The following is a 71,809-nucleotide window of genomic DNA, read 5'->3' on the forward strand; positions in this document are numbered from 1 at the left end:
CTACATGGAGATTCCATTCCTACTGCTGCTTGGGTGTCGGCTCCTCAGTGGTTGCCATGGCCATGTGGCCTTCTTTTGTCCTTAAGTTGGGTTCATCCTAACGTTCAGTGAGCTCAGCGATGAAGTCGGCTACCGCTTGGCCTTTCATAGTGGTTCGTGGATTGTATTCGATGTCGAACTCGCTGACTCAATGGCCCACTTGCTGAGGCGACCGGAGTGCTCGGGGTTCTGCATAACTTGCCTCAGCGGTTGATTTGTCAAGACATGAATTGTATGGGCTTGGACGTATTGGCGGAGACGTCTAGCGGCGACGATGAGTGCAAGAGCAAGTTGCTCCAGGGGGTGTATCTTGTCTCAGCGCCATTCATGCCTCTGCCAGCGTAGAACACTGGGAGCTCATCCTGTCCCTCTCTTCGTACGATGGTGAAGTTTACCATCGATGGGGATACCGCTAGATATATGTAGAGTATCTCACCTTGTATGGGAATGGAGAGAAGTGGGATTACCTCTAAATATTCCTTCAAACTCTGGAACGCCACCTCACAGGGGGTGGATAAGGTAGCCGGAGGGGAAGAAAATGTACCCTCCGGAGGAGTTTCTAATGTTGACAAGTCTCACACAAGCCAAGCTTTGGTTTCTCCCACTCTTATTCAAGACAAGACTACAAATCCTTCTATTGTGCAACCGATGGTTTCTAGTGATGTCGTAGATCCTAAGAATGGGAATTCCATAGCTCTTGATAATTTGGGCGAGGCTATGATGGCTAGGGATCCCAATGAAGCCATGAGTAACCCTAGGGATCCATCAAGTGATCAAGCATCTACTCAAGCTCAAAAGCTAAGAAAGGGTCCAATTTGTGTGCCTCCTCTAGATATGACGGATTATGAGATTCCATTGCCGTATCCTCAAGTGAAGTGGAAGCAGGAGTTAAAGAAGAAGCAAGAAGCACAAGTGAAAGAGTTCATTGAGTTGTTCAAGAAAGTCAACATCAATATCCCTTTGTTGGAAGCCATAAAGCAAGGCTAAATTTCTAAAGGATGTGTGCACAAACAAAAGAGCATTTAAGGAGCATGGGCAAGTTTGTCTAAGTGAGAGTGTATCGGCTATTCTTGAAGGAAAATTGCCTCCTAAACTTAAAGATCTCGGTAGTTTCACCGTGCCATGCACTATTGGGTCAAGATTATTTGACAAGGCGATGTTGGACTTAGGAGCAAGTTTTAATTTGATGCCATATGATATTTATCGAACACTTGGTCTTGATGATCTTAAGCCTTTAAAAATTTCATTGAAAATGGCGGATAGAAGTGTTGTCTACCCAAGAGGGATGCTAGAAGATGTGCTTGTGAAGATTGCTTCTCTCTATGTGCCGGCGGATTTTGTTGTTCTTGACATGGCTAAGAGTATTGATGTTGAGGAGGATGAATCTCCTATATTGCTTGGTAGAGCGTTCATGGCCACCGCCGATACCAACATTAGTGTAAAGAAGGGAATCTTGACGATGACCGTTTTTGATACTACTATTGGCTTCCGAATTTTTGATGGCATGAGAAGTCCTCTTCACTTAGGTGAGTGTTTTCGGGTAGATGCGGTTGATTCCATGGTAGAGAAGACTTTCATTGAAACAAGTGCCAAGGATTCTTTAGTAGCTTCTATTATGCATCATGGAAAAGAGTTCAATGACAAAAGTATTGAAGAAGATGATTCCACTATTGAAGTTGCTATGCCCACCTCGTCCTCACACACTTCTATTAGCATGCTTGATCTTCAACCGAAGTTGTTGCCCTCTATTATTTCTCCTCCTACACTTGAGCTAAAGCCTCTCCCATCTACTCTCAAGTATGCATTTTTGGGACCTAATGACACATTGCCGGTGGTTATCTCTTCCAAGCTTTGTTACGTTGATGAAGACAAGTTATTGAAAGTGTTGAAAGAGCACAAAGGAGCTTTGGGGTGGACTATAGGGGGCACAAAGGGAATATGTGCTAGCTAGTGTATGCATCACATCTACATGGAGGAAGGTAGCAAGCCCTCTAGAGATGCTCAAAGAAGACTTAACCCTCCTATGATGGAAGTGGTCAAGAATGAGGTGACAAAGCTTTTAGATGCCGGTGTGATTTATCCAATTTCGGATTCAAAATGGGTTTCTCCTGTACAAGTCTTTCCTAAGAAAGGTGGAATGACGGTGGTGAAGAATGACAAAGGAGAAGATATTCCTCAAAGGGTGCAAAATGGTTGGAGGGTATGCATAGATTATCGGAAGTTGAATAGTGCTACTAGAAAGGACCATTTCTCTCTACCTTTCAGTTCCACTATAGCCATCAAATTGTGATTGCTCCTTTTGGTACCTTTGCTTATAGGCGTATGCCCTTTGGCTCATGTAATACTCCGGCAACCTTCCAAAGATGTATGATGGCTCTATTTCATGATATGACCGAAAAATTCATGGAAATCTTTATGGATGATTTTTCGGTTCATGGTAACACTTTCGATGATTTCCTACACCATTTGAGCCTAGTCTTGAAGCGTTGTGAAGAAAGCAATTTGGTCTTGAATTGGGAGAAATGTCATTTCATGGTGGAAGAGGGCATTGTCTTAGGTCATGTGGTTTCTAAGAGGAGAATTGAGGTAGACAAAGCAAAGATTGAAGTCATTGAAAAGCTACCTCCACCGGTGAACATCAAAGGTATAAGAAGTTTTTGGGACATGCCAGCTTTTATCGAAGATTTATTCCAAATTTTTCCAAGATATCCAAGCCTCTATGTGATTTGTTAGCAAAAGATGCTCCTTGGGACTTCAACGAAGCTTGCCTCATTGCTTTCAATGAAATCAAAAGACTCTTGACTTGTGCTCCTATTATGTGTGCTCCCGATTGGTCACTCCTATTTGAGTTGATGTGTGATGCTTCTGATTTTGCCTTGGGGGGGGGGTGTTGGGACAAAAGCATGGGAGATTGATGCATGCTATCTATTATGCAAGTAGAACCTTGAATGAAGCTCAAGTGAATTACACAACAACAGAGAAAGAACTCTTGGCTATCATATTTGCATTAGAAAAGTTTCGGAGTTATCTCTTGGGTTCTAAAGTGATTGTGCACACGGACCACTTGGCATTGAAGTATCTCTTAGCCAAGAAAGACTCCAAGCCAAGACTTATTAGATGGGTTTTGCTTCTACAAGAGTTTGACATAGAGATTCATGACAAAGCCGGCAAGGAAAATGTGGTAGCGGACCATTTGTCAAGACTTATTGATGGAGGAGATGATTGTACTATTCCTATTGTTGAGTCATTTCCGAATGAGCAACTCTTTACCGTTACATCAAAAGAGCTTCCATGGTTTGTTCACATTGTCAATTATTGGGCAAGTGGTGGTACATTTATTCCGGAGGATAGGGACTATCAAACCAAGAGTAGATTTAGAAGAGATGCATGTCGGTATGTATGGGATGACCCTATTCTATGGAAAGTTGGTCAAGATGAAGTTTTGGGAAGATGTGTGCCACAATGGGAAGTTTCTAATATTCTTGAGCATTGTCATTCCCACACTTGTGGTGGACATTTTGGTAGAAAGAAGACAACTTTCAAGATCCTACAAGCCGGCTTCTTTTGGCCCACATTATTCAAAGATTCTCAAGATTATGCCAAGAAGTGTGACCGATGTCAAAGATTGGGGAGAATCACCTTTAGAGACCAAATGCCTTTGACTAACATCATTGAGGTGGAAATCTTTGACACATGGGGAATAGACTTTATGGGGCCATTTCCTAATTCAAATGGGTTTGAGTACATTCTTGTTGAGGTGGATTACATGTCAAAATGGGTAGAAGCGCAAGCAACTCGGACCAATGATGCTAAGGTAGTTCTCAAATTCCTCCAGGAGCACATTTTTACTAGATTTGGCATACCCAAGTTCATCATAAGTGATGGTGGTTCCCATTTTATCAACCGAGCATTTGCTTCACTTTTGAAGAAATATGGGGTTAAACACAAGGTCTCCACTCCCTACCACCCGCAAACAAGCGGGCAAGTTGAGATTTCCAATAGGGAAGTGAAGGGAATTCTAGAGAAGACGGTGAATAGCTTAAGGAAGGATTGGAGTACCAAACTTCATAATGCTTTGTGGGCATACCGTACCGCATATAAGACCCCTTTGGGCACGACTCCATTCCGACTTGTTTATGGCCAGGCTTGCCACTTACCCGTAGAGCTTCAGCACAAGGCATTTTGGGCAATAAAGCAATTAAATTTTGATATAGACAAAGCGGGTGAGAAGCGAAAATTTGATCTCAATGAGTTGGAGGAAATATGAAGGGAGGCTTATGATAGTACGAAATTGTTTAAGGAGAAGACAAAGGTAACACATGATAAAAGACTTGTTGAGAAGATCTTTGAGCCTCATCAAAAGGTGCTCCTATACAATTCTAAGCTTCATCTTTTTCCTGGAAAATTAAGATCTCATTGGAGTGGACCGTATGAAGTTGTTGACGTATTCCCACATGGAGCCATTGAAGTCAAGAATTTGAGGAATGGGGAAACATTCAAGGTCAATGGGCATCGCCTAAAACCTTACTTGGACCATACTTTTGAGGCGTGCAAAGGGGTACAATTCCTTGATGACACCACCTTGAAGTGACAAGCAATGTGAGATAGACCAGCTTTGAGGTCTCTAAAAAGAAGCGCTAGTGGGGAGGCAACCCCACCAACTTTTGAGAGTTTGATTATCCTTTTTATAGAAGTAGAAGTTGAATAAGGCCTTTTGAGCCATGCTTTTGGAGGTTGGGAGGGTATGGAGATGGAGTTTGTTTTTGGGAGGAGCTTGCTACTCCTGTTGTGGAGAATTGGAAGCTCCAACGACCACATTCACTTGAAAATGGAGACTTGAACCATTTAAGCACCATAGAGCCTAACTTGGAGCATACACAAAGGAAGTCAAGGCTTATGCCTTGAGGTTGGTGTCTATTGGTCTTCTCCGAAGGTCGTGAGCTATGGGATGTCTACAAAGGGGGTTTTCGCATTTCTTCTCCGCATTTTAGATTTTTTTTCATTTTCATAGTTATCTTTTGTGCCTACGCCCGGACTTCACTCTCATGCCTAAATCCGACATGGATTTGGCTTTCGAGCTCACTTTACAACATTGAGGACAATGTTGATTTTAAGTGTGGGGGTGAGGGCTCGGGCGCCTATGAGAAAAAAAAAATTAGTTTAGCTTTATGTAATTATATTTTAGTGGTTAATGCATTTTTCCTACCCCAATGACGAGAGATGGACTTAACTTGTTATGATTGTAGATAGATTGAGCATGATCGAGGACTTTGAATTTGTTTTGTGATTAAGTGTATATGTGATCGATGCTTGATTATATGCGTGCACATAGCCTATGGTTAGGTTGGTTCATCATAATTAGAGAAGCATGTAGATGATTTGATTGACTTGCATGCCCTTTTATGTGAGACTTTGTGCCTATATCTATAGTGTATGCATCGTTCATTCACTTATTCTTTCATGTGTGTACAATTTCATGACATTGCGTATCTAGAACTTGCTTGAGACCTCTTGAGGCTACTTTTTGCTTGTGATAGGATAGAAGGGATTGAGGCAATTAGGTTAATACCACCATGGCCAAAGAAGCATGTGCCCAAAGATATTTACCACTAGATTGCCACTTTGAGCCTATTTATATTTTTAGCCTTTTTGTTCATTTGCACCACAAATTCCTACCTAGCCTAAACACTTTTATCCTACCCTTCCATGGTAGTTGGTGAAGCGATTCGAGATAATGACTTAATGTTTGAGTGCTTCAAAAGAAAAAAAAAAAGTCAAAAGTGTGAGGTTACAAAAGAATATGTGTGTGTGTGTTTTTTTTTTCAAAAAAAAAAAAGAAACAAGAAGAAGAAGAAGAAGAAAGTTTGTAAAAATAAAAAGAAAGTTCAAGAAAAAAAAAGTAGAAGGAAAAAAAGGGGATTGTGTGAAAAAAAAAAAAAATTACATATAGTATAGTGTAGTGTGGGTTGTACATTGGGTTTAGAGTAAGTGAGTTAGCATTTGAAAACAAAAGTCATATATCTCTACAAGAGAGAGTTGCTTCACCGATTTCCTTAGACTTTGTATTTCCTTACCCTTCATTTCTATTAGCCACTTGCTCTTAGCCCCATTACAACCAAATAAAAGACCTCTTGATCTTGAATGTTGTGAGCTACCCGGTGGAGATGAGATCGAAGAGCAAGCATATGGTGGCGCATGTTGTGAAATTACTTTTGAGTGAAACATATGTAGCCCCTAAATACTTGAGCGGTAATATTTAGTGAACCTATGTGAGTTTAGTGGGTTATGTCGGGTCCTCTATGTGCCTATTTAATTATGGTGGATTGATTTGACACATGGTCAACACATGCATATACTTGAGCATTTCTTACATGTGCATCTTAATTGCCTTACAAATTTATAATTTCTATGTCATGCTTTGTCGACTTTATGGTCATGTACATAATTAGTTCTCCGAGGGTTATGGTTGGAAAGGCTAATACTACATTATCTATATGTTTATGAGTTAGTAGATTTTTTGGATTATGTTTCATTTAGTTTGCTTGAGGACAAGCAAAGTTCAAGTGTGGGGGTGTGATTACACGCATTTCTATGCACGTAATTACACTCTAAACACTAAAAATAAACTAATCCTTGAGCCAGTTATAATGTAATTAATCCAATTTTATTTATTTTATAGGTAATAAGCGGAGTTGTGGAAATCGTGATAAAATGTGGCGAAATTGGAGCAAATTGGATATTTCCGACAAAAGACAAAATAGTGAGTGCGGGTCAACCGTGGTCAATGCCATCAAGGGAGCGGAATCCATGTGCATCCGACTCCAATAGAATATGCGGAAGTGCACGGATAAGAGAAATGAATTTAAAAGAAAAAAAGATAGAAGAAAGAGGAAAGAAAGAATTAAAAAGAAAAGGGAAAAAAAAAAGTGTATGTCAGTATTGAATTAACATGTGCAGCAGTGCAGCACGTCCTCTTCTTCATTTTTTTATTTTTTATTATTTTATTTTATTTTTTTTCTTTTCCTTTCTTTTCCTTTTCTTCCTCTCTCTCTCTTGCTGCTCCGTGACCCTAATCTTTTCTCTCTTTGAAGACCACACACCCACATATAATTCCAGGGGGTTCCTCTCTCAAGGATATACAGCCGACCTCCACTTTTAATGAGGAGCCGACCCCTATTCTTCTACAAGTCCTCCAGCGCCGTACCACAGATTTCTTCCTACTCTCTAACACCGACCCACCCAATTACTCACTCTCCTCCCATCTATTCATTATCATCACTCACCCAAACTTCATCAATTTTTCAAGATCTTAGATTTTTAGGTATAAGAGAGAGAGTATAATTCCAAGCTAGTCATGATCACTCTCTAGTGTAGTTGTGATTAGTGTTGGTCTCTTCCTCTTTTCTTAACTGTCTTCTTGCTTAAATCTCTTATAATTGATGAATTTCTTTGTGGGTATGTATATGGATTGTGAGTAGTTTCTTATTTGGGTCTAGGGCTTGATGCCCTAGCAATTTTTACCATGTAATGACATTAATTTTTAGTGCTTAATGAAAGTGTGTTGTGGTTTTTGTTCATGACTTTGCGTAATTTTCGATGGGAATTTGTTATAGAAAGTAGCTAATTTTATGACTAGTTCTTGTCCTCATCATGAAATTCATTTAATTAGTGGCTTAATTTTATGAACGAGCATGTTGTCATGAGCAAATTGTTAGTCTCTAAAAATTGACGTAATGCCATTTCATGCATGTTAAGAGCCCTAGTCCGGTCTTAATGTGTGTGTGATGAGAATGTGAATGCCCTACCCCGGATTTACATTATTTTTATACTATGAGAATGTGAATGCCTTAGTCCGGATTTGCATTATCACTCTAAGGCCCTAGTCCGGCTTAGAGTTAGGGATTGCGCCATTGCCCTTTTGCTGTGTGCCAAAATTGTGTTGTTACGGTAAATGATTGCTAGAGTGGATGCTTTAGTACCCAAATTTTGTCCATTGTTTTCCAAACCTTTAAATTTCTAGCACTTTACTTTTTTGCAAATTTTAATTTCCTAGTTTTTAATTTCCAAAACCAAAAATTAATTCCCTCAAATATTTGCTCACATTTTTCATTGTAAGTACCATAAGGCCTTGAGTCTACCAATTTATTTTGGTGAGTTCTTGGCTACTTTTTGGCTTTGGGAGACCTAAGCCGTGCATGTGTGAGACTTGGCATCTCACTTAGCCATTTTACAATTTTTCTTTTAGTTTAGCAAGTGACTTTTGTGACCCATAAACCATCGGATTTGAGTTTGCTCAAGATCCCCGAGGTACGATATTTCCGGGTTTAAATATTTCTCAGTTCTTTGATGACAGTGTCCTTGTTGCGCTTAAGTTGCATTTTAGGCATCAAATCACCAGCTCATACATAACAGCGAGGTCTTGTCCTGATGGGTGGCGACTACTGCCCGGATGAGCCTCCGCTATAGCTTCAGTTTGTGGGATCTGGGGGTTGTCCTAGGGCTCCATGCTGGGATTGATCAGAGTGTGGAATAGTGCGCGGTTAACGTTAGCAGCTGGGTTAGCGTTAGTCGCGGGGTTGGTGGGTTGGGGGTTGACAGACTAGTCCACTTGCTCTTCGGTGATTCCCCTACTACCGTTAGTCATGGTGATTGTTTATGGTGGGATGACCTTTTGCTCAAGGATTCCCACAGACGGCGCCAATGTTAACGTCTAAGATTCAGTTGTAGCCAAACCTTGAGCAATGCGGATTCGACAGGCGAACCGCTACTTGTGATTTTCTTGTTGCCTCCGCTTCTGTCAAATAAAATACAAAGGGCGTCAGAGGGAGACCGCGGTTGGCGGTCTTCTCTTCTCTGATGCCTAAGTCAGTCAATGTATTTGTGTTGATAGAATAACGTTAGATAAGTAGTAAATGTGTAATTAATGAGGAGAGAGGAATGAACCTTTTATAGGTGGGGAAGAGACTGATCTCTTCCTTGTTTACGATGTGGGACTGATATGCTTCTGTCCCCAAGTTCTGATACTTCAGCGAGGTGATCTTGGCACGGCACAAGGCGGTGCGTCAGCGGTGATCTCGGGATGAGCCGGAGCTCAGGTGATAGCCTGTTTGGTTGTGTTTCCGTAGGTCACACCCTCGATAGTTGCTGGTGTCGCTGGCGGTAGTATGAACGTGGCTCGCTAATTATGCTTAGGCAAATGCTCATGTAACACAAGCGCACATATCATTGTCAAGATAGGGAAGTATTAAGCTCAAAATTATCGTACCATGGGGATTAGTGGCTAACCCACAATCCTTGGATAATCAGAAATAAAGACAGTTAGCAAACAAAAGAAAAATAAAATAAATAAAAATGCTACTCTAAGACACCAAGCCTTAACAATGCTCGGCTTTTGTTTGCACCGAAGCCTAATCAACACTAAGACCTAGTGATGACTATTTACAATGAGATAGAAATTGTCACCGAAAATAGTAATTTGAATTTCTAATAACTAAAGTGCAAGAATTTAAATAGAAACTTTAATTAACAACTAAATTAAATAAAGGAAAGAAAACTATAAAAAAAAAAGAATATAAATTTGGGATTGGTAGCTAGGGATGAATCATAACCTAATTCAATGCTCTAGATGCTAATTTAATTGATATGCAATTTACTAAAGATGGTAAAAGCCGTACCTAAGGCTTTTCAAGGCTCAAGGGTTAAAATTCCCTTTCATGGTATTCCTACTCCGGTTCAAGGGCCGTAGGAACTCACTTGACGTGAATTAAAGCCAATTCGATGGTTACTAATTCACATAGAGAGGTCTAGAGTTCGAGGAATTAGGCAACCAAGCTCACCATAATTGCGGTCAAGCTAATCATGTAGTGAACCATGCTTGTACTTCCCACGAATATTAAATCAGGGTTCTTGCCCTAAAATCTAAAGATGTCATCCCCTAAATTTTAATCTAGACTTATCAAAACACATACCCAAGCGTTGACAATTCCTAATCATGCATTCTAATCAATTATCACAAAACACAAGCATCCAATAATTAACAAATTCAATATATAAATTAAATTAAGCATCCATTACATCAAATTTGGGTTAGGCCACACAACCCTAACCCCGAACAAAGAAATTTACTCACAACCCATAATCATAGACATCAAAATTATAAAATTCGAAGATAAAAGAGTCTAGAAGTGTAGGAGAAAACAAAGATAGTCATAATTAGCTAGGAAGCTAGTATGACTACCCTTGAATTACAACTCTCACAATTACCCAAATCTTGAATCTAATAGAAGTTGAAGCCCATAATAAATCCTTGAAGTCTTGGGTGAGTTATCCCTCAAATCTCTAAAAAAAACTAAGCAAAATAAGAAAATTGAAAGGGAAGGAGGGAGAGAGCAGCAGCCCTCCCCACTATTTGCGGCCACTCACTACAACAATATCCAGCATTAGTGACCAATGCAGTAGTCACAAAAACTAGCAATTTTGGTCACTAATTGTGTTTAGTGACCGAAAAAAGGTGGTCACTGGGTGGTCACTATAGGTCCGTCACTAATTCTATATAGTGACCACTTACAATAATTGGTCACTAAAATCAAAACTTTTAGTAACCACTAAAATCTGGACACTAATAGTAATAGAATTAGTGACCACGGTATTGATCACTGAAAGGGTAAAATGTGGTCACTAAAGGCATTATTTGGTCACTAAACCTCATTCACATACATATATTAGTGACCATGTCAACAGGCCACTAAAACATTGGTCATAAAAAAAAATATAAATCTACAAATAAAAGCCTTTCTAGGCCTTTTAATATTGGTATTCTGGACAATTGAACATATGTAAATTGTAATGAATACTCATAAAAATTGTGAAATACAAAAAAATAGATTCTAGAATAATAAAAGAACCCATCTGTGCAAAACTCTTAACTATTTAAGCAATGCAAACAAATATATAACTATGATAGATACTCATTGGAACTCTTGTGAAGAAGGCAAAGTCTAGAGGCATTGCTGATAAGTAACCAATAGGACACCAGACTTTTTCCCTGCCCATGATTCTCAATATTCTTTATCTTCTTGCATGCAGTCATGCAGTATACTTCTGGCTTTAATTATGTCTAGTTCTGGGCAATTGATATTCCTCTGCTGTTGTATTGAGCACAAAGCTGGGAAGTGCTAGAGATATGTCCCTGAGAAAAGTGCATCCAATTCATGAATGTTAATTCTAAACAAAAACAACTGCTAAAGATGAAAAGAGGCCTATAATTCAAAAATTAAGACCACATACCCTGTCAAAAAAGAGGCTATTCTTACTGCTATTTTGAAATGCAGCTTGAGTCTTTCCTCTTTCAAAGCAGATGATGTTGTTGCTATTTTTGCCACCTTTTCCAAATCCACTCCAAGAACTACAAAAGAAATAAGCAGAAATACAATGATATATTATACAAACCCAATTCTAAACTTACAAGTATATTGATTTCTTAGTTGTTTGGCTCCTCTAATACTATAATTTCATCATATGTTAAATTCAACAATTTCACCAAATGAACCCCAGTTTGAATAAACAATTAAAACAAGATTTGAGACACCCAAAAATCAGGGATAATGGAATCTAGAACCCTGATCCAGATCACCGATAATCCCAAACTCGAAAAAGGTACATTGTTATTGACAGAAATCCACAAAAATAATTGAGAATGATACTTGCAAAAGGAACTAAAAATGGACAGTACCAATTATTGAATTACATGCCAAAAAGGGGTCTAACTTCCCACTACATGTATGTGTGTACTCGCCTTCCACCTGTGCCTGCGTACATATAGGTCATGCATCTTAGTTGCAAGGATGAAAAATTTTCAAATCTGTTGTTTGACTAGTGAATATGCAACACACAAACCCAAACTCATAACCAGCAACAAACTGAATCATCCACTTATAATAACATAACCACAAAATGCATGATTATTATGATGAAATACCAAAACAAGGAATAAATTAAGGATAAAGAGCTTACAGTGAAATTAGAAAAATGTGGAGAAGAGGCAAAAGATAAAGAGCTTGGCCCTTTTGGCCAAGAAACTTAAACTGAGGAACGTAAGGATATCTGAGAAGACAAAGAGGTTCACCTTTTGTCCAGATCCAGCTTAATCTCATCAACTTGGTCATGAATCCCGGCAGTGAAGGATGCTTCGTTCTCAAGAATGCCAATAATTTTGCCAACCAACAAATTTGTTGCAGCTGGGTCCATATATGCCTTCTAATCCATCAAATCTTTTGAATTATTGATTTGTACGCACACTGTCTAACTTCAGATTACATCCCATTTAATTCGTGATGAATATTGAAAGCTCCAGGAAGTATGAAAATAATCGTAATGCCCTCTGCAAGGCAACTCTAATCTAACAATCAAAAACATTAGAATATTGGAAACGAAGACCAAGCTACTATTTCTTGCTACCTAATCAAATGGACTGCTACATTTTGAAATTAAAAAATTTTCGAAAATGAAATAAACTAATCTCAATAACCATAAGGAATCGTGTTAGAGTCGTCGAATTTGTTGGTCATTTCTCACCATGTCTTTGCACTCTTGGTCAAATTCTCAGTCTCACCTGCCACCAGTTCTTTAGAGATTCAAATTTAAGACCAAATCTCCTCTTAACTTAAGACTAAACAAATGGGTCGCTGAATGTTTCCTCTAATCCCTCCAAATAGTACTGTCTGTAACATTTTCATGCTCAACAAGCAAATGCATATACGAAATTTGTAGACAAGAGTGAAACAAAAAAGTTCAAAGCAGTATACATGAATGAAAAGTTGAGCCTTATTTCCATGACTCACTCCCTTCTCACCTTCAATCATATACATTGATCCCGCTGTTGCCAAGGCTGAACTCATCTCCCCACCATGTACTACTCTTCTTGATTCGCTCTGCAACCCTCCACTAAACACAGTAAGTCCAAATTGACCACCTTTAAATTAAAAACACCAACTAGCGAAGGGGAAAACATAGCTAAACCAAACACAGATACATAAGTAATTCCACTGTGAATTCAATTATAACAAATTGTATCAATCATCAGACCAAACCCCTAAAGAAAAATTAAATCATATTATGTTTTCAACATCATATTGTACTTGTCATATGTACACCTTGATAGAGTATCTTTAACAAAAATACTTGTACTTGGAAATCACAGCATCAAGAACTTTCTTCAAGCTGCGGCTTCCTATTATCTGTGAGGGAACTGACAAAAAACTAGTTTAGAAGATGCATGCGTCTCAATTCATTCACATCACTGACCATGAACTTTTTCTCAACCCAAAATTTAAATCCCCAATTCAAAATCTGCAAACTCAATTAAAATAATATCTAAAATTTTTTAAAGTACCAAAGCTCTCAAATTTGGTTGGTTTCCATATTAGTTTCTCTAGAAGATTTCCATGCCCGTTCAAACCACTTTGCAATTAGAACCAAAAATAAAGCAAAACGCACAATGCAGACATCAATCAAACAAACTTAGTCACAAATCGAAAAAGAATAACCCTAGAAAACACATGAAAATGAACAAGAACAACATTATTACAGACCTGATAAGCCATTCTGTCAAGATTTCTGGCCCCCTAGAAGGGTTTCACGTCGGATCCCTTACCAGCATTAAACCTTGACGCAATCAGAGACCTGATTGGATTGCAGAACACAAATCAAAATATGAATAGTGACAGATATAATCAATGTAGGCGGTAAGGCGGGTTGGTTTCAAAATTAAAAATCAAATTCTTTTATGAGCACGGCATTCAAAAATGAAGTCTTACATAATTTATACCCAAACTGACAGATATAATCCCGATTCAGTGGCCACTACAACAATGCAGTGGCCACTAATACTTGATCTATATTTGCAAATACTGAGGATACAACATTAAATGATGACATGGATAGATGCGTCACTACTACACAAAAGGCTTCACACGACGGTTTAAAACTGTCGTCTCACGTTTTGCATTTCCGTGGTCTATCCAGGCGTCGTCTGATGAAATGCTGTCAGATGACGGTTTTCAACCGTCGTATACCGATCATTGAGTCGACGGTTTGCAGCTGACTCCGTCGTCTGATGGACCGGCAGATCTGCCGACATGCTGCCGACAAGCTGTCGACAGAAGTATGCCGTGGTGTGACTTCTACTCATACCACGGTTTTTAGGATTCCAGCGTGGTGTGACTTCTACTCATACCACAATTTGTAGGATTCTAGCGTGGTGTGACTTCTACTCATACCACGGTTTTTAGGATTCAAGCCTTGTCTCTTTGTTGTTCAGAAGTCAGTTTTTATTTTTAAAACGTTGTGTAAATTGTATACACACGACAGTTCTTCCAGCATAAAATGTGGTGTGATGACTTAAAAATTCAGTACGCTCGCTTTCACACGACAGATATAACTCTAACCGTTGTATTGTGACATTTGAGACGATGGTTTTGCTTACTTGTTGTCTGTGTGTGTATCCAACAATGATATCAGTATGAACCGTCGTGTGAATTGTAGAAATTTTGTTTGATTCCACCCTATAATCCTCATCATACGACATATATTTTTCTATATATTGTTGTTGTAATGGCAAGATTTAGATTCTGGAATGAAAAATGACCAAAAGAACAGAAAATTAATCATAATAGATAGTTGTTATAATCCCATAACAATCTAAATGGGTCTGATAATGCTAATTGTATCTACAAAATAGGAGAACAGAAAAAAAATCCAAGTCAAGTTCTAATTCACTGATCTCCTGCTCTTCTTAGCTTTTGTCTTCAAAATTAGGCTTCACTTCATAACATTGGCACTCTCCATGGCCTAAAGAACAGTAATGGGGCTTCCTCATTGAAAGAGTTCTAGGATGTTGCAATGCTCCAAATACAGGAAGTTGTTGTGCTAATTATGCAGCAGCCAAATACTCTCATTTGGTGCTCCAAGTACTTACATTTACGGCAGCTACAACATTCTTAGAATCCACCGCTGCGTCACTGCTGCTAACCAGACAAGAAAATAAGCTTAGCAGCTATCCAAAGAATAAAGTTTTAGTCTGTATATATGCACGTCTTGTATACAATTAAAAAAACTATTAGCTTTACCAACATTTTTCAGTGCATCAATGACTTACAGAAGCAACCAAGAAGCAGAACTTAAATGTCTCCCCTCCTTCACAATAACCTATCATGCACACAAAGCACAACTAAAATTGATATATTTAAGCCAAATACACCAATTCTTGGCAACAGTAGGATCTGATATATACCACAACAAATCCTTTCGGTCCAAACGCAAGCTTATACACAGAGCCATGCTGTAAAGTCCAACCGAAGGTTACAGAGAAAGTTAAATAACAAACCTCAGTACCACAGTTGCAAGAATGTATTCTTATAACCAAAGGACAAGAAAAATAAGGAAAAAGAGTAACTTTCATAACCATGATTAACTCATGTAAATAAAGAAAGGTCTAATATTCTATTGTACAAATGCAAAGGCGTATGATGGCATATGAGGATGCATATATATACCCTAAACTCTTTCAGGAAACTTTGTTAGACGCTATATTTAGTGGCACCCATGGAGCACATGAAAATACACTTGGTCGCGTAAGCTGATTATTATTGAAAAAAGTAAAGTGGAACTAGTGAGAATGGAATCCTCGTATCTTGTAGACCAACAATACATAGACCAAAAGCAGAGCAATAGATAACACCCAGACCAATGCCAATACTGAAAAAGAAAAAGCAAGCTAGTAAAGAATCATTTTCATCAATCGCCCTTATTTCACTTGTCTATGACAAAAGACTTAATTACAGTACGTAGACGTAGAAGTCTGAATCTAACATGCAAATGTTGGACCAAAGAAAAAAAGGGTTGCAGAGGAAAAGAGTGTTCTGCAATGACAAAGCCACCTAAGTTAGAAACTATTGAATCTACGGATATTATGGGGGATATGAAAGTTCAATGCAGAACTACTGCACCAACCATGACAGGGCTCAATAAAAATAACAAAATGACAAAACTTTTCAAATTATCATTTGTGAAAGTAACTGCAACAAAGAAGAAAGAACAATTAAATGAGTATAATCAGGATGCATTCATAGTTTGAAATAGACTAGCAACCAACATATCATTCTTGAACATCAGTTATAAGCTAATAGAATTCCAATGCTTTAGCATCATCTTTGAAAAGAAAAAGGAAAAAAAGTTGAGTTACAAAGAAAAGCCAGTACCTTCCTTATAATTCCATGCGTGTCATAAGCAAGACGTGCATCTACCTCAGTGGACACTCAGCCAGTAACTAGTTTTGCCAAATCAGTACCAACATTGACTAAAGCCTACACAACCGGAACATAATACTGAACCATATGATCTAGCTAACAAGGAATTCACATTACGAATGATTATGATACAAGACAACCAACCTTGTTACAGAAACATGACAATCTCAATTCGGAATTCTCATGCTTGTTACACTCCGAATCTGCCAGCGCCATATCCACAGCATTCTACACCAAAGAAAAGACCACCAATGACTACGTATTAGAAAGCAAACACAGTTTTTGTAATCTAAAATTCATTTTCCGAAGAGAAATGCTTACTCTAAATATGGTATCAGGGAGACTGCATATACCCAAGAGTAGGGCGGAGCTCACAGTAGCAGCAGTTGGAGGAAACCTGGTTATAAATAATCAGTAAACTAGAAAATTCAGATACATAGAGAAGCGATTTCATTACTCCCCTGGTTCATACTAAAATCTTAGAAACAAAAAAAGAACAAAAACAATTAAATAACTTATCCGAAAACAGATAAATAGAAGATCAAGTCACTCTTATCAACTAACTAGCTAAAACATTATGATCATATCAACAGAAAAATCAGATGCAAAACAAAATCATAAAAATTTCAAATTCTACTTCTTTGTGAGTAACAAAAGAGAGGAAAACTATACTCAATGCCAATCAATAAACCCCCTCGCTACTGAAAATCCAAATTGCAATCTCAAGATTTAAAACTTCAGTCAACGTGAAAACTGCATTGCAGAAAGGAAATTAAAATTTACAGGTATAAACCTTTTGCACAACAGGAATGATTCGAACACACCCAAAATGAATTGCAAGTTCTCTAACATCCAGTTTGTTCCTGCACCACCACAACACAATCCAATCCACTCCAATAATCAGTATCCACTATATTTAGAAATGACATCAAAATTGAAACAAACAATAAAAAAAATCAAAAACCCACTTTAGACCAAGGCTGTTCTGCAAGGAATTGAAGGATCTGGTATAAGCCTTCTTCAACATCCCACTCAAAAACCCACTTGAGAAAAGCCTCTACCTTTCTTTTCGTTTTTCAGCTTTGCCCTCAAAAATTGTTCCTTTAAGACACAAAGCAAGACAAAACATACAAACGATCAGTTATTGGGATCAAAACTCGAGATCATATCAATGCAAACTAATCAATCAGTGTCGTAATACATACATGGAAATGTCTGAGCAACTCCCTCTCCTTTTCAACATGACTAGCTTGCTCTTCCTCCTCCAGGTCGCTATAGAGACATTAAGAACAACACAAGTGAGTCATGTTCAAATTAACCAGAAAAGAAAAGGATAATCAATAATAAAGTACATTGGTTTGAACAAAAAGTGAGGAGTTTATACGGTTTAACTTCAGCCTTTGGGTGAGCTTTTGGTATGAACCTCCTCTGAGTCAAAACAAAGCAAATCAGTAATATTGTATAAACTACAGGTTCACATTTAACAAAGGGCAGTGCACCATGCCTTTCTGGGAGCAGGAGCACCAGATTGTGGTCGTTGGCTCATTAGAGATTAAGATACAATCTACCAATCAACCGAAATCCAAAACACAAGCACAAACGCCCTAAACCAAGCACATAACCAAGGACTTTACATGAACAAAACTTGCTTACCACAGCTGAAATCCCAGATAAAATACGGCTGATGACCACTATCTTCACCACCATAATTGATATCTGCAGAGCATTGGGTACAACAGTCTGTCATTTTCACAAAAACAATAAAAAACCACATAACAAATAACACACCCAGCCATTCGAAAATTGAAAGACTCAACTCACATAATTAAGAACAGCATACATAGTATGCACAACATCCGAGGCCTTAGCAGTGATCCTATAAGCAACATCCTCAGTCTGTTTCGCCTTGGTGCCTTTAAATAACACCAAGTCCCTCTCTAGAACCTTCTCCCAGACATGAACCCGAACCCGAACCTAAAACGCAGCGTTCAATGCAGCCTCCCATAGTCACGCCTGCTGCGAATAGATGGTGGACGAGCCTCGCCAGGACCAAAACCCCAAAGCCAAGCCCTCATTTCGCAATCGCGGAACATGGTACAGCCAAAACCACTATTGATCTCTTAATTGAAGTAGTAGCAACTTAGTTACCTTCTTGGCCCAAATTTTGACATTTTTGCCTTCAATCTCAAATCCACAGCTCCAATGTACGTTCGAATCTAATACTGAGACCACAAAATTCAAATCCCAGTTACCCATAGCTGAATTTAGAATCAAAATCCTAAAGCCTGTCGAAAATCGACGCAAATCCCTAACCCTAATTAATCCGACTCCGATTTCGAACCCTGGCAATTCGAGGTCTTCTTTCTCTGATTCAACTCCACCTGAAAGCAATAACCACCATCGGTGAAAGATCTGAAGAACCCTAGAGGCTACCCATTAGGTTTTCTTCCCCTTCACTACTTTCTGGATCGAGTAACCAGATCGCTAGAGGCAGAGATGGTTTTTGTCGAGGTTTGTCAAAGAGAGAGACAGCTTTGGTTGGGGTTTGTCGAAGAAGGGTTTGTCGAGGAGAGAGAGAGGTCAGGGTTTGTGAAGAAGAGAGAGTGTCGGGGTCTGTCGAAGAAAGGGCAAGGCGTTTGTGAGGGTCTCTCAGTGTCAAGGGTAGTTGTGGAGTGAATGCCGCTTTCTTCCAGGGCTTTGTTTTTTTCTTTTTCTTTTTTTCTTAAGTATACTTTGGTTTAAATAGGCTCATTTGGCATGGACACATGTATAAGCAATTAGTCGATGCATATGTACAAGCCATCAGATAATGGTTTTACATATAAGTGTCGTCTGAATGCCACTTCAAAATTTTCAATTTTGCCTCCTCACGCAGCCTGGTGAGAGGGAAATAGATTTGGGGGAGAGAATGGAGGGAAATGTTGGAGGGAATGCCGGTGAACATCTTTTGATTTACAAATCTATAGATTCACACCACAGTTTTAAAGTAACTGTCATATAAACACTACATGCTGAGGAAATTTAAGTGGTGCCAATTGGTGCGAAACTTGCCGCCTCTCTAACAATTTAACCTCACACCACGCTTCCATTTATAAACGTCTTCTGAAGCAATACATAATTTTAGTATGAAAAACACTCGTTGGTTGAATTCATATTAGAAGACGGAAATTTTACAACCGTCATCTCAATAATGAGAAATGATTCACACCACGGAAAACAGTGTAGTGTCGTATGAGAGGTGTCGTCTGATTCATTTTTTGTAGTAGTGCGTATACTTTATAGACCACTCTTGCAACGAAAAAAAAAAAAAAAGGGACCTGCTTTAATGTAAAATTTGCACCTTTTGTCTATCCACGAATGCAAGGCAATTCTCAGAGAACTTGTACTGCTCTGTTCTCTCCCTTCAGCCATGTTCTGTGTCAGCTATCCCGACGAACACAATCTTGAAAACAAAAGACAATAATATACAGAAAACAGAAGGGGAAAAAGAGATCCAAATCATTTGTTGTATCAGGTTATTATCTTATACCCAACCAAAATAATGAAACCCAAATCACAAAACTACATTCATTGACTAAAATGCAGTTGTGAAAATTACCAATCTTTAGCTCGGTTTTTAGCTGGAATGTAAAACATGGTCTCAGCAAGCACACCACATTCTTCACTTGAATCCATTCCGTCGTAATAGGCAGGCCAATAATATTCGTAATTACAACTGAAGCAATGAAAGTAAAGATTTTATTAACTGAGATATAAAGTAGTTATTCATCTGTAAATTACAAATTGAAAGAAACATGAAATGGACGTTTACACAAACCTGCCAACTATATATGAAACATTTGATGAAATTAATGGTATATGAAAACAAAGGGATATGTATCAAATATCACTCCAAAATTAAAGGTACTCATATCAGAAGTCAGGAACACATAACATATATATTGTTTAAGCACAGGCTAAAGGCATGAAAGATGAAATTATGCCAAAATGATCAACATATGGCATTACTAAGATCCAACCACAAAATGCACACATAACTTTTTTAGTAGTTTTTCTTTTCTTTCCTTTGTATTCATTGTCTCTCTCCCTCACGTCTCAGCTCTAACTTCTAACTTCCTAAATCCCCAATATGTATAAGTGGTAATACAAAAGAACACAAACATAGATGGTCAAGTTATATGGGAGAGAAAAAAAAAATCGAACTACTGGCAACTTCTTACCAAACCCAGAAATATGAAAAGCCAATTGTTTATTTGTCGAGCCTTCTTCTTCGTCTCCAGCTAACCCTTGAACCAGAAATATGAAAAGCCAAGTTACATCTATAGTCACAGTAGCCGAGCAACCTGAACATTAAAAATCAGAAATCTGGAAAATCAAAACCCAGACACCCATAACCCTAAAATTAACTCAACTACCAAATTGCTTCATGAAACCTCTCAATTCAAACCTTACAGTCAATTTGATTGCCGGGAAAAAAAAAAAAAAACCCAAAGTCAAATAGCTCAACCATGGAGTCGAATCAGTTCAACAAGCCTAGTGCAACAGATACTTACAATAGGAGCGGTCAAGAAGGCAATAGGAGCAGACGAGAAGATTTGAGTCAGAGTCCGAGACTCCGAGTCGAACACAATGGGCATCACAATATCCACTTTTATTCACAATTTGGGAATGGGAGCGCGCCTATAACATTTTGGAGACCGCAAAATATCTCGACCGCGAAACCTTGCTGCTTGAAAATTCACCAAAGAAAAATGGAAAGTAGGTCACTAACTCTGAAAACGACAGCGTTTCTTTGCAAGTTTTTAATAACACGTAGTGACCAAACCTAAGGTGGTCACTATTAATTTTGCATTTGGTCACTGCAGTAAAATAATTAGGCGGGAGTTTGAAAAATTTTAGTGCTAACTAGTTCAGTGACCAATAGATAATGTTGGTCACTAATTCCATTATATTAATGACCAATTACAAGTTGGTCACTATGATTTGGTCACTAATGCCCATATTTGTTGTAGTGACTGTTAGATGATGAGGAGGGAATGAGATTTGGGCGTGAGAAAAGAAAGAAGGATCTGGGGTTAATTATATATGTGGTCGTCCAATGGGTAGAGAGGAAGAAGTGGATGGAAATAGATTTGTGTGGCTGCAAGAGGAAGAGATAGAAAAGGACATGTAGCAGCAAGTGATTGGAGAAAGCAAAAAAAAAAGAGTAATAATAAAAATAAAAAGAAGAAGCAGCACGTGGGGAAGAAAGAAAATGAGCTGATTATGATATTGCTGACGTCAGCACAGTTCATATTTTTCTTTCCTCTCTTTTTCTTTCTTTCTCCTTTCTTCTTTTCTTCACCTTTCTTCTTTCTTTCTTTTCCCCATTTTTTTCTTTCTTCTCTTCTTCCACAATGCACTTCCACGCATTATCAGAGGTGGTTGGAGTCCTCTCCCTTGATGGTGTTGACCACAATTGACCCGCATTGACTTTTTCATTCTTTTGTCGGAAACTCCAATTTCGCACCATTTACTTTCGTTTTCGTAACTCCGCTTATTTTCTAAAAAAAAAAAGTGGATTAATTACACAATAATTGACATGAGGATTAGCTTAATTCTAGTGTTTTAGATATAATTACACGTATATTGTCACACCCCTGATTTTTAACACAATTAAAAACTGATATATAATCCCATAATTATACATGCGTGATCGTTCAGCCATCAATACAAAATACCTAGAAACTTTTTCCTTTTAAACCAAGTACATACTGATGCCCTAAACCCTCAAACTTAATATACACTCGCTCACCACAGAGTTATATATTACACAAACTTACGAATTAAATTGCCAATAACAAAATAAAACGTAAATTCTCCTCAGAGCTCACCACAAGCGGAAGTCTTAATAACGGTAAAGTCAAAAAAATGGCTTCCTCCAGTAAAGCTGCAAATGGGGCTACCCCAGCATCAGCCACGATTATCCTGACCTACAGAATTAACCCCTACACCTTCTTAATAGTGCACCGCGTTGTCACACAACAAACCTGGTAAGCTTTTGCAAGCCCGTATGAGTAACTCAAACACACATGCACAACTCACCCAACAATGAATCCCATCAACTTGTGAGTAAGGATCACACACTCTGTTTTCCCAACACAACACATTCTTTTCCCAAATGAAAACAACAGGAGTCACCCCGTGACCGAAATCATATAATCGTTAACCTAACAATTCAATATGATAAATAGATCCAACCTGGATACAACAACAAATCGGTCTAACATGGACAAAACATCAACACACATCAATCATATCTATCGTTAACCTATCAAATAGAATATGATACACACGTCCTTCCCGGACATTTAAAAGAAAGAATCCCAGAAACTCCCTTTTAAAAACCCATTCTCAAATCAACACAAGTCACCCCGTGACAAAATCATAATAATTGAAACTCTGACAATTAAATATGATACACACGTCCTCCCCGGACATTTAAAAGAAAGAATCCATGAAACTCCCTTTTAAAACATGTACTCATGAGCATCAGATAGCTCCCCGCTACCCCCATGATGTACAATGGCAACAAACTAGAGTTGTAACTGATCGTAACCATTCGCCCCACCAAAGGCGTGATTCCCGATTCCTTGTCTTGGTTACCATCTGCGACCTGTCACCATCTGTGACATATGATTTCAGATCCCGTATGGTCTTAAAATCAAACGTTAAGGTTACCATCTGCAACCTGTCACCATTTGTGACATCTAAACAGACCCATCTGGTCTTTAGACCCCGATCTTCACAGATCAAAACATCTCAAAGAAGTCGCACTGGACTTAAAAGCGTTACACCGATTACAATCACCATCTGTGACCTAATCCCAGTCACCATCTGTGACTCAATCTCCATCACCACCTATGACCCTTGGTACTAGGACCAATACATTTAAAATAAGTCACGCTTGACTCAAATGTAACATAACACTCAATACTTTTCAAACAATCGAAAACATCTTTTTCCACAATATGGTCTCATGAAAAGTCACTTTCAACAATAATATGAACACTATCATGCATATTATTCATCACACATCACTCACAAGAATATATATATTTCACGTAAATATATATATATATATTTATTTATATATATATATATATATACGTAGTCATTCACTCAGGAATGCCTACCAATACCAACTATAGTTTGCAGTTAAATAAATAACGCCAAAACAATAATGGTAACTCTATTCGTAAATGAACCTTGTGAGATTACTCATCTCGAAACTCCCGCTGCCTCTCCAATAAAGAACAAAGCAGCCAAACTGCAAAACAACCGTCCAAGGATACTTCATCAAGTACCTTAGGAAAGTACAGCCTTGATTTAGTCACTAAAACACAAGGAATAACGTTCGAAACCCTAAATCGAACCAAAATTCCCAAAGTGAAGCCATTCGAGGCGAAACCACATCCGAGACCACCCAAAGTCTCCGGAATACTTCCACGATAGATATGTCCAAACCACAAGTCAATAGGACGCTCGGATCCTCACGGATCTAATAAATCAACCGGTATGAAACCGTAAAAATCATAACAAATTCATATCAACTCCAAAATTTTCGTATTATATTTCGAAACGCTCGTACCGACTAGTAGAAGACATATAATACCAGAAGCAGTCCCTTACATGGCTGGAAAGCCGCCAGAACTCCGCCACAGGCGGTGGTGCCCCTCCACCGGCCAATACTCATTATTTCACAAAACTCCCAACATCAAAGACGTTCATCCCAACATGCTTAACCATTTTCATAACTAGCTCAAAGTCAAAAACTAAGCATAAAAGGTCGAAAACTACCTCGCAAGCCGTGAATTACTGTTGAACCCAAGTTTGAACCAAGTTTCACGTGAATCGATCCAAACAACCACCATAGATCGATCCAGAGGCTCCTACGAACTCACCATTGGAACCATGAAGCCACAACGTCGCCGGAGCTACATTTTTCGACCGGGTCAGAAAACACCAAACTGCGCAGCCTATCTGTGCCGCACACGGTGGATATCACCGCTAGAGGATGCCACAGAGACGATCAGATTGATGTGGCTTAAATAGCCTCACAATTTAACCCTGCAAAATGTAGTTGTCAGTATAGGATAAGCAGGGATCGTTCAGTCCGGGGATTGTAGGGTAAACCTACACAAAAAAGTCAATCAACAAATAAAAGAATAAAATGGGGGGTTTTGAAATTTCGTTCCTAATCTACTTAAAATAAAGACAAAAAAAATAAAACTATATACAATGATCGACTTCCCTAAACTATATAAAAACAGAAAATCCATTTCAACATGCTACAAAAATGTGCCCATCTTAAATGCCTAGATAAGAGCTCAAATGAAAAGCCTCAGCGGATCAATCCATTTATCTGATTCGTTCTAATGTAGGCTTGGATCGGAAAAGTCCTTACCAAGCCTAATACTACTAATTTTCGAAAACACTCAGCGTAATTCTCTTAACTAGTAGTATTATCTAACCCTCGAATAAACTCACATGTGCAAATTAGCCATTACACATAGAATTTAACACGTAATTTTCAGAATCATTTAATCATTGAGACATGATTTTTACCACTCGTTATAACTAATTACTACTTGTTTAACTCAGCGTCTTAACAAATAACAGTTACTCTTGGCAAATTAAGCAAACACACAAGAACTCTCACCGTTATTCTAGCATGCAAACTTATGAACCTAACTCTGAAAATTACCTAAACACATAAAAGGGCACAAGATTGTAACATGCATCACAAAAGAATTCTCGAAATTAACTCAATAATAAACTGAAAATCTCAAAAATATTAATAAAAATATTCTGAAAATTCCGTGTCTCCAATTACACAACTCGCAAATTGAAACACACAAAACCGAAACAAAAATTATAAGTAGAGTCATAGTTACACTTTGAAGCTTTCCTCAGCGGCTTAGCAACACGGTGATAAACTTGTCTCTACTATGGTGGTGGAGCGTCCTTGACTCAGCGCCTAAGAGCTTCGTAGATTGATGGATGGATGGATGGTGGTCACGGTCTTGTAGGAGATGGAGGTTTGAGGAGTGAATTGGGCAATCTTGGAATGGTTTTTGGCCAGGAAGTGATCGGCCAGGAAATGATCTTGGCTGGGAAGTGATCTTGGCTGGGAAGTGATGCCAATTATGTTCTGGACTTTGCCTATTTATAGGGGAGCATTGGTTGGCTTTTGTCGATCATACCCTTCATCATTGGATGGATGGGATTGCATCATAATTCCTTTAATTTCCCAACTGAAACATCTCCTTTATGGCCTTAACTCCTCTCATAATGGGGCAATTCCTTTAATTTCCAAGCTGAAACGTTTTTCTCTTATTTATTTTCCAGTTGAAAAATCTTTCTCTTTTATTCCTCAACTGTCCTCAACTGAAAACGTCTTTCTCCTTTATTCCCCAACTGAAAACGTCTTTCTCCTTTATTTCCCTTCTTCATTGCTTGGTCAAATGTCTTTAAATAATTTATTTTATGACTCCATCATTGCTGTTTCCAAGAGTTACACCAGGCAAGGTTTCCTACAACAAGCAGGAGAATATCAGAATTTTCTAGAGAAAATATGTGGTGCCCCGAATAGGTATACCACAGCGCCGTAATATTAAGCCAATAGGAGCTCGATACGTCGTAGACATACCGTAGACCAACCAACTTAATACTACAAGGCCTTTTTGAAAATACAAATTTTAGAAAATAGGAGACCAAGAAAAACTAAATTTAGAAAGGATTTTAAATCAACAACCCAACATTCAAAATAGCAAGTCTGGAAATGCTAAAAAAATAAAGTGGGCAAGTGCATTGTGGCGCCTTAGGGCTTACATCATAACCGAAATGAAAGGAAAGTTCAACAACAACAATAAAACAAAGGGGTGAGGCGCGCTCCCAGGTAGGCGGACCTCACAGAGTTTCAACATAGAAAGAGAAGCTAGTAAATCGATGGAGTACCAAATGGGAAGAACTTCACGCAACAGGAACAGCAACACACGGACTCGGCCAACGACCCACTTCTAATCCGAATCGTCCAGAATGACCTCGTTATAACCTGAAATGTAGGGGTGAGCATTTCGTCTTCGCTAGCCCAACAGGGGCCGACCCAACCTTAGTTAGGTTTGAAATCTAATAGGTAAAACATAGCTACTAGAATATAGGTTGCGCGCATTTGTAAAATCAAGTAAAACAAATGCAAACCAAAAACAATCACAGTTGTTTCGTTTCAGGAAATCATATGCAGCATGCTTCACACAATTTGGAGCTCCGAGATACTTACCTGCCGTCTAAACTGAAATAAATCGGTGACCGACCTGGTTCGTCCTGAATTCGAGAACCAGCCAACTACTCTGTAGTCCTTGTGACTACAAGTAGTGAAAGTGTCCATTTCCTGGCTCTGAGTCTCTTATGACTGGTTCACTGTCTGTATTTACCTTTCCTTGACAAACATAGGAGCACAGCCCCCTCCGGAGGTTCACGGTTATCGACACCGTGGGATCCCTAGGAATCTACGCGTCTAGGTCCCATTCACTTTCAGGTCACAAACACAAACATACAAAAGGGTACAGTATCTCAACATGCAAGTCTAGCCTCGGTTTTCGCAATCAACAATTATCGGTTCTGAAAACACATGTATCACGAGGCATCGACTAATGAACAACCAAAAACATACTTGCAGGCAACATAATATTATACTAGAGCATTCCACATATATCGAAAAGCCTCTAATAAGGAAGGGACAGCTCACCCTACCTGGAATATGCTGGCGTATTCCACACTCTGCTGCTTCCCGCTTAAACTTTCTGAACGATCGTGTTTCCTAAACCATTACTTAGTTGGTAAGTAATTATCCAAGTAAACATCATGATCAACTTTAAAGTAATCGCGCATACTAATCCTTTTTATTTCAATGAGGCCATTAATTATTTCTTTCAACCTTTACCAATTTGGGAAACTAACTTCTTTTCTAAAAAAGGAAAAACGTCCTTATCACTTCGCAAAACTTTCGCCAATCCGAGCGACCAAAGTTGAGTCGATCCTCACGTTTTACGAGGTCGGTCAACCATGGTCAACTCTCGGAGTTGACTTTTGACTTTTGACTTTTGACCAAGTAATCCTTTATTTACCATTATTTATTATTTATTAAAAATAAATAAGTAAATAATTCTTATTTATTAAAAACAAATAAATAAATAATTATAAATAAAGTTTTACTTTTACTTTTACCCATTTACTTCTCCTTTTTCACCTTTTCACTTTTACCATTATTTTTACCTCCACACTTTCACTTTTACTTTTTACCTCCTTTTTTACCGAATTTACCTTTACTTTCACCTTCTTCACTTTCTTACCACTTTACCACCGTAAAACCTCCTTTAATCCAATTTTTACCATTTTCTTTATTTTCCTTTTCTTCCAAAAACAAATCCATTTCTTTTCTTCTTCCTTTTCTTTTTCTTTTGGCCAAAACTACACCACAATAATCACCAAATCTTCCACAACAAAATTCCAACACTAAGAAAATCATGCTAATAAAATCCTACTAATTAAACCATCCTCAAATCTCTAATTTCACAATTTTTCCAACAACAACAAAAGCTCAACATAAACCAAATAAATTCCAAAAATTCTAGGGTTTGTCCAAAACCCATTCCTTACCCTTTCTTCTTCAAAAATCACGTCATACTCCTTCTCCTTGGCCTTCTTCACCTACAAATCCGTCCATAATCAACATCTCAACCAAAAACTCGAAAACAAGGTTGCATGGATAGATCCTTACCAAAAATCCTTGCCAAACCCATAGCCTAGCTTCATGGTTCAAGGAGAAATCGGGTTCATGCAAACAAAATCACAAACCCAAATCAAAAACTCGGATTTAGGAAGAAAGATGTATAGATCGAAGGAATATAGGCTAGATTAGGATGGAAAATACCTTGATTTGAGCTTGAAAAGAGGAAATCACAAAAGCCCCAATTTTAGCTTCGGGTTCTAGGGTTTTTGGGGGATTAAATGGCTAAATTTCATGATTTTGGTTGGAGAAATGGGAAGAGGGGATGAAGAGAAGAAAATCTGGAAATTTTGGTGAGGATTGGGGTTCCGGCACGGCGGCGGCTGTACGGCGGCGGCGATTTCCGGCGAAGAGCTAGAGAGAGAGAGTGCCGGGTAGAGAGAGAGAGAGGGAAAGAAGAAAATGGGGAAGAGGCTAGGGTTTGGAGAGAGTGTGTTGCCTTTTATACCTCTCCCTAATTTTAATTGTGAAAAGTCTAAGTTGCCCTTCCTTTTGGGCCAAATGGGCTTGGGCTGCTCCAACTTCATTTTTCTCTTAATTTCCTCAAGCCCACTCCGAAAATTACCTCTTCCAACACCCTTATTTCTCCGATACTTCACCGAATCCTTTCGGGAAAAATTTTCCGAGCTTATCCTAAACCTTGATACTTTAAAAAAAAACTTTTCTAGACCCAAATTGGATTTTCTCTAAATTTCTTAATCCTTTTAATGGCCTCAAAGTCTTAATCTAAGCGCGAATACTTGTGTACCATACGAATACGTAGCTTCCTACGTTATTCGACAAATTAAAATAAACAATAAATAAAATAAAAAGAATACGGGGGTCTACACTCTACCCCCCTTAAAGAAATTTCGTCCCCGAAATTTGTACCTGGTTGGCTGAAAAGGTGGGGGTGCTTCTCACGCATCTCTGTCTCTAGTTCCCATGTAACCTCCTCCTTTCCTTGGTGCGTCCATTGAACTTTTACCAATGGAACCTCGCGGTTCCTTAGCTGCCTGGTACTTCGTGCTAAAATCTATATAGGCTCCGTCCTGTAGGTGGCATCACTTTGCAGTGGCAAGTTTCTCCAAGTAATGACTTGCTGGGTCTCCGGCGGACTTTTCTTAAGTTGAGACACGTGAAACACATTGTGGATATGCTCTAGTTCTTGTGGCAAATCTACCCGATAAGCCATGTTCCCAATTCTTTGGACTATCGGAAAGGGTCCAATATATCGGGGTGCCAACTTTCCTTTGACCCCGAACCGACTGATTCCCTTCCGAGGTTTCACCTTGATATAAACAAAGTCCCCTACTCCAAACTCTAGGGGTCTCCTACGCATGTCTGCATATGATTTCTGTCTACTCTGGGCTATTCTTAATTTCTCTTTAACCACTTGAATCTTTTCGGTGGTTTCCTGAACTAGGTCAGGTCCTAGTAAAGCCTGTTCTTGAGCATCAGCCCAACACGTAGGCGACCGGCATGGCCGTCCGTAAAGTGCTTCGAACAGTGCCATGCCTATGCTACGGTGATAACTGTTGTTGTACGTAAACTCCGCGAGTGGCAAACAGTCATACCACTTCTCTCCGAAGTCCAATACGCAAGCTCGTAGCATGTCCTCCAAAGTCTTGATGGTGCGTTCAGATTGTCCGTCAGTCTGAGGGTGGTATGCTGAACTCAAAATTATCTGTGTTCCAAGCTCTTCTTGAAGCTTCTTCCACAACCTCGATGTGAACCTAGGATCTCTGTCAGAGACAATAGTCTTCGGCACTCCGTGTAACTTAATGATGGTGTCGACGTACAGTCCCGCAAAATACTCTACAGGTGAGTCCATCTTCACTGGTATGAAGTGGGCGGATTTAGTTAGTCGGTCGACTACTACCCACACTCCGTCGTGTCCTCGTGACGAGCGTGGTAATCTGGTGACGAAGTCCATGGTGATGTCTTCCCACTTCCACACTGGTATAGGTAGCGGCTGAAGTAGTCCTGCTGGTACTTGGTGTTCTGCTTTTACTTGCTGACATATTGCACATCGGGCAACGTAGTCGGCCACATCCTTCTTCATCCCTCGCCACCAAAACTGGCGCTTCATGTCTTGGTACATCTTTCCTGCTCCCGGGTGCATAGTGAAGCAAGTACGATGTGCTTCTTCGAGCACCATCTTCCTAACATGGTCGTTTTCAGGGACAACCATCCGGCCCTTAAATCTAACACAACTATCTTGGCCCACTGTCCACTCGTTGGTGACTTCTCCGGCGTAAATCTGTGCTCGGAGCATATGCGTATCCGGGTCGTTCCACTGGCTTTCTTCCACGAGTTGTAGCAATTGGGGTCTCAGAGTTAAACTCGCGAGGTACCCCTGAGGGTTTCCCTCCTGGGGATACAAGCCAAACTCCTCCAGAGTTTTCAACGTCTCGTTTCGTGACAAGAAGATGCAGGATAACGAACTTCTCATCTTTCTGCTCAAGGCGTCAGCAACGACATTTGCTTTTCCCGGGTGGTAGAGCAAATTGAACTCGTAGTCCTTCAGATACTCCATCCATCTTCTCTGGCGTAGATTCAAGTCACGCTGAGTGTAGATGTACTTCAGACTCTTGTGATCAGAGTAGACTTCAAATTGCGTGCCATAGAGATAGCACCTCCAGATCTTCAATGCGAAGACGATAGCAGCCAATTCTAAGTCGTGAGTCGGGTAGTTCCTCTCGTGCGGCTTTAACTGTCTAGAGCCATAGGCCACAACTTGGCCATTTTGCATAAGCACACAACCTAGTCCGTTCCCCGAGGCGTCGGTGTACACTTGGTACGGGTCGACATTGTTCGGAAGAACTAGTACAGGTGCGGTTGTCAGCCTCGTCTTAAGCTCTACAAAAGCGTTCTCACACTTGTCGTCCCACTCGAACTTTGCGCCTTTCCTTGTCAGCTTGGTCAATGGTAGAGCGATCTTAGAGAAATCTTGGATAAAGCGGCGGTAGTAACCAGCCAGTCCAAGAAAACTGCGGATTTCGGTCACGTTCTGTGGTTGTTCCCAATTAACTACAGCTTCGACTTTCGAAGGCTCCACTGAAAGTCCAGCTGTAGAGATGACATGTCCAAGGAACTTTACTTCGGTGAGCCAGAAGTCACACTTGGATTTCTTAGCGTAGAGTTGGTGATCCAATAGTGTCTGCAGAACTATGCGAAGATGATAAGCGTGCTCCTCTTGCGTCTTGGAGTAGATGAGGATGTCGTCGATAAAGACAATCACGAACTTATCCAAGTAGGGTCGAACTACTCGGTTCATTAGATCCATGAATGCGGCTGGGGCGTTGGTTAGCCCAAAAGGCATGACAACAAACTCGAAGTGCCCATAGCGCGTTCGGAAAGCCGTCTTCGGTATGTCCTCTTCACGTACTCGCAACTGGTGATACCCTGATCGAAGATCGATCTTAGAGAAGAACATCGCTCCCGCAAGTTGGTCAAACAACTCGTCTATCCTTGGTAGTGGATACTTGTTCTTGATCGTTACTTGGTTCAATCGTCGATAATCTACGCACAAACGTAGCGTTCCATCAGGCTTCTTAGCAAACAAGACAGAAGCTCCCCAAGGTGATGAACTCTTTCGGATGAATCCCTTGCTTTCCAGGTTTTCTAATTGTAACCTCAATTCGCTCATCTCGGCTGGTGCCATCTGATATGGCGATATCGAGATCGGCTCGGTACCGGGAACTAGGTCAATGCGAAATTCCACTTCACGATGCGGGGGTAATCCTGGTAGCTCCTCCAGGAATACATCGGGGTACTCGTCTACAATCGGCACGTAGCCGTGGGTCTCCATGTTTGCCTTTTCCCCTGCCGCGATGATGCTGTAACAAGCAAGCGTTCTCCTTCCTCGAAAACAAGCCTTCAGTAGTGAACTTGGAGGTAGGAGGGGTTCTGCCATTTTTATTTCGAAGGCCTCCCTGCTTGGTGGCATGATTCGTACGGCGCATCGATCGCAATCGATGAGTGCTCTGTACTTGCTCAGCCAGTCCATCCCGAGAATTAGATCAAAATCATACAACTCGATTGGATAGAGATCGGCTTGGAGCTTCCTACCGCCAATAACAACTTGGCACTTCCTATAGACTTTGTCTACTCCAGTCCCCACACCAAGCGGTGTGTTAAAGTCGAAAACTCCGTCTAGCGGGGTTGGTTCTAGTTCTAGTGACTCAGCTAACCATGTAGTGATGAATGAATGAGATGCACCAGTGTCAAGCAAAACTCTAGCCTCAGAGTTAGAGATGAGTATCGTACCAGCTAGTGCGGTGCCAGAGCCAGAAGCCTCAGTAGTCTCTCCACCGGTGATTGCATTCAGTTGTCCACGTCCTCCCTGGCTGCGTCCTCCACGGTTTCTTCCTCGGTTTGCCTGGTTGGCAGGTCGTGGTGCAGTGATCTGCTGGTCATACCTCACTGCCAGCGGCTGAGGTTGTTGGTACTGCTACTGAGTAGGGTTCGGTGGTCGATATGGTGCTGGCGATATCTGAGTCGATAGTGACTGAGCTGGCCTCAGATTCTGGAATCCCGAGCCAGAAGACGCTCCTTGTGAGTTGTTAACAAACGGGCAGCGAACCTTGGTGTGTCCAGGTTGGCCACAAGCAAAACAAGTGTAGGGGGCAGGGCCCCGTCTCCCTGAAGATCCACTACTACTGCTGGAACTGGCATATCCTTGGGAATTTCCTCCTCGGAGCTTCCTCCGGTGCACCAAGTGATTCTTCCGTGGGTGAGAGCTTCCCTGACCATCCCCACGTCTTGGGTATGCAGCTTCATCAGCCTCGATGGCGTAGGCGGCGGCTACAGACTCACTATAGCTCAAGGTAGTGTCCGAGCGTAACTCACGTCGAATCGAGTCTCGGAGTCCCGCCATGAACCTCTGTTTCTTCATCTGATCGTCGTTGGCGATTGCTGGCACATACTTAAGTAGTCGTGTGAAGGCCACAACATACTCGTGAGTGGTCTTGTTTCTTTGGGTCAAAACAAAGAACTCACTGATCTTTTGTGCCTTCAGGACAGGTGGAAAGAACCTCTCCAGAAAGAGTTGCTCGAACTCTGCCCAAGTTAGATCAGCGACAGTCCGTAGGCTACGGACGGTATCCCACCAGTTGTCAGCCTCCCCGACAAGCTGGTGTACAGCTAGGGACACACGGTACTGCTCCGGTGTCCGTAAGATATCCAAGATCTTCAAGATTTGCCTCAACCAGTTTTCGGCCTCGCAGGCTTCACCAATTCCGTTGAACTGGGGTGGTTTAAGCTTGGTAAACTGCTCCAAGCATTGCGCCACCCTATATCTTTCAAGTTCTTCCGGGGTCTGTTCCGGGGCATTGCCTAGGGCTTCGAATGCCCTTAGCACTGCTGCCATTCTAGGATCGGGTCGTGGCGGCATCGTAACAGGAGTCAAACTGAGACAGAACAAAAGACAATATGATTCACAAGGCTCACAACATGAGATCAATCATAACTCTTCAACGTCCAGTTGAAGTCTACAAATCCAAGACTTTTCCATTTTCATGTGCCAAGTGCACGATGTGGAATCTCCCTAATGAAGATCTCACAATATTATTTTGCAATACCACAAAACTACAATGATCGGATTATACCACGAATGAATGACTCTCGAAAAGAAGCAAAGTAGATAGGGGGGGTCCACGCGAAGGGTTAGGGTAGCGCAAAGGAATCTAAATGAGAAGCGATGGTTTTGGGATTAGGCGTCACGGTGATTTGAAACTTCTTTCCTTAAATCCTTTTCTTTTGAAATCGAAACGATTTGCAAGACAACGAAAACTCAAAAGATATTCCTCAAAGATATATTTTTTTTTTTTGGAAAAGAAAAACACTTTTAGAAAACCAAGAAAAACTTTCACGAAAACCTTTTTGGGTTGTTGGGTTTTTTAGCAAAAACGCTTTTACAAAAACAACCTTTTTTCGAAACCGGCTCTGATACCACTCTACTGTGGCGCCCCGAATAGGTATGCCACAGCGCTGTAATATTAAGCCAATAGGAGCTCGATACGTCGTAGACATACCGTAGACATACCGTAGACCTACCAACTTAATACTACAAGGCCTTTTTGAAAATACAAATTTTAGAAAATAGGAGACCAAGAAAAACTAAATTTAGAAAGGATTTTAAATCAACAACCCAACATTCAAAATAGCAAGTCTGGAAATGCTAAAAAAATAAAGTGGGCAAGTGCATTGTGGCGCCTTAGGGCTTACATCATAACCGAAATGAAAGGAAAGTTCAACAACAACAATAAAACAAAGGGGTGAGGTGCGCTCCCAGGTAGGCGGACCTCACAGAGTTTCAACATAGAAAGAGAAGCTAGTAAATCGATGGAGTACCAAATGGGAAGAACTTCAAGCAACAAGAACAGCAACACACGGACTCGGCCAACGACCCACTTCTAATCCAAATCGTCCGGAATGACCTCGTTATAACCTGAAATGTAGGGGTGAGCATTTCGTCCTCGCTAGCCCAACAGGGGCCGACCCAACCTTAGTTAGGTTTGAAATCTAATAGGTAAAACATAGCTACTAGAATATAGGTTGCGCGCATTTGTAAAATCAAGTAAAACAAATGCAAACCAAAAACAATCACAGTTGTTTCGTTTCAGGAAATCATATGCAGCATGCTTCACACAATTTGGAGCTCCGAGATACTTACCTGCCGGCTAAACTGAAATAAATCGGTGACCGACCTGGTTCGTCCTGAATTCGAGAACCAGCCAACTACTCTGTAGTCCTTGTGACTACAAGTAGCGAAAGTGTCCATTTCCTGGCTCTGAGTCTCCTATGACTGGTTCACTGTCTGTATTTACCTTTTCTTGACAAACATAGGAGCACAGCCCCCTCCGGAGGTTCACTGTTATCGACACCGTGGGATCCCTAGGAATCTACGCGTCTAGGTCCCATTCACTTTCAGGTCACAAACACAAACATACAAAAGGGTACAGTATCTCAACATGCAAGTCTAGCCTCGGTTTTCGCAATCAACAATTATCGGTTCTGAAAACACATGTATCACGAGGCATCGACTAATGAACAACCAAAAACATACTTGCAGGCAACATAATATTATACTAGAGCATTCCACATATATCGAAAAGCCTCTAATAAGGAAGGGACAGCTCACCCTACCTGGAATATGCCGGCGTATTCCACACTCTGCTGCTTCCCGCTTAAACTTTCTTAACGATCGTGTTTCCTAAACCATTACTTAGTTGGTAAGTAATTATCCAGGTAAACATCATGATCAACTTTAAAGTAATCGCGCATACTAATCCTTTTTATTTCAATGAGGCCATTAATTATTTCTTACAACCTTTACCAATTTGGGAAACTAACTTCTTTTCTAAAAAAGGAAAAACGTCCTTATCGCTTCGCAAAACTTTCGCCAATCCGAGCGACCAAAGTTGAGTCTATCCTCACGTTTTACTAGGTCGGTCAACCATGGTCAACTCTCGGAGTTGACTTTTGACTTTTAATTTTTGACCAAGTAATCCTTTATTTACCATTATTTATTATTTATTAAAAATAAATAAGTAAATAATTCTTATTTATTAAAAACAAATAAATAAATAATTATAAATAAAGTTTTACTTTTACTTTTACCCATTTACTTCTCCTTTTTCACCTTTTCACTTTTACCATTATTTTTACCTCCACACTTTCACTTTTACTTTTTACCTCCTTTTTTACCGAATTTACCTTTACTTTCACCTTCTTCACTTTCTTACCACTTTAGCACCGTAAAACCTCCTTTAATCCAATTTTTACCATTTTCTTTATTTTCCTTTTCTTCCAAAAACAAATCCATTTCTTTTCTTCTTCCTTTTCTTTTTCTTTTGGCCAAAACTACACCACAATAATCACCAAATCTTCCACAACAAAATTCCAACACTAAGAAAATCATGCTAATAAAATCCTACTAATTAAACCATCCTCAAATCTCTAATTTCACAATTTTTCCAACAACAACAAAAGCTCAACATAAACCAAATAAATTCCAAAAATTCTAGGGTTTGTCCAAAACCCATTCCTTACCCTTTCTTCTTCAAAAATCACGTCATACTCCTTCTCCTTGGCCTTCTTCACCTACAAATCCGTCCATAATCAACATCTCAACCAAAAACTCGAAAACAAGGTTGCATGGATAGATCCTTACCAAAAATCCTTGCCAAACCCATAGCCTAGCTTCATGGTTCAAGGAGAAATCGGGTTCATGCAAACAAAATCACAAACCCAAATCAAAAACTCGGATTTAGGAAGAAAGATGTATAGATCGAAGGAATATAGGCTAGATTAGGATGGAAAATACCTTGATTTGAGCTTGGAAAGCGGAAATCACAAAAGCCCCAATTTTAGCTTCGGGTTCTAGGGTTTTTGGGGGATTAAATGGCTAAATTTCATGATTTTGGTTGGAGAAATGGGAAGAGGGGATGAAGAGAAGAAAATCTGGAAATTTTGGTGAGGATTGGGGTTCCGGCACGGCGGCGGCCGGCGGCGGCGATTTCCGGAGAAGAGCTAGAGAGAGAGAGTGCCGGGTAGAGAGAGAGAGGGAAAGAAGAAAATGGGGAAGAGGCTAGGGTTTGGAGAGAGTGTGTTGCCTTTTATACCTCTCCCTAATTTTAATTGTGAAAAGTCTAAGTTGCCCTTCCTTTTGGGCCAAATGGGCTTGGGCTGCTCCAACTTCATTTTTCTCTTAATTTCCTCAAGCCCACTCCGAAAATTACCTCTTCCAACACCCTTATTTCTCCGATACTTCACCGAATCCTTTCGGGAAAAATTTTCCTAGCTTATCCTAAGCCTTGACACTTTAAAAAAAAACTTTTCTAGACCCAAATTGGATTTTCTCTAAATTTCTTAATCCTTTTAATGGCCTCAAAGTCTTAACCTAAGCGCGAATACTTGTGTACCATACGAATACGTAGCTTCCTACGTTATTCGACAAATTAAAATAAACAATAAATAAAATAAAAAGAATACGGGGGTCTACAAAATAAATGGAATTAAAATATAAAGACCGCAAAAACAATTGATAGTTAGGAATCCTGATCCAGCTAGGATTTTTCAGGAATTTTACTTTTTCCTCCTATTTCACTCCAAACACTCAAGAAGACTCTCAAAATGACTTAATGACTCAAAACACTAAACTAAGGGAGAAATAAGGCTAAAATGAGGCACATAATCAATAATATCGTCACACTTTTTTGCTCCTATCAACTACCCCACACTTAGCTTTTGCTAGTCCCTTAGCAAAACAAAAATACAAAACAAAACAATGACTCTACAAAAAACAAGTAAATGACTCTACTTCCCCTAACTGTTGTCTCAGAGACTCCAAACTCATGGCTTTCACGTTAAACACTTAATCAAAATCACACAGATAATTCCATGGTTAATAAACATGTCACATTCTTATGACTAAGCAAGATATGGAGAACTTAAGTTATACAGTGAATGATAGCATGTTTCGGACAAGTCCAATCCAAACTCACAGGGCATACTCTCGATTTTTCTCTCAGAAATGGCTATGCTTAAAACCTTCACTCTCAAATATATGCAAGAGAATAAATTGTAAGGCAACAAACAACTTGCATATTTCATCAATAAACGCATTTTGTGAAGAATTATTAAAGACCTCATGAAATGACTAAGTGCACAAATGGACCTAAACCATAAGCTCGACTACGTAACTGACTCCACTAACCAAAGACAGCCCATCTCAAGGATCAAGCAAGCACTTAAAACAGGTTGTAATGGGGCTAAGCTAGGGTTTTCGAAATGAAGATTAAGAAAACAAAAATCCTAAGGACCTAGCAGAGCATATATGGACCACCTTATTTCACTATTTTTGTGGGCCAATTATCATTGTTTTGGGCCCAATCTTCACTCTAACGAACATGGAAACGGACAAAGGCCTAATTTTCAACTTTGAGCCTTCTACAAATTTGAAAGTCCAAAACCACACTTCAACAATTTCCCAAGAGTTTTCTTTTCAATTTTTCTTCTCTTTTGCAGTTTTTCTTTCTTTCTTCTTTTTTTTTTTCATTTTCTTTCATTCATTTTTCACGGCAATCTTCTTTCTTTTTCTTGGTTTTTCCCCACCCCACACTTGTCTTTCATCGTCACCCCTACACACTATGTCATGCTCTACTAAGTCCCTGAGGTAGAGATATCCTGTACTAAGCTCATGGTAGGGTAGTGAGGGTGATGAAACAAAGGTTTTCAATGAAGGCTCAAAGGGGTTCATTCTAAGGAGTCCCACGACGGGCACAATTGGGGACACATGCTTGTTTGGCTATGGTGGTTACCCTAATGCCTTCTATCCTATCTAGGATCAGTGCATATTATGGCATACAATTTTTGACAGTCACAACAGCCGAGTTCTAGTACTCTCTAGTCCATTAAAATCTATGGCACATGATCATTGGATTTTCAAAGAATGATGAGGTTTTGCAAATACAGCCACGAAATTCTAGAATTATTAATTAAGCACTCGAAAAGAAAGTATTTTAGCTCAACAGCTCACTTAGGGTCAAATGAATTAGACTTAATCCTAGTATGCTTAATGAACCAAGTTACAATCCTATCTCAAATCTTCATACAAGCATCACAATGTTGATTAACCACAGAATTCAATTAAGTTCTATTTTGATTGTGAAAACCTTCAGCCATGAATTCAGAGACATGTTCATCCTAGACATTAGGAGCATCCTAAGACTCAAAAAAAAAAAAAAAGACTATAAAACCAACGATTTTTTTTTTTTTTAAACTGAAAATATTCTAAAATAAAGGTGTAAACCCACCCCACACTTAGAATCTACATTGTCCTCAATGTCACCAAAAAATATGGTATATAGACCCTAAATATAGGGGGCTATGAAAATAAGGGAAGGGTAAAATAAACAAACAAACAAACAAAGACACAAGTACAATTCAACCTAAGCAAGTGAAGGGATAGAAATGTCAAACTCTCGTTGATGGCTCCTCCACAACTTCAATTGAAATGGGTTGCCTCCCATGCAGCGCTTAATATTTATAGTCCTTCAGCCTGGACTCTTCTCCATGTTCACACGTGCTTATTCCTTGGGTCAAGTGTTAGTAAGATATACAAGGTTAGGAATACAAACATTATGTCTTTCCTATTTTCTAAGTTACTTTTACATTTACATACTTAGGTACTGGAACAGAGGACCTTGTTTGTGCAATGGGACTATAGAACAGCTACCCTCGACAAGGTCATGTTTAATCCAATATACCTTAAGCAGGTCACACAACATTTTTTTTTTTTTTTAAAAGTTTGCTATAAACTTAGTTAATATCTCAATTGATTCCAAGTTGTAAGTCGAGCCCAATAGAAACCGTTACTATTGGTGAGATACGATATAGGGATAGTCGCCTAGACATAAGTCTCTTTCCTTTGTTTCAGAAGGCCGAATGGCCAGATTAAGAGGTAAGTGAGAGGGAGGACTCATTTTAGTGATACTACGGAGGCTACTCCGTCATTGAGGTTTAGGCCCCTATTGGCTACTCCCACATAGTAGTTTAGGCTCATTCTATAGTATCTCTGAGATCCAATTGAACCCATCACCTAGGGTCTCAACCTAAGACACCATCCGTATGCGCCCCTTACTCAGCTGGGAAATTAACTTATGTGTTAGACCATTCTCCAAGTGCTAATAAAGACCGCCCTCAACCTCAAGAGACCTGAGCAAGGTACTAATGAAGGGTTTAGGCCAATATTAACAAAAGGGCCCTTGTCTACTCATACGATTTTACACACTTAAAACAATTAAGTATTTAGCTAAATTCATAACCTAAGTATATTATTCTAAGTGAAACACATACAATTTACAACATGCTTAATCTAAGTGAAAAACATACAATTTACAACATGCTTAAAAAAAAAATCATTCTACAGTTTGTACAATAATTATAAAGACATGCTTAATTTCGTAACACTCATAAAACTTAAACTAAATCACAATTAAAGCTTTGCCTAACCGAAATCGCAATTTGTCACCATTCCACAAGTGTAGTACAAAAATTAGCATGCATTCTATATACAACAAAATCGATGACACTTTAAGTGCAAGGGATTTTAACAATCCCCGGCAACGGAGCCAAAAATTGATGCGGCTTAAATAGCCTCACAATTTAACCCTGCAAAATGTAGTTGTCAGTATACGATAAGCAGGGATCGTTCAGTCCGGGGATTGTAGGGTACACCTACACAAAAAGGTCAATTAACAAATAAAAGAATAAAATGGGGGGTTTTGAAATTTGGTTCCTAATCTACTTAAAATAAAAACAAAACAAATAAAACTATATACAATGATCGACTTCCCTAACCTAGACCAATACCACTCGGAAATTACTAAGTGAAAAAACAGAAAATCCATTTCAACATGCTACAAAAATGTGCCCATCTTAAATGCCTAGATAAGAGCTCAAATGAAAAGCCCCAACGGATCAATCCATTTATCTGATTCGTTCTAATGTAGGCTTGGATCGGAAAAGTCCTTACCAAGCCTAATACTACTAATTTTCGAAAACACTCAGCGTAATTCTCTTAACTAGTAGTATTATCTAACCCTCGAATCAACTCACACGTGCAAATTAACCATTACACATAGAATTTAACACGTAATTTCTAGAATCGTTTAATCATTAAAGCATGATTTTTACCACCCGGTAGAACTAATTACTACTTGTTTAACTCAGCATCTTAACAAACAATAATTACTCTTGGCAAATTAAGCAAACACACAAGAACTCTCACCGTTATTCTAGCATGCAAACTTATGAACCTAATTCTGAAAATTACCTAAACACATAAAAGGGCACAAGATTGTATATGCATCATAAAAGAATTCTCGAAATTAACTCAATAATAAACTGAAAATCTCAAAAATATTAATAAAAATATTCTGAAAATTCCGTGTCTCCAATTACACAACTCGCAAATTGAAACACACAAAACCGAAACAAAAATTATAAGTAGAGTCATAGTTACACTTTGAAGCTTTCCTCAGCGGCTTAGCAACACGGTGATGAACTTGTCTCTGCTTTGGTGGTGGAGCGTCCTTGACTCAGCGCCTAAGAGCTTCGTAGATTGATGGATGGATGGTGGTCACGGTCTTGTAGGAGATGGAGGTTTGAGGAGTGAATTGGGCAATCTTGGAATTGTTTTTGGCCAGGAAGTGATAGGCCAGGAAATGATCTTGGCAGGGAAGTGATCTTGGCTGGGAAGTGATATTGGCTGGGAAGTGATGCCAATTATGTTCTGGACTTTGCCTATTTATAGGGGAGCATTGGTTGCCTTTTGTTGATCATACCCTTCATCATTGGATGGATGGGATTGCATCATAATTCCTTTAATTTCCCAACTGAAACATCTCCTTTATGGCCTTAACTCCTCTCATAATGGGGCAATTCCTTTAATTTCCAAGCTGAAACGTTTTTCTCTTATTTATTTTCCAGTTGAAACATCTTTCTCTTTTATTCCTCAACTGTCCTCAACTGAAAACGTCTTTCTTCTTTATTCCCCAACTGAAAACATCTTTCTCCTTTATTTCCCTTCTTCATTGCTTGGTCAAATGTCTTTAAATGCTTTATTTTATGACTCCATCATTGCTGTTTTCAAGAGTTCCACCAGACAAGGTTTCCTAAAACAAGTAGGAGAATATCAGAATTTTCTAGAGAAAATAAAGGGAATTAAAATATAAAGACCGCAAAAACAGTTGATAGTTAGGAATCCTGATCCAGCTAGGATTTTTCAAAAATTTTACTTTTTCCGCCTATTTCACTCCAAACACTCAAGAAGACTCTCAAAATGACTTAATGACTCAAAACACTAAACTAAGGGAGAAATAAGGCTAAAATGAGGCACATAATCAATAATATCGTCACACTTTTTTGCTCCTATCACAGATGGAGGAGACGAACCAGCTGACCAAGTTTCACGGCTAGAGATCATCAGAGCTGCTAGTTCCGGCCGGGTCGGATCATCCTGATCCTGGTCGGGTCAGCCGGATATTTTTGATTCTGAAGGTGCAGCAGAGAGAGAAGAGAGAGAGAAATATCAATTTTCAGAAATGGAAACCAAATGGAAATAGTAAATTTCCCACTCGGGAAACTTCTATTTATACCAAAATGGAAACTTCTTCCAATGACCATAACTTCTTCATACGAACTCTGATTTCTGCGTTCCACATATCTACGAACTCGTATCGACGTGCTCTACAACTTTTGTGAAGGAAGTTTTGGAGAATCTCAACGAATAAAAATTCAACCCTTGCGCCCCCCTAAAATGACGCTTCCTGAATAATTATTTGCCCGAAACACTTCCACTCCATCCAAGAGCCACGAAACTGTCCTATAACCACAAATTAGATTCCAAAAAATCCTCAAAAAATAAATACGAATTTCCGGTGCATCACTATATGCGTGTAATCAACGGTCATCAAGTTTAGGGCAAATAAATTAAGCTCCAAGTATCGTACCCAAGGGAATAGGGAACCCCACTTGGTTACGGACAACTAAGCACAAATACAAATTATCCTAGCAACAAGTATCTGAAATTGTGATTTTTGATTGTGAAGACTTAAACTAAATAAGAGAACCGAAAATAGAAAATTGCTAAAAATGAAAAATGCAATGCTAAATTAGTTTGCAAAAAATTCAAGACAAGAGAGTGTTGGGTGCTAGGGAGGTTCCTTCACCCAAATCCTAAGTGTCGGGAGCTATCTAATGTAGATGCAAAATTCTTGATTAGGTGGTAGTCGTATCCAAGGTTGTTCAAGGCTCAAGGACCATATATTCTCAATTACGGTATTAATGTGCCATTTCAAGGGTCACACAAACTCAATTAGAGAGAGCTAGAGCCGGTTCAAGGGTCTCTAAGTCGCTCTAATTGGCATAAAGCTCAAGAATTAGACCACTAAGCAATTCACCCTCGCAATCACGCGGCGGGTGTAAATCGTCAAGCTTATAACCCCTACAATATCAAATCGTCATGCACAAAACCCTAGCCCCCAATAAAATTTCTACTCATTACCCATAAATATATACATCATCAATTTCATCAATTTCATACAAACAAAAGAGGAAAAGGTATAGAAGAGGGAGAACAACCAAGACAAGTTACAAATGCTAAAAAGCAAACATAACAAGCCTTGGAGTTATAATTTATCCATTTTACCCAAGTGGTGATTAAACACCAAATGCTTGAAGTGCTTCTCCTTTGAATCTTGTGAAATTGATGAAAAGATGGAATTTTGGTGAGATGGATCTTAGTGAGGAAGTGTGGATCTTGGTGAGGAGAAGAAAAGTGATACGTGCAAAAGCAATCGCCAATTTAAACCCTGAAAAATGTAGTTGTTAGTATAGAATAATCAGGGATCGTTCAAAACCGGGGATTGAGGGTACTTACATGTGAAACGAATTTAAGGAGAAGAATTTACAAGACAAATGAAAATAGAAGTATATATATACAACAATTCAAAATTTACAAAGAATCCAAGTTATAATTAGATTAGGAATCCTACTCCTACTAGAATACATTTTACAAGTCATAGTTATATTAGAAATCCACATACAACAAGGATTACTATTCATACACTAATTAGGATTACTTAATTGTTAAGAAAACAAATTATTGACCAAGTCAAACAAGGAATACAAGTTTAAAACTAACTCTAACTACTTTTCCTAAAAATTAGGAACCAATCCCTAAAAAATAAGAGCACATAACAAACACATAACAAACTCCTAAATTAATATTCCTAGAAAACACTAACACATATTTACTATTCACGGAGACACTATTCATGAATTTAAAAAACATATTTTCAGATTATTTATTTTATTAACTACATTAACATGCTATCTAAAAATTCTAAGTTAATTTTATTTAATTAGAAATGTACAAAAACATCAAGAACATAACAAAAGGGGTTTTTGGAGATTAAAATCGTAAATTTTCAGAAAACAAATAAAGAACAAAAATGTTTTTATATACATAGGTGGGAAAAGAAGGATTTTTGGAAAACAATTTATCAAGAACCATTCAAGATCAATCCATTCATGCAATCTTTTCATCTTATTAGTTACCATGGAACATTATCAACCAAGAAACAAAGATCAACGCAACCAATGTCCCTTATTTTACTTCCCTTTACACAGTTGATCAAGCAACGCACTTAATCCAACATATTTCAAACGCAGGTATCACACAATCGAAGCGACTCATAATCTCATGCATTCAAATCATTAAGAGCAAGTGAAAGTTTAGTCAATAAACATGCAAATCCAAGTACTCAACGCAAGTCAATTCATCACATGCATAATCTGATTTCGACCTTTGTCCAAAGCCTTTACTACCATATTGAATTAGGGTTACAACGCATAAACCTAATTACTAGCTCCAATTACATGCAATCATCCTAAGTTGCGCACCAAAGAACAAGAACATGCAAAAGTTTTCTATAAAACAAAACCAGATTATCATTCCATATTTCGGCAACCAACAAGCATTAAAGACACACAAACACATCAATCATTAAAAAGAACATCAAAATAGCATCCAAAAATAAGATTGCATACTCAAAAGTTTAGATTCACACATAGAAAATCCAAAGCAGAAATTCTATCTAACAAATACACCAAACCGTGAGTAAATGTATGGTAAAGCATATGAACAACCCTTAATTACGTCCCAAAGACCCAAAGCAGCTCCAAGGTGTCGCAACAAGTGATGAACACGGTGGTGGATGAAGGTGGCACGGCTAAGCTCCTTGAAGATTGTGAAAACCTAAAACTAGAGAGAAAACAAGTGAGAAACGAAATAGTGGAGAAAAGTGTTCACCTTGAAACGTCTAATACACAAGGTATATATAGAAGGACGTCCAAAGTACTCCCAATTCGTTTCTACTTGGTTTCTCCAAAGTTGTGTTGATCTAGGACTTCTTTGTCACAAAACAGATTTCCGGCAGGATTGACCTCAGTGCACTAAAACGATCATAAATTCTTATATAAAATAGATATTGATGAGCTGTAAAAATTCCTGGAAACTAGACATCTGTAGCTTTCCAACCATATAAAGATCATAATTTTCTGATCTCTGAGCGATGTATGACACTCCATTGAAGTTGACTGATCTGCACAGGCAGATTTCCGAATCTGAAATGGATTTGACTTTAAAGCATAACTTGTGTCCAATTAGGTTTCCTTTGCCATCACATGCCTCTCACAGGCCCTTCACGCCACTTCTAGATGCTTTATAAATACTCCTTTGGTTCTCCTAGCTTCCACAGGTCTCCTAGTATGAGTAGAACTCCATATGCAAGTAGGTTTCCTAGTCAAATACTGCTTCCTTTTGCCGAAATACTCTGGACTCTTCCGGAACCTTCTTGAGTAATCCTTATCCAACAGGGACTCCTTGTCACACTAGAATTCCTTATCTGAGTAGAATTGGGTCTCCCTGTTCAAGTAGAACTTCTAATTTCCGCGACTTAAGAGTTTGAATCCAACTCAGCTTCTGATTCTTACTCCAACTAGGATTCCTTTTCCTAGTCAAACTGGGAGAACTTCCATTTCTTCATTTCTTTCCATTTCTGCGCCACTTGTGCATTCCTTAGCCATTTTTGGACCTTGAGACTCCATTTTACCTGAAAAACACTAACTAAGTTAAATTGATCAAGATAAAGGAAATAACTTACCAAAATATAGGGTTTCATCATTATAAACGTCGCATTTTATGCTCCTATCAAAAAGATGAGGAGAAGAAATCTTGGTGAGGAGGTGATTTGTGGTGAGGTGAGGTTTTCGGTAAAGAAAGAATGGAAAGGGAAATTGGAATGAAAAATGGTGAGGTCTCGGTGGTCTGCTGGGAGAAAAGGAAGAATGAAGGATAATTGTAATGGAGTTGTGGGTGTGTGTGGACGTAGAGAGGATCATGGATAATTGGAATGGGATAATTCTATGTGGCTGGGAAGAATGGCAGCAATTGAAGAAAAGGATGGGTAGTGCAGTGCACATGAGGAAAAGAAAAGGAATGGCTCAGATGATTACAGGATGATTGCATGATTATGTCATAAATTTTTTTTCCTTTTCTTTCTTCTGCCCATTTTTTTTTCTCTTCTTCCTCAATGCACTTCCACACAAATTATCAGAGGTGGTTGGATTCCGCTCCCTTGATAGTGTTGACCACGGTTGACCCGCATTACTTAAATTTGCTCCAATTTCGCACAAGTTTCTCTCATTTCTACAATTCCGCTTATTTTCTACAACATAAATAAAAATAGATTAATTACATATTAATTGACATGAGGATTTGCTTATTTATAGTGTTTTAGATATAATTACACGCATATAAATGCGTATAATCAATTACTATGGTTTTGGTTTTGTTGTTGAGATTTCAAATGATTTAGTTGTCACAATGATGATTGGTGTTTTCTTTGAAAAGAAAAGGATTTTGATGTTGGAATTAATCTTGGTGTTGATTTGTTATCCTTGAGTCAAAAAGGTGTTTTGTGGTTATTTAGGTTTACTCACACGAGCTTGTAAAAGCTTACCGGGTTTGTTGTTTCAACTCGGTGCACTATTCCATGGTGTAGAGGTTATTGTACAGGTCAGAGTAACAGTCGTCGAAGCTGAGATGTTGTTGTCCTAGCTTGGATGTAGAAGTGTACTTTTGGTTTGAGCCTTCCGCTGAGTAGTGAGTGTAGTAAGTGTGTTTACTTATTGAATTGTTGTTCAATTTAATTTGTAAATTCTCTGTAATGTAATATGTGACTTTAAAGAACGAGTCTGAATTGACATTGTGAGCTCGGTTTGTTTTGTTGCTTAGTTTAAATGGAAATTTTTCTAAGTGTTTGCTTGTGCTTGTTAAGTCATCGCGTTTCGGATTCGAATTTCTTTATTCGAAATTCGAGACATGACAGAAATGTCATTAAGATTTAGTTCATATAATGGCATGTATTAGTTGCATACCTGACATAGTGGTTTATTTGACTATACCATACTTACCATACACATACTAATCTGGGTAAAGCACCTGACTTTCAGGTGACAATTGAAAAAGAAGAAGTAGTAGACGTGACTTTCAAGTACTAGAAATATAATGTCTACCGGCTTTTAGCAGCTGGAAAAAAAAAAAGAAAAAAAAAAAAGCTAGACATACACTTCAAAATAGTTAAATAGCCGAAATATAGTCTGCTAAAGATGTTCTTAGCAGCTGCATCAGACTCCTAAGTTACTCTCTTTATTTTAACTCTACCAATCGAGCTCCTAAATATAGAAAGCAAGATAAGGTTCTCTATAATTTTTTTTTTTTATTTAAAATATTTCTTTTAAGTTGTTCTGTGTAATTTATAAATAAATTTAAACTATTTTTATTTTTTCTATAAAATAATATAAATTCATAATTAGTTAAAATAGAGAGAGCTGATGCAAATGTATTTTAAAATTTGCTAGCAAAAATGATTTTTTAGCTATTTTGGCTAAAATTTGAGTAAAAAACGGTTAGCATTGCTAAAGGTGCACTAAGGTAGTACAAGTGACTTCCAAGTTCTAAAATTTAGTGTCTACTAGGTTTCAATTTTTTATATTTTTTTATTTTTTATTTTGTGCTACAAATTTCATTGGTTACTTATTCTAAATGTATGATATTTAGTGATCTTCATGGCTATTAGGTAGGTTGTTTAATGCATGGGTTTTTTTTCCAATACCATGTCAAGAGAAATATAGTTTTATATACATCATTGCTATGTAGTTTATTAGTTACCTATTCTAGATGTATGTTATTTAATGTCATGGCTATAAGGTATGTTAAAGTCATGGCTATAAGGTAGTAGGTAGTGATTTTCAAGTTCTAAAATTTTAATGCCAACCGGCTTTTTTATTTTAATTTATTATTTTTATGCTATGAGTTTCATTGATTACCTATTCCAAAGGTATGGCATTTAGTAATGTTCATGGATAAGTGGTTTGTTGTTTTATATTATGAGCTTTTTCTTCGATATCTTGTAAGAGGTATATAGTTTTAGACACCTCATTGCTATGTGATTTATTAGTTATGCATATTATATAATGTCATAGCTATAATGTTATTTAACGTAATTGCTATATGTCACACCCCAAATTTTGAATAAAAGAATTCAAATCCGAAACGCGATAACTTAACAAGCACAAGAAAAACACATATAAAAATTTTCATTTAAATTAAGCAACTAAACAAACTGAGCTCACAATGTCAATACCGACTCGTTCATTGAAGTCACATATTACATTACAGATAGATTACAAATTAAACTGAATGACAATTCAATAAGTAAACACACCCACCACAACTCACTACACAGCGGAAGACTTAAAACTAAGGGTACCCTTCAACGTCCACGCTACCGAACGTACAACTCAGCTTCGACGACGATTATCGATATTCTAACCTGCACAATAACCCCTACACCATAGAATAGTGCACCGGGATTGCAAACAACAAACCCGGTAAGCTTTTTAAGCTCGTATGAGTAAACTCAATTAAAATGACTCACGTCACTCATGCTTATAATTTCTCAGCTCATGAGATAATTAAAGCAACAATATTTAACTCCACAAAACACAACCAAACATCAAGTTCATATCATATCATAGCATGCTCACATAAGTTAATTCATATCAAAATCAACATGCTCTGACTCTTGACTCATGCATCCAATTTCACAATACTTCAACTAAACAATTAAACTCAATTATGTTTTAAACATTTTAAAACACAATGAACTACAAAATCAACATTTATTTGTCTCAACAAAAATAGTTGTCACCTTAGTGATGTTTCAAATCATTTCCCATCTCAACGACAAATCTACGAAAATCACACTCACTTCCCCTCAACATAAAGCATTTGTCAAAACGATGACCTCACGACTCATTTCACAACTCACTACAAATCTCAAACACAACCGCACTTACAATTGAATTAAGTAAAATCAGTAATCATAGAAACTTAGTTCATGAAATCACATTAAAAACAAATAATAGAAATCATATAAATCCCCGCACAGAGTTTAGTTCAGGAATTTACATTAAAACAAACAATACAAAAAGCGGTAATCCCTGCATATAACTTAGTTTAGGAGATTACATTAAAACAACAATTCAAAAGACAATAATCCCTGCATATGACTTAGTTCAGGAGATTACATTTAAAACAATTAGAATGACACGGAAAATAGATAAAGAAGTCAAACAACTCATACCAGAGTCGATGATCACCCATCAACACCAAAGTCGATGATCACCCATCAACTCCAAATAAATCATCTAACAACATGACTCGTTTTCAAAACTCGACATCTTTACCCTTAAAGGTAACGTACATCACAAAAGTGATAAAAATCATATTATCCCAACTCACCCATAACATGAAAATCAAGTCCCTCTTGGACAATAAAAGAAAGAACCCACACGACACTCTCAATTAAAAACATGTATTCAAAGGCTTCATGTAACTCTCGTGTTACTCCCCTGAAATACAAATAAAGACATATATTCAAAGGCTTCATGTAACCCTCGTGTTACTCCCCTGAATATACAATGACAGACAGACTAGAGCCCTAACTGAATCGTAGCCTGTCACCTCGGCCGAGGTTCAAACCTACGATAATGATTGCCTCTGTCACTACTTGTGACCCGGATCTGTAGACCCGAAAACATTTAAAGTCCCACGTGACTCAAAACTTTACCGAACTCGACTACTCATTCAACACAATAAGCAACCGTTCAAAACGATATTGTAAATAAATCACAATTCACTCATATCACAAAATCATCTTTTATTTCCAAAACCATATATTTTCCTCAAGATCACATTGCACAACAATAGTAAACTACACACTCAATTCCACCAGGATATATATATTTCACGTAAATATATATATATATATATATATATATATATATACGTAGTCATCCACTCAGAGATGCCACTAATACCAACTATAGTTTTATAAATTATACTTCTCGAAAATCATTTTATATCAAAACATTGTTTTCATTTACCCATGAACCGTTGTCGATCAAGTTCATATATTTTAAAACAAATAATTTGTTTCGAAAATGATTTAATAATTAAACAAGTAATTCCGAGTATTAAATAAATCCGTTCGTAAATGAACCATGTGAGATTTACTCACCTCTAAATATAGCTGCGTCTTCTTAATAGCTCAAAATCACAATCACAACCGTCCGTCCAATACAAATCCATCAATCACCTAATCAAATATAATTGCAACTTAGCAAACGAATCATAAAACACACTTACATGTCGATCCCACGATCGGATCCTCATCCGTGACCACACAAGTCATCAGAACAGCTCTACGATCAACATATCACAATTTGAAGTAAATCTGACAGTCGGATCCTCTAAGATAGCAAACCGAAGATAACGCGTAAAACCATAACTCTAGCATGCATCAACCTTTTCCAATATGACCCTATAATATATCAAAACGATCGTATGGATGTGTAAATGCATAAACTAAATACAGGACCCAAAAATATGGTCTGACGCGCCGCCACGCGCTGTCGGCAGAGAGCGGTCAACGCCCGGTCAACGGCGGCGGTCAACAGAGGGTCAACGCCGGCTAACCACCTCCAATGGAAAAGTCACCTACTATAAACATGTTCATTTTGAAGAGATCAGCAACCTTCATACCTGAAGCTAAGCAAGATTCGGTCTAGATCATCCTAGATCAAGCTTGGAAGTTGGATTAATCTCGGTCGTCTAATCACATTTCCAGATTCAACCAGAGCTGTCTAAATCTTCAAACCTTGATCTTTCACTCTACACTTTGAATCGTCCTTCAAGGTGGGTATGGGCGTGATCTAGAGGAGAAGACGTTTCCAGAAAGCTTGATGCAGCTCTGAGCAAGTGCATAATTTAACCCTATAAATATCATTAGTAGTATAAGCAAGTAGGGATCGTTCTATTCCGGGGATTGAGGGTACACCTGTCATTGTAGGACAAATAAAGAATTAAAATAAGTACAAAGTAAATTATTGACAAAAATAAAACAAAGTATAAACATATTTACAAATTAAGGGGGATTTTTGGATTTTTGGTTTCGAAAATCAAAAGGAACGAAATAAATAAAACTATACAAACACTTATACAAGAATGGAACATATGAAACAAAGATCAAAACCAAATTCATAATCAAATTCGACTCAACCCTATTAGTGTTCATCTTAAGTCATGAGAAAGGAGTTGATCATGTGAAACGTTAGAAAGCAAACGATTTCCCATATTTTACTTTTCAATGCTAATTAACCAAAGTGAAAGCACAAAGGCTAATCTTATCAAACATGCATTCAAGCTCTAGAAAGCTAGACAATCATAACACGTTTAACGCATGAAACACATAGAAAGGCTATCAACTCAAGTGTGCAACTTAGTATGAAAAAGTCCACCTAATTGCAATCCTCTTCAATTAAATTCGGTTTTTTCCCAAAACCTTTACTACCTTTCGATTCAAGTTACACAAAACAAAAAGTTGATTCATGTTCTTAAATCTAGCATCATTCATATAAAAACCATAAGTGTTTCGAACCACATAAGATTAAAATACAAAAGATATCAATTAAGTAAATTTAATCAAACAATTCTCACAAAAGCAACTAAGAATTACAATATAGGAGTTGAAATTCTCATTCAATTTTATAAATTTCAGAATTAAAAACCTTGTTCAAACATCAATGTCAACTAAAACAAAACCAACGAAATTCAAACAAAGGTTACAAAGTAGAGGTCGAATTACACCGTGGATGGAAGATGAGAATGGATGATTTTCGTTGGGATCCTTGAAGCTTGAAAGCAAGTCTTCAATGGTGGATGGTGGAGGAATAGGTCACGGCTCCTTCTTCTCCCTTCGGCCTTGCTTGAACTCCGTGGCTTGCTCTAGAGGATGGGGAGAGGATTAGAGAAGCTCACGGCAACAATGTGTATTTTCTGAATTTTTCTAAAGTGTGGAACTCTTCTCAACGTCAAAGAGGTGGGTATATATAGGAGCACGGCTAGGGTTCACAAAGCAATCAGAAATTTCCACATAGCTTCCACCAATGAGAATTCGCCAAGTAAGCTTTGTGATGTGGTCCAACCAATCATAGAATGCCAAGTAAGCCTTGTAAAATAATTCCCTAATAGTTGTGCCAAAATAAATCAGATTTATCCTTATTTCCTTCATCAATTTCGGCCAAGAATATCTTAGGAGAGAGAAGTTACCGAAATACATGAATAAATGCTGATTTGCTTCACCAATTTCGGCCAAGAATATCTTAGGAGAGAGAAGTTACCGAAATATCATGAATAAATGCTGATTTGCTTCACCAATTTCGGCCAAAATGGATTTAGAGAGTTTAGGGATGAATCTAGACGCCTTTGAGAGGTTTTCTTGGTGTCCACACTTTTCCCTTCCTTAAAATTCTCCCTAAGAAATCTCCACCGAAATATTGCTTGAATTTCACGTTGCCTCCTCCTTTATCTCTTTGCTTTTCACGGCAATCACACCAAATTTCCCCTCCAACAATATTTCTTTCCATAAAAATCTCCCAAGAAAATCTCCCCTTGAAATCCTCAATCAATCGTCTTTAACTTTCACGTTGATTCCTTGATTTTCTCTTAGCTTTCATGCTACTCTCTCTCTCTTTGAACGGCAACAATAGGGTTTCCCTCCAACTTTGACTCTTTGACGTCACAAAACCCTAGCTCCATGGGCCTTCCTCCATTTTTGCCGAAAATCCAAGTCTCTTGATAATTCTTGGGCTTCTTGCGTCACCTTCTTGCCATGTCATCTTCTAGAGTCTTCAAGAAGCTTCTCTCATGCCATGACACTTCATTATTTCGGTTTCCATTCTTGGTTGGCTTAAGAGTCTTGTTTTGGCAGGGTTTCCTTTTCTGGACAGGTTTCCTGGTTGAAACAGGAAAGCTTCATTTCAGCTCATTTATTCCTAGGACCTGAAAATAGAAACTGTTACCAAAAATAGAAACTTTCTAAAAAGGGAAACTTTCCTAAACTAAAATGGAAAACTTTCTAAAAATGAAAAATAGAAACTGCAAAACAGGAAACTTTCTACAACTAGGAACTTTCCCATTCGAAGAATGAAAACTTTCCGAAACAGGGATTATTTAAGGAAATAACGCAGGAAATGTAGGGAAATAACAGTTAAAACGTCGCATTAAAATGCTCCTATCAAAGCTGACGATCTGCCCGAGGGGATGCCGGAATCGCGAATTCCGGTTGGATCCCAAAAGCGTAAACTTTGGTCGCTCAGATCTGCTACTTCCGGCGAGGCACCGAGCAACCCACAACCATAGGGAAGTCAACGAGGCAAGTCTGAGTCATCCTTGGCTTGTCCCATCGCCGGAGGTGGTCGAAGTTGCGAGATTTAATCGGGTCGGATCGCCGGGTATTGTCTCTGATCAGGTCGTGCGGAGGAGAGAGAACAGAGAGAATTATGGGGGAGAAAATGGAAAAAGGGAAATTTTGGGGTTTTATGAAAAATCCCTGAATTTTTGCTATTTATAGAAATTTCCCAACTTTTCAATTCATCATAAATTTCTCATATGAACTCCGATTTCCATGATCCACATATCCACGAACTCGTATCGACGCGCTCTACAACTTTCGTGAAAAAAATTTTCGGAGAAACACAACGTATAAAAAGTCAACCTTTGCAACCCCCCTAAAACCATACTTTTCGAATAAAAATTCGTCCGAAACACTTCCGCTCCGTCCACGAGCCACGAAACTGTCCAATAACTATAAAATTAATTCAGAAAAATCCTCAAAAAATAAATACGAATTTCCGGGCATCACACTAGAAGGTAGTAGGCGTGACTTTCAAGTTCTAAAAATTTAATGCCTACCATGTTTTTTTAGTTTGTTCTATCTTTTGAGTTTCATAGGTTACCTAATCGAAATGTATGGTATTTAGTGATATTCATGGTTTTGAGGTAGGTTGTATTATGCTATGAGTTTTTTCTGATACCTTGTTAAGAGGTATATAGTTTTAGATACCTCATTATGGTTAGCTATTCTAGAGGTATGTTATAATGTCATAGCTATAAGGTATATTCAATGTCATGACTTTATTTTAATGCGCAGTGACTTTATTTTCCAAATGGGATCATCTACAGTACATTAATGTATTGATACATTAAGTAGACTAGGTTCAATACAGAGGTAGACTAGCTCAGTATATGGGTAGACATGCATGGAGTTAGTCTACCCTTGTACCGAGCTAGTCAACCTCTGTATTGAACTTAGTCTACCTGATGTATCGGAACATTAATGTATTGAAGTATTTTCCTTTCCAAATAGTTTCCATACTCTCTCTTTAGTGTTTAGTCATTTTTGTTAAGGGTCCATTACGCGTATGCCTTATGATAACACACATTTCGATGCGTGTAATTGCTTCTAATACATCTGAATTAAGCTAATCTTCAAATCAATTATTATATTATTAATTAATAATTCACTTTATTTAATTTTAGGAAATAATGGTGTCACAGAAATCGAAATAAAATGACTCGAAAATGGTGCAATTTGAAATTTTTGACAAAAGAATGAAATTTTTGCAAGCTAGCGAGAGAAACCCAACTAGTCTCTTGAAAATATATATTAGGGTTTATGGTTTAGGGGCTTGATTAATTAGTGAATTAATCACTTGATTAATTAACTTAATTAATGAAGCTGTATTTTTTTTCTCTCTTTTCTTCCATTTCCTTCTTGTTCTTCTTTTTTATTTTTCTTTCTTTCTCACTTCCCACAATCTCAAATTGCATCCATTGAAAATCCACTTCAAATCTATCGCCTATTTGAACGAGGTGAGACCGAGATGAGAATGAACGAGGAATCAAAGAAGAAAAGGTTAATGTACAACCATGATTAAAATAGTCAACGTGCATTCAAAAAAATTTAAGAAAGGGCTGCTCAGCCAAAAGAAAAAGCGAGCTTAAGGGATTATAAACTTTAAATTAAGGGTTTTAATTTATTTTCTCTTCTTTCTTCTCTGTATTATCATATTTTTCAAAATAAAATATATACTATTATTAAGAGAAAGGCTTTGTTAACCATATTATAAAATTTAGACAAAAATGACCCTAAAAAGATTAGAAAATTTGAGATTTTTTTTTTTGAGAATTAATTAAATTATAAAGCCAATAATAACAATTACAAAAAATATTTTTATTAAGAAAAATAAATAAAAAATATCTCACAATCCACTTTTCTATCTCACTATCTTCACTCTGCAATAATAGTTTTCTTTCATTACCTTTTCTTTTTTATTTTCTTCAATAAAAAAATACTTTGCACATGTAGAGTATGTGTGGAGGAAGGCTAGTGTATAATAAGGTCAACAGATAAAATAGAAAATAAAATAAAAATTCAGTAAGTAGGAAAAACGAGTTTTTTTTTTTAAGGAACTCTCATCCACTTGTATATGTGGACCCTGCCTGTTATACTTTTTGGAAAGATAAGCCTCTAGGATCCATCGCCATCTTGTATCCAAAAACAAGAAAACAAAAATCATTTACGGAAGATTTTTGTTTTTTTCTATATAGGCCACTCAAAAGAGTCGGTGATAATTTCGATTTAATTAACACCTATAACTTTCTAATCTCTATACAAGGGCGGCCCTGAGGTAGGGCAAGTAGTGCGACTGCACTAGGCCTCCGATTTAGGGAGGCCTCCAATCTTAGAGCGTGTATATTAAATATAGAAAGAAAAAATGTCAATTAATTACCAACATGTAGGGTATCGTAGTTGGTTGAGGCGTTATCACTTTATCTGCAAGGTCTAGGTTCGAACCATGGGTTATTCTCTTTCTTTGTTTTGTTCATTTGTACTATTTTTTTTTCTTTTCCTTTTTTAGATTCTTAACTTTTTATTTCTTTTTCGGCTTCTATTCATACCTCCTAAATTGGTATTTAGACCTCCCTTTCTCAAATTTACACAAAACTTCCAATCTTGCCCTATTTTGTATTCGCACAATTTTTCCAATACAAATCTACTAGTAATATCTTTTTTTTCATCACTTAAAACTCAGTTCATAGGCATGACTTAACATCATTCACCTTGTAAGCTTGGATACTCTTATGAACCTCCTTATATTTCTTAATAAATCGTGCAATTTACAATACCACAGGAGAACTATTACCAAAATCAATTTCCCTAAACCCAAATCAGGCTAGCAACATAGTCTACTCTACCAAAAAAAAAAAAACCATTAAAAGAGACAAGATAACAATTAACGATCAAGTCCATGAAGTGAAACAATTAAGCCAAACTAGAATGAAACAAAAAGAATAGGAAATAGAAATTACTTTTCGATCATTATTTTCTCGATTGTTCTTCTCTATATTTGTTGTCTTTTATTCCATTTTGCAATCTTTAACATTCTACCTTAATCAAAGTTGCCCAATAATCCTCATGTATGGCTGTAAGAGAATGAGGGAGGGGGAAGGGGGGAGAAGAGAAGGTGCAAAATTTATTTAATTTTTTTTTTTTATCATTGATTTTGTTCATTTTTTAGAAGGGAAAAGTTGGATTTAAAAACTTCCAAAAATTGTTGGAGGTCCAAATACCATTTTAGGAGGTGTGAATAGAACTTCCTTTTTCCTATCTATTCTCTCTTTCTTTTTTCTTTTTTGATCAAATTATTCTCTCTTTCTTTGTTTTTATTTTGGTTTGTTCATATATATCATTTTTTAACTGCTTATTGGATTGCACGCTCCAAAGTCCTCGAAAATGTGTTAACTTCCTCTTCAAATGGTGATCCTTTTAAGACCTTATGGAAGAAGATATGACATTCCAAAGTTCCAGGAAAAGTGCAAATTTGTGTATGGAGGGCATGTCAAAATCTTCTCCCTACTCGTGCCAAGTAACAAACAAAGGGCTTTGAAGGAGATTTGCATTGCCTCCTCTGTCAACACTCGTATGAAGACAATGCTCATATTCTTTGTAAGTGCCCTATAGCGTCCTCTGTTCTATCTTCACCAATCTTTAATTTGGGTCATAGTTTGCTGCGGAACCTTAACTTTAAGGATGGATGCTGGAAAGAACAATTCATATGACCAAGTTACAGTTTGAGAAATTGCTAATGGTGTTATGGGCCTTAAGGAAGAATAGAAACACATATATGTGGGAGCAGACAAATCAAACTGCTGAACAGATTCTTAATTACTGGCTCTATGGCTTGGTTGGAGGAGTTCCATCGTGCAAGAAATGTTGATCATTGTCCCAAGCAGAGAACTAGGGCCAGTTGGAAGCCGACTATGAATGGTAATTGGAAACTGAATGTAGACGATACTTGGTTTTCTGCCTAACAGCAACAATGGTGGAGTAGGTGGTATTTTGAGAGATGCTCAAAGACAGTTTCGGGTAGCTTTTGCAATACCAGTCTCAAATGTCTCAAATCTGAAACTAGTGGAGCCGCAAGCCATTAAGCATGGCATTCAATTATTGCAGACTTTAAATGCTGGAAATGTGTGGATTGAAATAGACTGCCTGCAAGCTATTAAAGATATCCAAAATCCCCATCATGAAAACTTGGCTGAAGGTATAACCTAGTTGATGATATCAAACTTGTCTTGAATTCTTTACACAATGTAACTGTATGTCATGCTCCCATATCATGCAATGGAGTACGTGGCACATAGATTGGCAAACATTGCCTACGAAGCTAGCATTAGTTTCTTTTGATTTAATGAGGTACCAGAATGTATTCTGGATACCTATAACTTTGATTGTAATCCAGCATTTTAAGGGTTTTTCCTAATGAAATTTCATTAACTCAAAAAAAAAAAAAAAAAAATATATATATATAGATATATATATTTTTACTTTCATAGATTCATGACTTTTCATTAATTTTTTGGCAAAAATTTTCTATCTATTATTCAATCTTGATTATTTAAATTTTTTTTTTTCATTCTTATATTTTATTTTCGGTCCTTTTTTTCTTATTTCATTTCAACATCTTCTTCTCTTTGATATATATATATATATATATATTTTTTTTTTTTAATGAACATTATGAAATTCTTTTTTAAAGAGTTCGATATTTTCTTTATTATATCAATTTGATCAAGTTATTTTTTTTTTAAATCCAGCAATTACTAAGACCTCATTTAATTTTCGCTCCAAGCCTCTGGAAATTCAGGACCAGCCCGGTCTCTATATATAGTCGTGGGGCTGCATGTAGATGTATAACATGAGAGACTAGGACTTTCACCACTACTCCCATTAAAATTTGTTTATACACAATCATGTCGTCTGTGCCAACTAGTTATGAATCATTTCCAGTACCACAAATTGCAAAGCCTGAAATCATTCGTCGGATAGCAAATTTTCAACCAAGCATTTGGGGAGATCAGTTCATCAACTATGATTCCCAAAAAACTGTAGAACTCAATATTTTTAGTCTAGTACATTATTTAAAGGGCGGTGGTTTTCACACTCCACTTCCCATCTTTTTCATAATTGCATGGTGAAGTGTTTGAGAAAATGACAGAATGTGAAAATCACGCACCTTAAATTTCATATGTTTGCCCAAAACTTGAGGGATATTTACATAGTCTTGACTCATTTAGTTGTGTTTGTTGCAGAAGACTGATGCCCTTTGTCAGCAGCAAGTTGGCAAATTGAAAACAGTAGTAAAGAGGGAACTCTTTACTAATGAAGGTGATTTTTCACATCGACTCAAGTTAATTGATGCAATCCAACGACTTGGCATGGCATATCATTTTGAACGCGAAATAGAAGAATCATTGCAACATATCCATGCGACATATCGTGATCGGGATCTGTACCGTGATGATGGCCATCTTTACGATGTTGCCCTATTGTTTCGGCTTCTAAGGCAACATGGATATCAAATTTCATCTGGTACTTAATTATCTTATTCAAATTTATGTATTAGCAGACCTGCAAAAATTGTTCTATTTTTTATTTTTTTATTCCAAGTATGTGATCATTAATGGTGTGCATATTTGAACATTATTATTCGAGCAGGTATATTCAACAAGTTTAAAGATTCAAATGGTAGCTTCAAAGAATGCTTAATTTCTGATGCCTCCGGTATGCTAAGCCTCTATGAAGCAACACATCTTAGGGTTAATGGAGAAGATATACTTGAAGAGGCTCTTTTGTTCACCACCACTCAACTCAAGTACGTGCTCAAAAGCAATGTAAGCTGTCCACCAGTATTGAAGGAACAAATAACTGAAGCTTTGACGAGACCTCTTCGAAAAACTTTGGAGAGATTATGCGCTAAGCGTTATATTTCAATCTACCAAGATGAAGCCTCACACAGTGAATCTCTATTGAAACTTGCAAAGTTGGATTTCAATCTTGTTCAGTCTTTACACCAAAAGGAGCTCTCTGATATTACTAGGTACGTAATTAATTAAGTAAATAATAAATTAAGTGATCTTCTTTAATTTGTCAATTATTAGGTGGAATTACTAGGTAAGATTATTAGGTAAGTAATTAATTACTTTTATGGAGTTGGCTGTGGTATTTTGATGTTGTTATATGCTCATTTTACATCTAGTTGTTCTTTAATTGATTATCAGAACATCACGGAGTTATTTGAAAAGTTATCAAGTTTACATTAGAAGTATGAACTGAACTAAACTTATATATTTGATGTATTAGGTGGTGGAAAGAACTAGACTTTGAAAGGAAATTGCCTTTTGCAAGAGACAGGGTGGTGGAGGTGTTCTTTTGGATGGTGGGAGTATATTTTGAACCCCAGTACTCTATTGGCAGAATCATTATGACAAAAGTGGGTATCCTCCTAACTATTTTGGATGATATCTATGATGCATATGGTACATTTGAAGAACTCATGATCTTCACTCAAGCAATTGACAGGTCCAATATATAAAAAATTGTAATTGTTAATATATCTATGTGTTCAACCTACTATGTAAATATTCTTATGATTATGTTTCAGGTGGAATGTCAAATGCATAGATGAACTCCCAGACTATTTGAAAATATTCTATCATGAACTTTTGAATCTTTTCGATGAAATTGACAAAGTGATGTCAAAGGAAGGAAGATCATATCGAACTTCATATGCAATAGAAGCTGTAAGTGATACATGATAGATTCAGAACATTAAAATTTTTACTTCAAGTTCACTGACATATAATATATATGTGTATATTGCTCAGATGAAAGTTCAGGCTCGATCATTTTTCAACGAGGCCCAATGGTTGCAAGAAGGACGCACTCCGAGCATGGAAGAATATATGAGTGTTGCTACAGTTTCTGTTACTTACCCTTTTATAACAACCATTTCATTACTTGGCATGGGAGATATTGTAACGAAGGATGCATTTGAGTGGTTGTTGGATGACCCGAAAATTGTTAGCGCTTCCAATATCATTTTTAGGCTCATGGATGACATTGTTTCCACCAAGGTACATATACACATTACACTGAATTTTAAGTTCTACTTGTATCATCACCTCATAAAAATCAACTTGTTAGTGCTTCTATTAATATCATTTTTAGGCTCATGGATGACATAGTTTCCACCAATGTACATGCATATACACATTACACTTAATTTTGAGTTCTACTTGTATCATCACCTTATAAAAATCAACTTGATTAACTATTTTGGATTATTTTACTTTTGCAGTTTGAGAAAGAGAGAGGGCATGCACCTTCTAGCATTGATTGCTATATGAAGCAATATGGTGTTTCAGAGCAAGAGACGATTGACGTTTTCGGGAAACAAATTGCGAAATCATGGAAGGATATAAATGAGGAGTTTCTTAAACCAACCGCTATGCCAATGCCGGTTCTTATGCGTGTTCTCAATTTAACAAGAGTAGTGGATCTTCTTTACAAGGGAGAAGATGGATTCACACGAGTTGGGAAGATGACCAAAGATAGTGTTGCTGCAGTTATTATCGACTCAGTGCCACTGTGATCGAGTTGGTTTAAAAGTTATTTGTTCTTTCTATATAAATGCAATTGTATGGGAGATTTCTGTCTACTCTTTCCGTAATCAATAAGATGTAACCCTAATAACTAAATAAGGTCAAACCACTTTCCGTTCATGTTGAAGGGGTTGCAAGTTTGTTTGTAATAGTATGTATTGTTTCTCAATATTTGTTTGAATAGTGTATGTTGTTTCTTAAGTGTTTTCTTGTTTTTTGGAATGTGGAATATTGTTTTTCAATGTTTGTTTGGAATAGTGTGTATTGTTTCTCAAGTTTATCTTAATATTTAAAATATCTTGTAACATAATATTATTTAGATATTGTACAAGAAAGTGTGATTCGTTTAGTATTAGAGTTAAATTCATCACCAGTACTGCCTAAACTCTTTTGCCTGATCAGTTTGGTTCTCAACAATTAAAAACGATCAAAATGATACATGCATTTAAAATTTTGTATCAATGTGGTAAATTACAAGCACTTCACTACAACATAGTTAGAGCAAACTACAGGTACCAAAATCATGTATAAAGTCACTAACTTACAGCCTTTGCTCGTGCTGCCTGCTTGATGAGACAAATATTTGCTATGTTATTAATGCATTTCTCTCTACATTTTACTTAGTTATTCTCTTAACATTATCATTTCTAACTTAGTTTTGTGTTATTAGATAGTTTTCAGTCGAAAATAAAGGCAAGGAAGAAATGACGCGCATAAATGAGCAAAAGTGGAGAAATGAAGTTTTCCCAGTTCTACTAGGAAAAGGAATCCCAGTTGAAGTAAGAATATTGAGTCAACTAGGAGTCAAACTCGTGAAAATGATGAAAAATGGCAAAAATGCAAGAGTCCTAATTGGACTGGGAAACCTGTTGACATTAGGAGTCCTGATGATACTAGGATACCTGAGTTGACTAGGAGAGCCCAAGAATATTCATTGTGATGCCCCGGAAATTCATAATTATTTTCTGAGGATTTTCCAGAATTAATTTTATAACTATTGGACGGTTTCGTGGCTCGTGGATGGAGCGGAAGTGTTTCGGGCGAATAATTAATTGAAGGATATGGTTTTAGGGGGGTTGCCAAAGGTTGACTTTTTATTCGTTGAGATTCTCCGAAAACTTCATTCACGAAAGTTGTAGAGCGTGTCGATACGAGTTCGTGGACATGCGGATTGCGTAAATCAGAGTTCGTATGAGGAAGTTATGGCCATTGGAAGGAATTTCCATTTTAGTATAAATAGAAGTTTCCCGAAGGAGAAACTTACTATTTTCATTTCCTTCCATTTCCGGAAACTCATTTTTTTTTTCTCTCTCCCTTTTTCTCTCTCGGTCGATACCTTCAGTATCGAAGAAAACCGCCTGACCCGACCCGAACCCGGCCGATCCGACCCGACTTTTCCGGCCAACTGCGGCGGTCTCCGGCCGTGAAACTTGGCCAGCAGGGTCGCCTCCTCCGTCTGGTCGTCCCTCTGGTGGTCTCTATCGCCGATTCTTCTCCACGGCGGCGCTGCAAGGTGGTGCAGCCTTGTGTTTTCGGACCCGGCCGGAAAACACAACTCCGGCGACCTCATGGCTTCAGGCTTCTTGGGTTGAGTTCAGAACAAGCTTCCTGATCGATCCTTGGTGTTTGTTTCGACCGGTTTACGTGAAAATTTGATCAACTCGGATTGGATTACTGTTCACGGCTTGTGAGGTAGTTTTCGATCCCTTAAGCTTGTTTTCTGACTTCGATCCAGTTATGAAAGTTCACAAGCATGCTTAGATGAAGCTTTTTGATGTTGGGAGTTTTGTGAGATTTTGAGTTTTAGCCGGCGGCGGTGCGCCACCGCCTGTGGCGGCGTTCCGGTGGTGTTCCGGCCATGTATGGAACTGTTTCTGGTATTATATGTCTTCTACTCGTCGATACGAGCGTTTTGATATATAATATGCAAATTTTGGAGTTCGAATGGATTTGTTATGATTTTTGCCGTTTCATATCGGTGAATTTATTCGATCCGTGAAGATTTGAGCGTCCGATCGACTTGTGGTTTGGTCACATCGATCGTGGGTGTATTCCGGAGACTTTGGGAGGTCTCGGATATGGTTTCGCCTCATTTGGAGTCACCTTGGGAATTTTGGTTCGATTTAGGGTTTCGAACGTTATCCCTTGTGATTCATTGACTGAATAAGAGCTGTAATTCCATAGGTACGTGACGTAGTAACCCTTGGACAGCTATTTTGTGGATTGGTTGCCTTGTTCTAAATTGAAGACGCAGCGGGAATTTTGAGGTGAGTAATCTCACAAGGTTCATTGATGTATGGAATACCTTTATCGTTTGGTGAGTAAATCTCACGATATTTGTTATGAGCAGGATCGATATGTGTTATGAGTAGGATTGATATGTGTTATGAGCAGGATCGATATTTGTTATGAGTAGGATCGATATTTGTTATGAATATGGTTGATATTTGTTATGAGCATGATTACCCTATCGTCTTGGAGTTATTAGGTTAACTATGACTATAGTTGGTATTAGTGGTTTTCTGTGTGGATGGATGACTATGTGTGTATATATATATATTATGGGATGTATATATATACATATATATTCATGTATTAGTGGCTTCGTTGTAAATCTATGTGATGATCGTTATCTATGTGATGACCAGCGAAATCTATGTGATGATCGTTATCTATGTGATGACCAGCGAAATCTATGTGATGATCGTTATCTATGTGATGACCAGCGAAATCTCTGTGATGATCGCTATCTGTGTGATGATTGGCGATATCTTTGTGAATCTATGTGATGATCCTTGAAATCTATGTGATGATCAGTAGGATGATGTAAATCTAAGTGATGACCGGTGGAAATCTATGTGATGATCAGTAGGATGATGTAAATCTAAGTGATGACCGGTGGAAATCTGTGCGATGATCAGTGTGATGACTGCTCGGTAGCGGAGCTGAATTGTTATTAAGTTAACAAAGATCGAGAGGACTGCTGTGATGGTTGGGGCTACCTACAGACGTCAGAGTGTGGGACTTCGATGACTACTTTGTCTTGAGTTGTTTGACTTAGTGTGACCTCCTGAACTAAATTATATGCAGGGGTTACTATGAATTGTTTTGCTTGTTTTGATATGTGATTGCCTTGATTTCTCTTTGATTGTATTGATTGATGGTTTGATTTACATTAAGAGCCATAGCGGTTATGAACTGTACTCTGTAGTGAGGATAGGAAGGTGATTCATTGTTCTTCACCTTTGATGTCATGTTGATGACAAAAACTCCTAGGGGGGGAAATGGGAAATGAGTGTGATGTTGGAATTCGCCGTAGTGCGTTAGGATGGCGTTAAACATTTCTTGAGGAAGTCTTGTTTGACCGAAATTTGTGTAATTGGATGCTAGGATTGAGGTTATGAGCAGAAGGCTTTTGTGAAATTTGTGTAATTGGTTTTGAGTTACTCATACGAGCTTCATAAGCTTACCGGGTTTGTTGTGTGGAACCCGGTGCACTATTCAATGGAATGGTGTAGGGGTTAATCCTGCAGGTCGAGGAGATCGTGGCTGAAGCTGAGGTGACGCCTGTGCAGCTTTATGGTAGGAAGCTATCTTTGTGACTTTACCGTTGTTAAGGACTTCCGTTGTATAGTTACTCTGAGCTGCATTTACGTTTTATTTTGTTGTTGACAATTTATTTCGTAAGCATTGTAATATATAACTCTATGGAGCGAGTTTATATTAACTTTGAGGGTTCAGGGCATCAATATCTGTGTAAGTTAAAGGGAAAAAGATTCCAGGTATTTTGTATTGATGACTGGACGTTCACGCATATATAATTATGGGGTTATATATATCGATTTTCATGTGTGTAAAATCAGGGGCGTGACATTCATGAAGCTTCTAGATGATGTCATGGACGACATGTGCAAGGCATGTGGCAGCAAAGCAATCAAGATTAGACAAGGAATCTTGATTGGACTGTAAACACGGGAATCTGAAAACAAATAGAATACAGACACGTGTACAAAAAATAATAATTTTATTAACAATTTGAGTGCGGGTTACAATCTTTGGTAATCCTCTTATTCTATCTCCGACGATGAATTTCACTCAAGGGCTTCACGCTTGATCTTGAGTCGTACGATGGTCACGACAGTTGACACGTGACGAACGTTTTGGCTTGAGGTTGGTGAGGAACTGGCTATTTGGCAGCTTGATGGTTCTTCACAAGCTTGGGAAGCTTCAGAAATTTTGAGAGTGTTTTCTTCTCTTTCTTTTAGCTGAAGTCCTTCTCTTGATTTGAGAAAGGGTATTTATAGTGTCAGCGTCTCTCTTCATTTGGAATGCCTTAATGACACGTAATTAATTGCATTTTCCTTAATAACATAATCAAATCAATCAGCCTTAATTAACTGATTTAATCATGACTATTAAGAAATTTAACCAATTAATTTGATGGTTAATTTTCATCTTGATTATCAATTTAAATAAATTGACATCTAATCAGCAGATAAAATTTAATACTTGATTTGACTCAGAATCAATTGACTTAATTTGATTGATCCGCTTTAATATCAATTGATTTAGCCGGAACAAATTCATTTATTGTCGTCGGGCATTTCATGTGTCGCCAAGTGTCATTCTCTGAGTCTGCATGATTTTGCTTACTCACAAGCCACGTGCACATTTTGTAGGACCCACATGATGACTATGTTTGTTCGATTATAATTTCAAGTATGACCGAGTTATTTAATGAATTTTATTTTCATTAAATTTTTGGTGTCTACAAATGGCCCCAGTTCGAGGTGCACCGTAAACATGTCGTCGCGTGTTGGAGGTGTGACTTGAAGTATGAATTTATATATATATATATATATATATATATATATATTTCATCACTTGATGCGGCGCTTTGCTACACCGTAGCCAACTTCTAGAATACAAGAGATTCCCCTGGAATCTTGATTTAAAATTGTAAAGAGTCTCCCGAAATCTTGATTTAATGTAGTAGAGATCCTCTTGCAACCGAGATTTAATTTTGCAAATATGGCAAGGACTCCAAATGGGCAAGTGACAAAGCCTATAATATAGGAGTATTTATGGAATGGATCCTTCTTTATTATTATTTTTATTTTCCGTATGAGACATTTGTTCACAAAATTTCAGCAATCAATATAAGTATCACATAAATTAGTGCCTTATATAGCAGGAAATGATCATATTTTCCTAGTCTCAACTAGGAAGTTCCTTGCGCAAGTAACTCTCGTCATTCAATATAAATAAAGGCCCTCCTCAAACTCATCCTTCAACATTCAGTATCGGCGCAGGCAAGACTTGATTGACTATAGCTCTCAAATTTGCAGCCCAGTCGTGTTGTGTGCTTGGTGTTGCAAGATGATTTGTTGTTTACTCAATTTTTTATTATCAATCAAGCTGGTCACTTATTCTCTCTTTCTCCATCTTCTGACAGGAGCTTGATTTCTTTAATTTGGGAATTTCACGTGTCATTGGTGCAATAAGGGAGACTGAGGTATGTCTCTCTCTATCTTCTTTTGATTTCTTTTATCATGGATTTTCTTTTTCTTTCACAATCTGGGGTGCGGCTGGAATGTGCCCTACGTAGGGTGCGCCCCTGTGGGCCAGGCGTGTGTGGCTGATTTCTGTCCACACGATGTGAATTGTAAAGGCCAATAAGGTAATTGTGGATATAACCATCGTTATCAGTAAAAAACTGCCGTTACTGTGACAACCTGAGGGCAGTAACGTAATATGCCTAAGAGGTAAGAAGCTGCTTATCCATCTGAGTTGCCAATGCAAATATCTACCATTACCATATAACTAGGCCCTAAAATTATCCATCTAAGTTGAGGTCGGAAGAGTCAAAATTGGGGTTTTTATCCATAGCTCAAGCCTATTATTTCACTGTGATGATTTAAGCTTGAAGAAAAGATTTAGACTTAGCAATATCCCCTATAGACCATAACCCCGGATCTTCACACCTTCTCGAAAACCCGATTCTCGTCGATTTCAAATTCAAAGTCAAATAGGTCATTTCGATTATCGTAGATTCCAGATGGCATAGAGCGAAGAAATTAGCAAGTACCAAGCCTCCATGATTGTTGATAATGACGGAAAAAGCCACGATTCCGGGTCGGATTGCTTCGAATCGAGCTCCCCCACCTCCATTGTTTCAGATCTCTTCGAGGTTTTCAATCGGGTGAGACTGGTTATGTTAGAAGAAGATGACATGGAGTATGAGTTTATGAAGAAGAAGTTTTCCATGGGTATGGAAACGACCGGAGTAGAGGCCAAGGGAGAGGCCAGGTCTGGTGTTGTAGTTCAATTGTTCGCTAAAATATCTTTTGAGGCTGATGAGAATGGGTTGAGGCACATGTTGCATAGCAGCGAAGCCACGTAGTCACATACTAATAATTAATTAATGGTGATGGTGGTGGGCTGCAGGTCGAGCCGAAAACTTTTTTTTTTTTAGCAGAAAGCTGTTTCTTCTTTTTTGTTGTTGGACTTTCAGAAAAAAATTAAAGAAATGCAATGTTGAGGTTTGTTAACCAAAAAAAAAAAATATGCAATGTTGATGTTTGTGTTTAAATTTCTTTTATAATAAACATAAAAATGTGTAAACAAAATTATAATAAGAAAAAGCATATTTATTTTTAACAGTAGAAGATGAATTTTTCAGATAAAAGAAATATGCATATGAAACCTGTAGAATAACAAAATTTGACGAATTATTCTACATGAGTAAATAGAGTATGAACAGACAACTGTATGTGAGACCATTCACCCACTAGGTTTGTGAATGAAACAATTTAGTCTTGTTCGTTGTCGTTTCAATATGAAGGGCTAATTTTTATTTAACGAATTGGGTTAATCTTTTTACACGATAAGTATTAATACACTATGATTTCTCAATTATTTGGATAGCACAAAATCCTTTGATGTCTACTAATGTAGTCTAACTTGTTTATTAGTTGTATCAAAACGTAATCCTTTCATGAGCAACAATATGGAGGAAATAGATTTTATCAAAATCGACAGTTGGATTATAATCATAATAAGAAGAAATGATCGTGCTCAAAATTTCAACAATTTTCGTCATTATTTGGGTTTCAATCTACCAAGTCAATCCTAAACCCTAAATACCACATAAAACTAAAATGCTCATAACGGGTCATTCTCAACTTATTTTTTCGATCTGTCAGCTCTCACACTCTCGTGGGTATGAGCTATATAACCTAATGTAAAAATTTCAGGAAGTTTATTATCTCTTCGTAGTTCTCCCCTTAGAGAAGTATAAGCGTATAAAGGGTTGACCGCTTTGTTTAATGTCCAAATGACAGCGGATCTGGTTAATTTTTTATACACAGCACCTGTTAATACGTTATAAATAGATGTGTAAGGTCAAATTTATGAACTTCCTCAATTATTTGGATCACACAAAATTCTTATATGTCTACTACCGTAGTCTAACTTGTTTATTAGTTGTATCAAAAAGTATACCTTCCATGAGCAACAATGTGGAGGAAATAGATTTTATCAAAATCGACGGTTGGATGTTATCATAATAAGAAGAAATGATCATGGTCAAAATTTCAGCTATTCTAGTCGCCATTTGGGTCTCGATTGAGTAGGTCAATTTTAAACCCTAAATACAACATAAAACTAAAATGCACATAACCGCTCATTCACAATCAGCTCCCCTTAGAGAAATATAACCTAATGTAAAAAAAATTTACATTGGTTGATATAGCTTAGATCCACGAGAGTGTGAGATCTGACAACTCGAAAAGAAGAAGAAGAAGTGTATAAGTAGTTATGAGCATTTTAGTTTTACGTGCATTTAAGGTTTGCGGTTGACCACGTAGATCGGGATCCAAACTATGACGAAAAAAAATTGAAATTTTGATCATAACCATTTCTTTATGTCATGATAATATCTAACGGTCAAATTTTATAAATTCTATTTCGCCCACCTTGTTTTTCATGGAAGGTATACTTCTACTCGTAACTAATAAAGAAGTTGAACTACATTAGTAGGCATGTAAATAATCGAAATTGGAAATCGATCAATTTGACATTATCCATCTATTTATAGTGTATTATTAGGTACTGTGTAAAAAAATTAACCCGATCTGTCGTCATTTCAACATTAAATAAAGCGGTCAACCCTATATATGCTTCTACTTCCCTAAGGGGAGCTTAATCACGAAGAGATAAATTTTTCAAAATTTTTACATTAGGTTATATAGCTCATACCAACGATAGTGTAAGAACTGACAGATTGAAAAAATAAGTTGCAAGTGAGCGGTAATGAGCATTTTAGTTTTATGTGGATTTAGGGTTTAAGGTTGACCACGTAGATCGAGACCCAAACAACTACAAAAAAAATTGAAAGTTTGACCATAACCATTTCTTTATGCCATGATCATATCTAACGGTTGAATTTGATAAATTATATTTCATCCACCTTGTTTGTCATGGAAGATATACTTCTACATGTAACTACTAAAATGAGTTAACTACATTAGTGGGCATGTAAGCATTTTGGGTGATCTAAATAATCGAAATTGGAAATCGATCAGTTTGATATTATCCATCTATTTATAATATATTATTAGGTACTGTGTAAAAAAATTAACCCGATCTGTCGTCATTTCGACATTAAATAAAGCAATCAACCATTTATATGCTTCTACTTCCCTAAGGGGAGCTTAATCACGAAGAGATAAATTTTCCAAAATTTTAACATTAGGCTATATAGCTCATACCCACGAGAGTGTAAGAGCTGAGAGATCAAAAAAATAAGTTGCGAGTGAGCGGTAATGAGCATTTTAGTTTTATGTGTATTTAGGGTTTAAGGTTGACCACGTAGATCGAGACCCAAACTGTGACGAAAAAAATTGAAATTTTGACCACAACCATTTCTTTATGCCATGATCATATCTAACGGTCGAATTTGATAAATTATATTTCATCCACCTTGTTTGTCATGGAATGTATACTTCTACATGCAACTACTAAAATAAGTTTACTACATTAGTGGGCATGTAAGCATTTTGTGCGATCTAAATAATCGAAATTGGAAATCAATCAGTTTGACATTATCCATCTATTTATAATATATTATAAGGTACTGTGTAAAAAAATTAATCCTAACTGTCGTCATTTCGACATTAAATAAAGCGATCAACCCTTTATATGCTTCTACTTCCCTAAGGAAAGCTTAATCACGAAGAGATAAATTTTCTAAAATTATAACATTAGGTTATATAGCTCATACCCACGAGAGTGTAAAAGCTAACAGATTGAAAAAATAAGTTGCGAGTGAGCGGTAATGAGCATTTTAGTTTTATGTGTATTTAGGATTTAAGGTTGACCACATAGATCGAGACCCAAACTACGACGAAAAAAATTGAAATTTTGACCATAACCATTTCTTTATGCCATTATTATATCTAACGGTCGAATTTGATAAATTATATTTCATCCACCTTGTTTGTCATGGAAGATATACTTCCACATGTAACTAATTTAACTACATTAGTGGGCATGTAAACATTTTGTGCGATCTAAATAATCGAAATTGGAAATCGATCAGTTTGACATTATCCATCTATTTATAATATATTATTAGGTACTGTGTAAAAAAATTAACCCGATCGGTAGTCATTTCGACATTAAATAAAACGGTCAACCCTTTATATGCTTCTACTTCCCTAAGGGGAGCTTAATCACGAAGAGATAAATTTTCCAAAATGTTAACATTAGGTTATATAGCTCATACCCACGAGAGTGTAAGAGCTGATTGATGTGCTCATATTATCCTATATTTCTATGCCTCTTAATCTTGGTTTTTATGTTTAGTTCTCCTTATTTATGATTCATTTACATCTTTTAGTGTTTTTGTAGGTTTGTTCCATAGAAAGAAGAAAAGAAGCCAAAATGAGCTAACTAGGATTGAAAGGCAATGTGCAATTCCAAGTCCCAGAATCTGTCTGCGCAGAACATCCAACTTCGCCGAATTACTGGGAGTTACTCAGATCGAATCAGACAACGAACCTTATATCAATGGAAAGCTACGGATGTCTACTTTCTGTTGAATTTTACGGATCTTAATTTCGATACTTCTAGAGAAAGTTATGATTATTTGAGTGAAGATAGGTCAGACAGGAAATCTGCTCGGGAATTTACAACCATTCATGGAGAACTCAAGTTCCATGGCACAAGATGGTCAATCCTAATGTTTCAAGGAAGTTAATTCAGATGAGGATTAAATGATGAACTTATTCCTACTTCTACAAGAGATATTTCAAGGTTTTTCCATTCCAAATGAAGAAAGGAATCTAAACCCAAGTTTTACAAGGAAACATGAAGCCAAAGATGAGCAGAAATCTTCCCTATAAAAGGGAGCACGAATTTACATGAGAGGAGAGTCTCGGGAGCACATTGAAGACGCCTAAGGAGGGGAGACGACTCACCCATCTTCCCCTTCTTTTCCCTTTCCATTCTAAGGAGGGGAGACGACCTATGTTTTATTTAGTTTTATTTAGCTAAACCTCTTTTCTAGGGCTAGGATGAGGCCCTAGCATGATTGTTTACATGTTT

The 71,809-nt window shown here is 37.7% G+C and overlaps 3 protein-coding genes and 3 long non-coding RNA genes across 26 annotated transcripts; 1 reads left to right on the forward strand and 5 right to left on the reverse strand.

Moving 5' to 3' along the window:
* Nucleotides 1–10,777: 10,777 nt before the first annotated feature.
* LOC112168727 lies at nucleotides 10,778–13,915 on the reverse strand. 5 transcript variants are annotated; one of them, XR_005802005.1, is made up of 8 exons: nucleotides 13,854–13,915; nucleotides 13,629–13,719; nucleotides 13,191–13,274; nucleotides 12,890–12,968; nucleotides 12,164–12,649; nucleotides 11,771–11,846; nucleotides 11,326–11,443; nucleotides 10,778–11,227 (listed from the first exon to the last, which is right to left on the reverse strand). XR_005802005.1 is itself a non-coding variant. In XM_040509155.1 (7 exons), the coding sequence occupies exons 4-7, from the start codon at nucleotides 12,283–12,285 to the stop codon at nucleotides 11,146–11,148; spliced, it is 399 nt and encodes a 132-aa protein (XP_040365089.1). In that variant the 5' UTR covers nucleotides 12,286–12,649; nucleotides 12,890–12,968; nucleotides 13,629–13,719; nucleotides 13,854–13,903; the 3' UTR covers nucleotides 10,778–11,145. The 5 variants fall into 5 exon arrangements, 3 of the variants coding, with proteins under 3 accessions (XP_040365089.1, XP_040365087.1, XP_040365088.1); XR_005802004.1 differs by having other exon boundaries at nucleotides 13,191–13,719; XM_040509155.1 differs by lacking the exon at nucleotides 13,191–13,274 and having other exon boundaries at nucleotides 11,771–11,847; nucleotides 13,854–13,903.
* Nucleotides 13,916–14,698: 783 nt separating this feature from the next.
* Nucleotides 14,699–21,365, reverse strand: LOC112169423. Of its 17 annotated transcripts, none has more exons than XR_005802014.1 (16): nucleotides 20,897–21,365; nucleotides 20,564–20,686; nucleotides 19,942–20,058; nucleotides 19,684–19,785; nucleotides 18,165–18,724; nucleotides 17,997–18,059; nucleotides 17,728–17,771; nucleotides 17,549–17,615; nucleotides 17,312–17,444; nucleotides 17,127–17,206; nucleotides 16,665–16,740; nucleotides 16,488–16,571; nucleotides 16,296–16,400; nucleotides 15,329–15,376; nucleotides 15,169–15,243; nucleotides 14,699–15,059 (listed from the first exon to the last, which is right to left on the reverse strand). It is a non-coding gene; the product is annotated as an uncharacterized LOC112169423 (long non-coding RNA). The 17 variants fall into 17 exon arrangements; XR_005802015.1 differs by having other exon boundaries at nucleotides 15,165–15,243; XR_005802012.1 differs by having other exon boundaries at nucleotides 15,194–15,243; nucleotides 17,696–17,771.
* A 6,694-nt stretch (nucleotides 21,366–28,059) lies between these two features.
* LOC112169178 lies at nucleotides 28,060–28,491 on the reverse strand. The gene is made up of 3 exons (XR_002924583.2): nucleotides 28,318–28,491; nucleotides 28,165–28,189; nucleotides 28,060–28,094 (listed from the first exon to the last, which is right to left on the reverse strand). It is a non-coding gene; the product is annotated as an uncharacterized LOC112169178 (long non-coding RNA).
* Nucleotides 28,492–28,911: 420 nt separating this feature from the next.
* Nucleotides 28,912–33,550, reverse strand: LOC112171166. Its single transcript, XM_024308391.2, has 4 exons — nucleotides 32,741–33,550; nucleotides 31,768–32,590; nucleotides 30,641–31,542; nucleotides 28,912–29,851 (listed from the first exon to the last, which is right to left on the reverse strand). The coding sequence occupies exons 1-4, from the start codon at nucleotides 33,548–33,550 to the stop codon at nucleotides 29,189–29,191; spliced, it is 3,198 nt and encodes a 1,065-aa protein (XP_024164159.1). The 3' UTR covers nucleotides 28,912–29,188.
* Nucleotides 33,551–35,184: 1,634 nt separating this feature from the next.
* Nucleotides 35,185–36,665, reverse strand: LOC112174823. Its single transcript, XR_002926182.2, has 4 exons — nucleotides 36,485–36,665; nucleotides 36,332–36,356; nucleotides 36,211–36,261; nucleotides 35,185–35,371 (listed from the first exon to the last, which is right to left on the reverse strand). It is a non-coding gene; the product is annotated as an uncharacterized LOC112174823 (long non-coding RNA).
* A 21,845-nt stretch (nucleotides 36,666–58,510) lies between these two features.
* On the forward strand, nucleotides 58,511–61,284 carry LOC112171168 ((-)-alpha-pinene synthase). Its single transcript, XM_024308392.2, has 7 exons — nucleotides 58,511–58,645; nucleotides 58,850–59,129; nucleotides 59,256–59,637; nucleotides 59,901–60,119; nucleotides 60,202–60,340; nucleotides 60,425–60,673; nucleotides 60,898–61,284. The coding sequence occupies exons 1-7, from the start codon at nucleotides 58,511–58,513 to the stop codon at nucleotides 61,189–61,191; spliced, it is 1,698 nt and encodes a 565-aa protein (XP_024164160.1). The 3' UTR covers nucleotides 61,192–61,284.
* The last annotated feature ends 10,525 nt before the right edge of the window (nucleotides 61,285–71,809 follow it).

The sequence above is a fragment of the Rosa chinensis genome, chromosome 6, assembly GCF_002994745.2.
Source record: "Rosa chinensis cultivar Old Blush chromosome 6, RchiOBHm-V2, whole genome shotgun sequence".
In the NCBI taxonomy this organism is placed as follows: Eukaryota; Viridiplantae; Streptophyta; class Magnoliopsida; order Rosales; family Rosaceae; genus Rosa; species Rosa chinensis.

What these genes read in the sequence shown, in the direction of transcription:
- LOC112171168 (XM_024308392.2), top strand. Translation starts at nt 58,511, where the DNA reads ATGTCGTCTGTGCCAACTAGTTATGAATCATTTCCAGTACCACAAATT. An exon ending in TTCACTCAAGCAATTGACAG is followed by an intron (nt 60,120 to 60,201) that starts GTCCAATATATA and finishes ATTATGTTTCAG; the next exon opens with GTGGAATGTCAAATGCATAG. An exon ending in ATGACATTGTTTCCACCAAG is followed by an intron (nt 60,674 to 60,897) that starts GTACATATACAC and finishes TTACTTTTGCAG; the next exon opens with TTTGAGAAAGAGAGAGGGCA.
- LOC112171166 (XM_024308391.2), bottom strand. Translation starts at nt 33,550, where the DNA reads ATGCCGCCACGACCCGATCCTAGAATGGCAGCAGTGCTAAGGGCATTC. An exon ending in GCCAACCTGGACACACCAAG is followed by an intron (nt 32,591 to 32,740) that starts GTTCGCTGCCCG and finishes CAACAACCTCAG; the next exon opens with CCGCTGGCAGTGAGGTATGA. An exon ending in TGCTCTACCACCCGGGAAAA is followed by an intron (nt 29,852 to 30,640) that starts GCAAATGTCGTT and finishes CTTCAAGAAGAG; the next exon opens with CTTGGAACACAGATAATTTT.
- LOC112168727 (XM_040509155.1), bottom strand. Translation starts at nt 12,285, where the DNA reads ATGGACCCAGCTGCAACAAATTTGTTGGTTGGCAAAATTATTGGCATT. An exon ending in AAGCTGGATCTGGACAAAAG is followed by an intron (nt 11,848 to 12,163) that starts GTGAACCTCTTT and finishes TATATGTACGCA; the next exon opens with GGCACAGGTGGAAGGCGAGT. An exon ending in ATAGCCTCTTTTTTGACAGG is followed by an intron (nt 11,228 to 11,325) that starts GTATGTGGTCTT and finishes CACTTTTCTCAG; the next exon opens with GGACATATCTCTAGCACTTC.